This window comes from Diadema antillarum, unplaced genomic scaffold, assembly GCF_040938485.1.
Source record: "Diadema antillarum isolate AM-2024a unplaced genomic scaffold, OU_Dant_1.0 seq00000550_RagTag, whole genome shotgun sequence".
Classification (NCBI taxonomy): Eukaryota; Metazoa; Echinodermata; class Echinoidea; order Diadematoida; family Diadematidae; genus Diadema; species Diadema antillarum.
In genome coordinates, this window is record NW_027271495.1 from 1,468,566 (window position 1) to 1,529,901 (window position 61,336).

The window sequence follows — 61,336 nt, forward strand, 5'->3', positions numbered from 1 at the left end:
CACTTCACTGACGTATCGATAATACGTCATTGATTAGACTCCAAATCCAGGTTCCGAAAGAATCACATTATTCATTGCTACACTAGTATTCACAAGAGCGTTTTCCTATAAAGGCCAATGCTGCGGAAGGAACCACTTGTTTTGTTTTGTTTTGTCTTTTATTCGTCGTGCACAACCCACGGTAATGAAGTGACTACGTCACAATACAATATGTGACGACACACGGGAGGACAGGAATTCTCAGCTCAAAGAGAAATAAAAGTTCTGTTCGTTATCCATTTTTTAGATTGTAATTAATCCGATGATGATGCCTTATGCATGCATTTTAGATGTTTTATGTATTTTCTGTATAATGTTATCTGGAGTGGAATAATTACGCACGCACACATACACACACACACACAAACAAACACACAAAACGAAATGAAATCATTCCTCGTCTTTGTACATTGCAGATTTGTAGGCTCAATTAGAAATTGCTCCTTTCACAATCCACAGTGATATTCAGGAGAAAGAAGAATCGGGTAAATCTAATTTCTTTTGTTGGTATGTTTCCAGTTATTCCATGGGTAACCAATATCAATCGCTACAAGATGAACACAAAGAGAAGGGAAAGGAAAAAGATGTATATGTTTCTCAGTTCTCAATGCTCACTGCTATCACACCTTTTACACCACATTTGCACGGGGTACACTAAGCAAACAGACATAACTATATCATGTGAACGGGAAAACGAAATAAGAGTGCATCCTATGTTTAACAAATCCTGAGGAAGAAGAATAATTGCAGTTACAAGTGGGATTGTTTGCTGGTTTGTTTCTTTCTTATCATTAAACGTAATGGATTGTTCGAGAATGGGATACCTATGAATATCAAATTGCCCAACCTATACACGTATAGTAAAACAATAGATGTTTATAAATTCATGGCATTTCATCATGTTTGTGAGTGAAGGATGTTGAATACAGAAAACAAACTTCATGGATTTGGTGATTCTTCATGTTGCATCACGGATTATTTGAATACATTATCTTTAGGTACTTTGCCGCAGCAAGTCTATCTACACTGCCTACGAATGCGGGGGTAGCCTGAAGAAAAGTACGAACAGAAACCGAAATGTGATAGGATGCTTGAGATAACAATTGAAATGATATAATTGAAATAGCATAATCCTGCTTATTGATAATGTTTTTGCAAGGATGATTTTTGCTCACTTTATAATCAATGCGCATTAAAAAGCATGGACAGTTTTAGAAAAACACAAATCCATCGTCTATTTTTTTTATAATAAATAACACTTATCATTGCCCATGCATGCGCAGCACGCAAAACACTGACGCTATTTGATGATTAACATGTTTTCTTTTCGTAGGTAACCTACTTTAACCTATACCTTCGAAAAATGAATGTCAGAAGTGCCCGACCTCTTTGCTCTAATCTTGTAGATCTACAAAGGCAGAAATGCCAAGTAAACTGTAAATAATCAAATACCACCACTCCCCCCCCCCCCCACACACACATAAAATTCTTTGCACTTAATAGATTTTAAGTGTGCAGCGAGAAAACCACAGAACAACTGACAAGTTCTTAACGTTGGTTCTCCAACTCTCGTACCCCGCTCCTCCTCGACCCCTCCCCCCCCCCTCCCCCATCCTCCTACGATGCCGATAGTCCCTATGTATAAAGAACCGTCAGCAGAGGAATCGAAAGTAATCCCACGTACGATGACTTCCTTCCTGGTCGCTCGCCGATCGATGACGACGAACTGGTTGTGATTCGACGGTTTCACAACACACCTCGGTGTTGCATCGACCGTTTTGGTAGGGTTAAGTGTCCGTGCGAAAGGAATCGAATGCTGATGAGATCAAGCCATCTTAAATACTACGAGGAAAATCCGGGCAGAAAACGTGCCGCGATGGCAAGGCAGGAAAATGCATCTCTGTCCGACAATGCAATAATATTGACCTGTCGTCTCCTTGTAAGGTGTGTGTGTGCGTGTGTATGTGAGCGTATGTATAGATGTCCGTATAGGTATGATAGACAGAAGGAAAATGAAAAGAACAATGAATATATTTATAGATGTATATATATAATATATATATATATATATATATATATATATATATATATACATTGTATATATATACGGAGAGAGAGAGAGAGAGAGAGAGTGCAAAAATGTGTTTCTTTGTTGCTTGCGTATGTGTGTGTGTGTGTGTGTGTGTGTCTAAGTCTGTAGTCGGATCAGACATAATTTCTCCTGAACATGTATCCCTTTCCCCTCTTATTTGATCCTCCAAATTAACAACCTACTTTTTGCTGAATTTCACACTGAGTAATCGCAATCCTCTGCGCTTCATTCTGGAAGCCTTTAATCCTGATAGTCTGAAATGTAATTATGTTCCGATCTACCCTAGATCGCCGTCACATGGGACGCCTCAGGCCCGTCTATTTTTTAGGTCTGTTTACAAATTGAGAAAAGCTCAAAACATTCTGTAAATGCTTGTCTGGTGAATGCCATCTTGTATTAAAAGATTAAATAAGCTTTCCGTTTCTCAACAATTTATACAAAGAGGTATAGGCCTACACAGTATATATGCTGTCTATTTCCTGAGAATCGTTTGTGCTCAATATATGCTATGGATCCAAGAACGCGTTTTGATTAAATTTGAACCCGTTCAGTGTAGAAGGGACACCCCCGTGCAGAAATCCGCGTATAATTGGCAGAGAAGTAGCTGTCGTAGGCGCATGCGCAGTGTGCTCGCAGTAATTTCCATGCAATGCAATCATTGATATAATATGGACTGGCCTTGAGGGGGATACGACATTTATTGCCTGAACTAGAATTGTATTGCCCGAGTCGAAGACGAGGGCAATACAATTCTAGTGAGGGCGATTAATGTCGTATCCCCCGAAAGTAGACAGTCCATATCATTATTATTACCCATTTAAGGCATCTTGAGCAGTAAAATAGATCATTACAATGTAAACTTTGTACAACTTCGAAATTCACGGCAACAATGTATTTTCCACTCGACGCCGTTTAGAGCTCTACACCGCATTGCGCGCTACATCCCTATATACACAGGCGTATAACAGCGAACTCACACAGGCGCAGGGATTGTCCTCTATTTTTACGTGTTCACCTATGGGAATTTGCCCTCTGTAGCGAACTCGGGTATGCGGCGCGCGTAGAAACAGCGGCCAGCTCTCACAGTAACAGCGATCGTCCTTTATTTTTACTTGTTAACCTATGGGAATTTGCCCTTCGTCCCAAAACCACTCCGCGAGAAACTGTCACCAACAGCAAATTTTCCTGACTGGGAACTCAAGTGCCCGGATGCTATATTCCCCTCGTTTTTAAAACGCAAATCCCACAGACGTTTGCCAAAGAGGGGAATATAAGAAATTTACCCCTCTTCTCCCTGCTGGCGCGCAATCCGCGCGTAGTAAGAGGGGAATACAATTTCGTAAAACCACAGCTCAGATGCCTGATACGGGCAATAATATACAATATGGACTGGCCTTGCGGGAGATACGACATTATTACCCGAACTAGAATTGTATTGCCCTAGTCGTTGACCTATGGGAATTTACCCTTCGTCGCGAAACCGCTCCGCAAGAAACTCTCATCAACAGCAAATTTTCATCACTGGGAGCTCAAGTGCCCGGATGCTAGCGGTTTGTGCATATTTTCTCTTGGTGATATTGACCGGAGTGTTTACATGTAAAGATAATGGCGAAACCTGGAAGAAGAAAAATACCCACTAATATTGCCCGCTGGAAACTGGTGGTTTCCCGACCAATCAAAATGCCAACTGCAACTGCCCAGTAAAACTACTTTAAATAGGTAATAATGATAGAGATATCTGAAACATTTGTACTCATCTTACAATATTTGTGCTGAATACCTACGTTTGGCTCACCACCTAGTATCTAAACACTAATTTCAATTGCATACTAACTTAAAAATCAATTGACTTCATCTCCCTGTATTGCTTACGTCACTATGCTTAGTTAGATTAATACTGACAGTTAACTGTTTTCACGTTACCAAAATTACCCGGGTGTACATAGCCATGTCTTTTCGTAATTTTTTCCACATTTGTCTTTGTTGATGTTGACAACGTTGAAAATAATTTCAAAGATTCCGTTGCTCAGCCCTCTCACTCTAACAATTAATTCTCGGCTTTCGAACTTCCTTTTATTGATTTTGATTTGTCACACAAGCACGTAGCAAATCACTTGAGAATCGTTAATGTGGCTTGTCTGTCACGGCTTCTGCCATTTTCGATTACTACAAGTGTGACGTCTATTTTTTCTCGCATCGCGCCGAGGGCGGTACCAAACGCAACATCGATCAACCATACGATTGTCGTAAAATGAATCTATAAGACGGTGACACTAGGATACATGGTACTGAGAGATTAGATCAACTTCCGCTTAGTTCTCAGGGCAAAATTACCTATGAGCAGCGATGATAACAATAATGACGATGACGACGACTACGTCGATGAAGATGATGGTAATAATAAGTGGGTGCACTGCGGTATTAGTCGATTAAGTTTTGTATTCCTAAAAAGGAGATCCAAACCTTCGAACCCTGTTAACCTCGAACAGCCTTTAACAGATATATTACCAACTGAGCCCCCCGTCTTATGAAAATGTTTTTATCTAAAGTACAATAATATCAAGATGTTAAATATCAGAGATCATATTACAATGCTAGTAGCAAAAATGTTAACATTTACCATTACAATTACACAAGGACCATCATTACATTGAATACACTGATACAATTATATTTCACGCCTTTGGACGGAGAGAAATAAAGAAATACAACTGGAAGAAAGTTCTTTTGTCCGTCTGAAATGAACACAATCGCACCAATTCACGACATACCAGTATACATCCGCTGTATATACAACATGTTTTACATCCATAGGCCAAGTTATTTCCCATAGGGGAAAATGATGTAAAGGATAACGCCATCATTATCTAGTGGGATACCTATAATGACAGCTTCATAGCATAACCATGCAACAACAGTCGGCTTTTGTGAGATATGGCTAGATATACAGTAGCAGGATACCTTCAGATACTGAGAAGCACCACCTGTATCTTATTCTGTAATTCTGCAGACATTCTCAAAATAACTTGTTCTGCGAACTAGAAATAGGCCTAGTGTTGTCTCAGTATCAAAAAACTGGAAACGGAGATCTAAATATCGAATATACTAAGTATAACACCCATTTCAATCGGTGACATTGAGGCTTTTGAAGATGACACGAGCTCATCAAGAAAAAAAAAACTGTCCACAGAGGGATTTAATCACAAAGTTTGCACGCTTTCCTTTTTTTAAGGTTTCCATCCTTGTATAACCTTTCTTTTCCCTCCCCCATCCACTCTCTTGCTTGTGAACGATTTACAAGATGATCAATACATCATTTAGTGGCAGAGGAAGTCCATTAGCATGCATGCTTTGAAGGACGCAGGCTTAGTGAAGTGCATGATGGGAGAAAACATAGCTGATAACTGGATGTCAATGCCATATCGAGTTCAATGCTGCATCGTCCTCTTTTATTCAAAAGTATGACTTAACTTGTGTTTGTAAATGCCTTTTAAGGCCCTTACTTTAGGAACATAATGAGGTTTCTTTTTTGTATGTGCGTGTGTCATTATGTCCTCTTAACATGGTGAGGTTTCTTTTTGCATGTGTGTGTGTGTGTTTGCGTGTCATTATAACTCTGCTCTTAACAGTTTGATAGACTAGATGAGAAATCCCACGTCTTTGTTCTCAAATAACCTTCGGAAAATATTGATGGCCCCTTGCACTGATTTCAGGTTTCACTGAACAGACTTCGTGTTTTTTAAAGGCGTTCACCGTGTTGCATCCGACTGATTAGCCGCAAACCATGCTGCCCAAATGTGGCAGTCACCGGTAGTCCCTCAGTCCGGGTTGAATTCCATGTTTTAGATTTTTTTTTTTCAACTTAAAGTTATTTCTGCAACTTTTTTTTTTCAAGAAGACAATATAGGGACGAAAGTGCACCAACAACACATTGACGTTGGTAAAATAAGATTTGCTGAGGGAAATTAGGTTTTACAAACAATTTCAAGGCATCATTAACATAGAAATACAGTAGAGCCAAGTTGAATGTTTTGAAACTTAACGCCGTTTGGTTTTTTTTTTTTTTAAGCATAATCATGATGCATCTATCTATTCATTGAAGCCTATCTATACAATGATCGCTCAGGGGAAACAAAATGTGGTCGTTATAGACAGTAGTTCGCCGGATCTTGGTAGATATTGTCCATAATAATATCCCATGAATATACACCGCGATTGTATGATATGCTGCTTTATGAACACCGAAAACAAGCGCGCGCGCGCACACACACACACACACACACATATATATATATATACACGTGTACACGTACATATTCTACAAACGACAAAAAACAAGAAAAAAAGGGAAGCTGGAGGTGTCAAATAAAAAAAAAAATCACAACACCCATGAATTTCGATAGGTTCCGTTTTTAGATTCTTCTTCTTGGTTCGTTCAGATATTGTCTCCTCCCTCGGGTACCGAAGTGTCCCCCCCCCCCCCCACACACACACACAGACACACCTTGACTGCTTGAAAATAACGTTCTACGGCCCGTGTAGTAAACTGTTCTTTTTCCGCCACTGCCTCGCACCGCCGGGCCGGTGAGCACAGTTTTCAGTGGTCCAGAGAACACCAAATCTATGTTCGCCCGTCGTATGAAGCAGGTGGACGTTGTCGGCAGACTACTTACTAGGGTCCTACATGTTTACTTTGTGGAGATTTCCGATTTGGATTTCCGATTTGGAGATTATGGACGGGCAAGTGGTTCGTTATAAACAAGTAATCGCTGGAGCAGGATTGAATATTCATTTGTGTCACAGATCATACACAAACGAGATTAGTGTGTAACTATAATATTTTGTATTGTAGCCTACCTCGTTCAAAGGGATTGCATGTCAATGCCCTGTTCAAGACTCCAAGGACACGCAATGCTGCTTCACCTGATAAGCAAACCGAAGCGTGAACCCTCACCAAGACACCAGTGTAGCACTCCTGCACCGATGTCATAGCGCGGGCTGGGTTCCCTTACTAATAAACCTCACAGACTTATAGGCAAGCGAAGCGAGTAGAATCTTTGGTGAAGCATGATAGCAAAGAATTCTACATGGAAATAGAGAGAGAGAGAGGGAGAGAGAGAGAGAGAGAGGGGGGGGGGGAGAGAGAAAAGTGGAGGAGGGGGAGAGTGAGAGGGGAAAAGGATGAAATAATCGTATGACTGATGAAGAAGATAAGAATAGCTTGGAGGGCAGGCAATTTTCTAAAGAAAATGAAGTTTTTGCATGTCATGTGGCATGCAGAGCGCGAGAGGCAGGAGAGGTTTAATACTAGTATTCTCACTAGTAGAGTGTTTGGAACTTGGTGAAGAAAGTAGTCCCAGTTTTCTGTCGTAACTGCCTCTCGTGGCAGCGACAACCCTTATCATTAACCGTTTTCATTTTTGAGCCAATTGTGTGTGCCGTTACACATCACTCATGTAAATGAAGTGCAATCTGATTGCTTTATTATTCACGAGAACAATTCCTCCTCTAGGCCTAAACAACAGCTGTTTGGTGTTGTGAATACTACAAAGAGGGTATGAAATATTCGTGGCCTTTTCTGATTGCTTACTACATGAAGTCACAAACATAACCGATCTGCAGGACATAAACGCACTCTTAACGAGCGGACGAAAGTACTAACACATGTACACATGCATAATTCATTTGCCTTTACAACCTTGACAAAAACAGCCACATCAAGCTCCATTTGAATAAAAAGGTCATTTACACATATAGCTCTCATTTCGTACCCCCCCCCCCACACACAGAGAAAGGTCTCATTTCTTATGAAAGGAATTAAAGGTCATATTGTTCTCCATTAAGCTTTATACACCTCGCTTTCAACCCCATCATGATTGTAACTATAATGCAACCTCTACAGACATTCTGAGTGTTACTCGAAAGCAATCAGCAACCCACGAGTTCATTGGCAATTATATAGGACTCTCTGCCCTCCCCTATCGTTATTTCGTTCTGTCAAACTTCCACTCCTTATAGTCTGTAGACTGAAGACCACATTGACCTGTGGAATATTAGGAAAGCAGCGTGTCATGATCGAACACTACCGTTTAATGCACGTGATGAATACTTGGCGAATCGGCAGGGGGAAAAAATGTCTCTTGCTTCACTAGCAGCTTTTTCGCCATAAACCTGCCCCCGTGATTCTTCTTGGGAAAGATCAAGGCTCGGTCCAAAGTCATCCATCAACCCCTCCACCGGTCCCTCTTCTCGCCCTCTCATGTACTTCACTCGCGAGTCGTGGATGGCGGGTATTTGCATGCTGGTGACGTCAGCCAAATACATCTGCGCTGTGCCAGGATTTTCAGTCCTCTGTCCGGACGTCGTGTAACTTTAATACTCACAACAATGATACAAAAAATACCACAAGTATTTATATAAAAAAAGTGGTTCGGATATGGTTTAGTTAACTGTCCCCCCCCCCCCCCCCCCATCCTCTCTAACCGACATCGCCATTGAACTGTCTTGCAAACCATTGATAGCCCTTTACAAGAAAATTTGTCTGGGTACCGTTATAAGCATATCGAGCTCGTAACAAAAATGGAGATCCAAGACTTGGCAATGCTTGGAATCCCGGTCGGTCCGAGCATCTTTGAATAGCTCCGATATATCTCTTCTTCTTTATCTCTCTGTCAGTTCTTTCCTGTTCTATTCTCGGCATGACAGCGACTTGGTGTTTGGATTTGTCTGGGTGTTTGTCTAGGGTAGTTAGGTAATTCATTTTGTAAATTTAGTTTCTTGTACAAAGTAGAAGATCAAAGATATAATATGTATAATATTATTGTTTTACTATGTTTGGGGGTATGCACCCTACAATCATCGCTTCTTCAGCATTCCTCCCCATCTTCTGCATTTTCTAAACTTCAACTTCAGTTCTTTCAACTTTTTTTTTCACCCTATCATTTGTTTATCCATGAATTTCATTTTATCATATTTTGTAATGTAAAACATATTTCTATACTCAATTAATGTCTTATGTGAAAAACAAATGTGTTTACAAGTTCTGTTGGAGATGGGAAAAATAAATAAATGAATGAATATTTCCAATATGTCTGCTTTATGCAGGTATATGAGGTTGTATGCGTGGCAATGGTGGAGGTCACCATATTTGGGCTCTATGTGGGATAAACAATCATTGTACTAACCTGGATAAACTAACGTCATGTTTAGCATTATCTATTCCCGTTTGATTTTTATCAGTACTATCATTATCATCAGTAGTAGGAATAATAGTAGAGATCGTAGTAGTAGTACAGCAGTAGAAACAAAACTAGTTGTATAGTAGCAGCCATGTAGTACAGTATAGTAGTATAGTCGTAGTGGTAGTAGTAACATAGTAGTAGTGGTATAGCAGTAGTAGTAGTGGTGGTAGCAGTAGTAGAAGTAGTAGTAGTAGTAGCAGTAGTAGATGTTGTTTTTACAGTTGTAGTAGTAGTAGTAGTAGTAGTAGCAGTAGTAGTAAAAGAAATAGTAGTAGTAGAAGTAGTAGTAGTAGTAGTAGAAGTAGTAGTAGCAGTAGCAGAACAAGACGTAGTAGTAGTTATAGTGGTAGCAATACGTGTAGTGACAGCAGCAGTTACAGTAGTTATAGTATTATAAGTATCATCTTCTTCTTTTTTGTCGATATAGTCATTATTCATTTCGGGTGTATCATGATTTTCTTAGAATGGTGGTTAAAGAAGGCACGTTGAAGCGTAACCCATTATCTCTTTTATTGAAAAATCTGATTTTTAAACTTCCCGCCTCTATGGTGGAAATGCACTGCACAGTGTTACAAACGTTGCCTTGAATTTTTCATGACTATAATTATGATATTGATGAAGCAGACAAATGCCCCATTTTGACCATGGAAAATCGAAAATTGAAGGAAAAAAATTCACGGCCAGAAAAACAACAAACAATCATGCAAAACAAAACAAAACAAAAAATCCAACAGCAGGTAGCTAGCATATCCAATTTAACTTTGAAGAGAATTATGATTTTATTTTCCTTCGAAGTGCCAAACAGGTTTTTTAATGAAAGTAAGAGAAGACTTTTGTCCCTGCCATTTTTGATTATCTTTAATAACTCTGTCTTTGCATAATCAGTGTTTCTTTAGCATAATTAGATAATCATTTATCAAAGAAAAAAACATCCAGAGGAAGCCTACAAAATTTACAGTTTTACATTCGTGTTACATATTCTTGAACGTAACACATGCGTGATGTCTATGTACTGAAAATAACTACTGTGAAATCTCGTGCCATAAGAATGTATATAGTACTGAAAATAACTGCTGAGAATTCTCGTGCCATAAGAATGTATATAGCCAAATCCCCCCTCCCCCCCCCCCAAAAAAAAAAGCAATGTGTTTGGCCTGAACGCCTCGTTGAACTTCCCATGGGGAATGTAACTTTATTGTTAATGCTAATGACGCCGAGACAGCACGGAACATTTCAAAAATGGGGTAACGCCTCATTTGCAACGTGTTGGGTTTGTTCGTAATAGAGGGGGGGGGGGGGGGGGGGGGCATAAGTTATATAATGAATGCGTTTGGGACAATACGCCGGCGCGCCGGTTCTCACTGTCTTTGCTAGGTTTGTCCCTTGTTTCATCCAGTGCAGTTATTGTGTGAAGATCAGTTTGTCCTGCAAAATTAACGTTCTTGTTTTAATGGCGAGAGAGGGTTATAGAAAAGCCGTTATCCGAGAGAAATGGTACTTAAAGGGGAAGTCCAAGTGATTTTCATAATTTCACATCATGCAGCACATAAACTGACACCTTCGTGTTTAGATTTGTGGAGTTAATTGTGGCCCCTGAGCAGAGAAACTAATACTCTAAAACCCAAAACGAATTGCACTGAACAGGGTAGCAGTTTCACCAGAAGAATGCATGAGTGGGGCACACCATAAAAATGCATGAGTAGGAGGTTCATATATTTCAGAAATGCAGCAATGCAATTTTATTCTGTGCAGAACTTATGCATGCTTTCTTCTTTTGTTCTGCTTCTTTGAGTCCCCACTCTTGGAAGCATTCTTATGGTGAAGGTGTTATGTCATCATCCTTGTTCAAAGTCATTTATTATAGATTTTGAAACCATTCTTATTCCTTATCCCCATAATCATAGATTATTAAACTGTGTACACATGTAGTATAACCATTTTATAGTTGTTCAAATTCATGTAAAAATCTGAAAACCAGCCGGAGTTCTCCTTTAATGTGGTGATGTGTGAGTAATCTACTGATCTAAGAGCGGAAGAATTTCCATTCTTGCAGCGTGACGGCATGAATGATATTCATCCAAAATGACACAATCGTTCAAAACAACGCATTTAATTTAATTCAAATGAATTTATTGGGAATTTTCTGCATTGAAGAATGCAGAAAATTTTCTGCGTAGGAATAATGCGAGCCGATATTATTATGACAAATTTGCTGCACACACCGATTGTACTTCTCAAGCTATACAATTAAAGCCCCTCCCCACCCCCACCCCCTACCCCCGCCCCCCCCAAAAAAAAAAACAAACAAACAAAAAAACAAACCACAGTCCTGCAATTCCAGTTTGATGTATCATAGTTCCCTTAATGCTTCACCATTTCACCTGATTAATTTTCTTTACAAAGACAACTCACCTCTTTATATTCTGTGCTCCTGGAAAGCACAGTTCGACTGAATATGATGAAAGTTCAAATGTGAAATGTTGCAGAATGGAGCAATCCTGTAATGTCAAACAGTATAATGCCCATTTGCCTTTCCAAGAAAGGCATGTGCTCGAAAAGAGTGCATCTAGAGATTATCATTAGATTCCAGGCAGTATAAACAGTATCTGGAGATTAAACTTGTACATAAACGTTGATCAAAAGGAAAAGAAATCTAATATTTAGGAAATGGGAGCTTTTCAAAGTGCTCACATGTCAGTATTGCTTATTCCAGTGACCTTTTTCATCGAAACAATACATTATCAATAGCAGAATCCTTGCGATGTTTTTACTTTTGATCTATCCCCATACTCAGCTGTTATGCACATTCCAGTAACATCCAATCATAACAAATGAGGTGTCATAAATTTTGAAAGATAATTACTCAGGCTTTCTTATGATGGTATTTTTAATGAAGATAATGCCGGTATAAGAGAAATATGATATATGACATATCAAATTCGCAGAACTTATTTTCAGGGGTCTGCGATATTAACCCAATGGGTGCTAGTATAATCATATTCCGTGGTGTCAAAATTACTGAGGTTGTATATACGGAGGTTATGTTTCAACATTCGTCATGGTTATGTTATTTTCCCCTTAAAAGATGCCTTTTTTACAATCTGGATTCACAAACAATAATATCGTACTTTATGTTATTATACGGAAAGGAAAACAGATATCCGTTAGGTAAAAGAGTATGGTAACTTCATGAATGTAACATTACACTCTTGATATTTTACAGATTTTTACACGCATGTTTACACACTCACTATAACTTTGTCAGATTTGTGCGTCCGTAGTTGTGTTGGCAGACATAAAGGGCATGCTGTGCGCGTAAAAGAAAAAAAAAACTATAATCCAGGAGTACTGATAATGTCTTGACAGTTATTATAGCTACGCCATCTCTGGGTTTCTAACATATGAATATTGAATAATGTAAGAGGACCAGATGTCATTTCATTGAATATTATTAATCAATACTGTTTGTCATATCAACTTCTAATCAATCATTATACCATTAACCCATTGTGTGCTTTGATTGCTGATTGGGCCACAAGATCCCATAGCACTATGTATACACATTGTCTAAAGTCCCTGGCATGGAAAGGATCAAGGCTTATTACGAAAGATTCACAGCATCAAATCTTTAATTATCCAAATGAAACTTGAAAGCAAACGCACTATTCATACAAAACGCCATACTTGACGAAGCTTCACATGTTTGTTGCAAAATACACAACCAACTACAGCAGCACTGATTCGGCTCTTGCACTCTCTCCTCACTGGCCCATTTTTGCAGGCAACGAGTATTAAAGGAAGACCCACATCTAGACTTCAGGAGAATCAGTCTCAACTGAAGGAGCCAACTCGGATAAGATTCCACAGCCGTGTCGTCACAATAAGGAGAGAGTTCAGCTATATATATAGTGGAATAGTCATTGAGTTGCACGAATCTGATGACCGTACATATATATGCATGGGATTAGACCACGTACATGCATGGATTATATTCATGGGGTCAGATGTAAAAACCCCTCCCCCTGTGATAGGTTCTCAGTTCAAGTGGAACATTTTGACGTTTATCAACTATATTTTAATGAAAAAAACAAACAAACCAAGACATACAACAACGAAGTCTTCTCAACGTGGCAATACAGCGACTGCAAGCTTTTGCTATTTTACCAAACAGCTATATTTAATTCAATTCAATTCAATTCATTTATTTCATTTTCATTTTTCTTCCAACAAAACGTAACACAAGGTAAATCAGAAAATCCATCATAAGCATTATGTACAGTACAAAATGCGAAGGATAAATTAAGCTATATTTATGTTATTCCACCAGGACAAAATGACATTGCAACGTATAATCAAGGAGGATGACGAGATGGAGTTTCAACTGGTTGTAAATATTCAACAGTTGTCAGTTTTTTATCGACGTACAAAAGAATTCAACAGGTGCATTTGTGCCTTTGATAATCGATATTGATGTTGCCGTCTTGCTGAGCAATCTGAGGATCCATTTGAGCGTTGACATAATGTTGACTATATTTTGCTTGTTATCTATTGAATAAAATGAAATCTCACTTAATGTTAAAGCAGTTAAAACAGAAGTCAATCCCGTCCAGAAATAATGGAAAAGTGTAAATTAAGCTGTATCATGAACGTGTTTGAAACTGTACCCTCCTAGAAAGCCGGTTTTATGACTTTCAACATAATTCCGATGAAATGGAATAATCTTCAAGTATATTCTTTGTTATCAGATTAAGTGCCTGGGCATGTCCAGTAGCGTAAATTGAATTTCCTTTTTTATTTCATCATTTCTTACCCAATTTCTATTCGCACATCCCCGTGTCTCACTTATCTTTTATAAGTAGGAAAAGCGAAAAGGTATAACTACCATCACAAGTACATATCTTCCTTAGAAAGTGACTGGTGATCATGAAGTGAGATACGAGTCGATTGTCTTCCTATATGCGCGGCAGGTCCAGTTTGGCACATGCCTCAAATATTTTCGAGTGGTGAATGGGCTCAAAGGAAATACTTAATGAAATAAGACAGTTGTGACTGCATTCTCTTGAACCTACTTGGTATAATTCAAATAGCACAACCTGTGAAATCACGCTAGTGTTAAACCGTATCCGGGCACTTACCCCCCTTGGCAACTACCCTCCGGATAACTACCACAAGGATGAACACTTTCTTTCACATAAGGGACCTTCATTTTATGTCCAATCAGAGGGAACTTAAATTTGCTGCGTGTGTCATGTCTAACAATATAGCTCATAATTATTTCCCTTCTTGTCCGTAACTGTATAAATTGTATAACACCGTAAACCATTAGAACAAGAAACGATGGCAACCCACAGATGCAGAAGATTCGTGTATGGTGCATTATCTTTAGACTGCATTTTTTCAAGTGCGGACTGATCTTCTCCTGAAAGAATAATGTATGAATTGACATCCATTTGACATCCATTTTTCTTAAACCTATTGACAACTTACAACGCCATCACTCCCTAAGTTCAAAATTTTGCACAACCATTTTCCATGATGTGTACTTGTCATGATCACAAATTTACAGCTTGATTGTTCTAGAAACTCTTTTAAAGTATTTTGTGTCTCTCTGCTGATCTGAAGTAATCATGATAGTAAAATAGCTAAACAATTGGATGGAAGAAAGCGTATAAGTGGGTTAATCGACTCTTGCCATTGACGTGTGTTGGTCTCTGTTTGGAATATTATGAATATTTATCACTCTCTTGAAGTGAAGTTTCAAAAAGTTTTTTTTTTTCAAACTTTATTCCTACTAAAATATGCGTAATGCCGGGATCAAGCGATGTCACTCCATCGAGTTGAGATCCCTTTTACATTGTTTCATCTGATTCTATTTTAGTCGGAGGCGCCACGTGCTGGAGAGACAGTAATTAGGGAAACTTCCCGAATATGGATTAAAACTCAATATTGGAGAAGAGAACTTTGGATTTAACCCCTGGTGTAGTGGGGGAAGAGTGCGACTGACAGAGGAAGAAAGTAACACGTAATGCCAAACAAACATGGAGACCCTGCAGTCATTTTTGTTGAAGACATGAGGAGACCGGCCATCGCGCCCCCACCTCAAATGAGATTGCCGATCAAGATAACTCGTCGCTAAGTGGGTAGATGCGGCCACAACCGTACCCCATGAGGGGGACACATTTCCGCGAGACATCGGCGCTATCAGGGGCTCTTGACCCATACCGGGCCGATTCGTGACACCGCAGCTTCGCTATTTCAATTAACATTCATCACTGGGCTGTTTTCTCGATTTACACTATACATCGAGGGGCGTACGAATCATGAGGGGGCGATATCGGATTCAACCAAATTTTGCCTTCAAAGATCGTGCCAGCAAGACGCCGCTGTGTCTTGCTTCTAAACATCATTTTGGAGATGAGAGCGAAAATATGAGACGAGAGTGTCGCAAGAAATCAATTCACTACTGAAGAATGACACTGAAAATTTGTAATGTTTTTACGTGTCGTGCCCTCTGGCCTACGCAAGGAGGACTATGTCGGCAACGCATGCGATTATTTCATTGTGAAGTAATTGCTTGCGCAATCTAAATTTATTTTTACTATTGAAGAGAGAGGGAAGGAAAATGAACTTAATTTCCCAAATTGGACACCCTGCTTCCTCGCTCGTAGATGCCCCCTTTCACACATGTATACTCTTTTAACTCTGTCTTTCTCTCCTTCCATACACACACCGCCCACACATGATACATCTGTATATATATGTATGTCTAATGATTATAGGCCTATATATTCTTATATAGTTATTATTAATTGACACATATTTATACACCCGTATATATCATATGCACACCACATCCAATACAATATTGACTCATACAGATTAATATTTCTGTAATGTTATGTATTTTGACAATGATATTGCATTGCTGTACATCATTGTCTACATGTATGTATACCTGTATATGTTATGTGCTTTGTATATTTACATTGTATATATCGATGTAACGGATATGCATGCAAACAAAACAAATTTCCAGAAACGGACAATAAAATCGAATTGAATTGAATTGAATTGAATTGAATATATATATATTGTTATTATTACACAATGTATACATGTATATGATTATGTACACTCATATACATGTCTATATATACAATTCCTTGGAATTATTGTTGACGACAAACTTTCCTGGAAGTTACATATTGATTATATATCCAACACTATTTCACGTAATATAGGTGTTATAAATAGAATGAAATTGCATATTCCACAAAAATCATTACTTATGTTATATTCGTCATTGATATTGCCTTATCTTAATTATGGTGTTTTAGTTTGGGGCAACACTCACCAGAACCTACTGGATACAGTGTTCCTTCTTCAAAAGAAAGCTCTCCGTGTCATCAGTTATCTTTTCATACCCTCCCACTCAAATATGTTATTTGCCGCTAATAAGCTGCTAAAAATTAAAGATTTGTATTTATTTAATCTGGGGCAATTTATGTATACGTACAGCAACAACACTCCCCTCCATTTTCGATTCTTATATGTTTCAAAGAAATCAATCATTCCATGACTATCCCACTCGACGTTCCAATGAATTTCACTTACCTCTTTTACGAACAATTCTTGGTAAGAACACACTTATCTATACTGGCTCAACTTATTGGAATTTTCTGAATAATGACATAAAAATTGCACCCTCTATATTTTCATTTAAGAGGAGATTAAAGTCTTTCTTATTGCAATGTTATGTTCCTACAGAATTAAATCAGCCTGTTGGCTCATTTTAATTTCTTTTCGAAGAATTTTGATTACCAATGATATGCTGTCACATATTTTCTCGTCCCTGATGTCCTGAGACACTTACAGAGTAGATTCGATTCTACTTGTATTACTTCGGCATCTATTTCTCTATATTTTTCCATATTCCCGTATTCTTTCCACGCATCCCATTATTTTTTCGATATAGTTCTGTCGAGGATCGCTGGATCTGTTTTGCCTTTCTGTCCGTTGTATTTTCTTCCTATTATGTCAGTCTTGTCTCGTTCTGTCTTGTATTTAAGTCCCCTTATAGTTTTGTCGTCCCAGTGTCGTTTAATGTTCATTCGCCTGTGCATGTGTGTCTGCCTGTTACTCTGTCTTCTTATTGGGCTTCCAGACCTTTTTTTTTTTAAAATCTGAGTTTATTCCAAATCTTTTTCCCCTTTTTGAATCAGTTCATTTTCTATTGACATTCTGTACCCGAGGGGCCCACATTCTACAAGCATTGCCTTTTTAGTGGGTCCCTCCATTTTCGATATTTTGTGTAATGTTATATCGTCTATATCACTTCAGTCAATTTTCATTACAACATTATTTGTTACCCCAAGGTTCCACAATTATGTTTTCTCAATTTGCTATGTTTTGATTCAAGATTCAAGATTCAAGATTCAAGATTCAAGATAATTTATTGTCATGTATAAAATATACATAAAATTTGTTTTCGGACATACATAAAGATAAAGAAGAATATAAATAATAATATATGTAAATATAATATGTAACCTTATTCTCTGTTACCAAAGAAAGTGAAATGTTTATGTTCTTTTCGAAAAATGAAATAAAGTTTGAATTGAATTGAATTGAATTGAATGAGAGAGAGAGAGAGAGAGAAGGAGAGAGAGAGAGAGAGAAGACAGGTAAATATGGAAATGTTATACATGACATTAAGATATTCAATCATTGTTTGTATACAATTCCACGATCCATTTTAACTGCTTTAAATATGTTAAATTGCATGATTAACATCGTGAAGACAATTTATTCGATCAAATATCGAAAGCTTTTTTGTCTTTAGTGTGAAACGCACATTTCTTCTTCTTTTATGTCAAAAGACCTGTATTTCTTTGAACATTAGGTGAAGTTTAGACCTTTACAATAATCTTCCAACGTATTCTGCAACACAAAGAACATTAATTTTTCATCCAAATGACATGAGAAAATCGTACTGAGTATCGACTTAGATATCTGTACTATGATGCGACGTTAATATGGCTATAATGGAAGGCCTCTTTCGCCATTGGTGGTAAATGAACAGTGCTTGGATACTAGTACTATTGCTCTATTTTCCCGTGTTCTTTTGATTCAATCAGCTTGCACTGCAGATGACTTTTCCACGAAATATCACAATTCATCTCGTCATAGCAGGTGTCGAATGTATAAATGAGTTTTAAGGGCGGTTAGTTAGGTCAGTCGGAAGCGCGTCTGCCTCACGATCCACTTAATTGAAGGACCCGGGTTCGATTCCCGAGTCCCATTGAGCAATGTTGTGTGTAATCATACCATATCCTCTTGGAAGAGGCAAAATACTCTGTCCCTTAATATAAAATGGAAGGCCCGTGTATGAGAGTCACAACTTATGCGCGTAAAAGATCCCGCTTCTGTTATTCATAGCGAAGAGAAGCCGGTGTTTAACCCTGTGAAGTGGTCCCGCCTGAGATAACGAGTCCAACTGGACCCCATAGATGCCCAGCTATATATTGTAGCGTAATATGGGCTATCCAGGTATCTTCAAACAAACAAACAAACAAACAAACAAACAAACAAACAAACAAACAAGGAGAAATTGGTGATAACTTAATGATGCGGTTGTACCACAGCCCAGTGTGTTTAGGACCTTCGCAATATTAAAGGAAACCAAAACCCAAAGAGCAATGTGGATTGAGTGAAAGCAGCAACATTAATAGAGCGTAATTATTGCCACATCATTGAAAGTTGAGGAATATTGGACAATCGATGCAAAAGTTATGAATTTTTAAAGTTCTGGTGTTGGAACCACTTGATCAGGAGACTACTAGAGTTCATGACGTCAAGTGTGGACAACAATATGAAGAAAATTACTAGTAAAATAAAATTCAACATGCTTTCACTTTTCTAGCGAAATGAAAGAGCACTAGATATTGACCAACCTCTTTCAGAAAGCAGGGACAACTTTTGCTACCTTTAATATGTCAGTGTCAAGTTGATGGAATGTGTAATTTTCATAAAAGATGATTTTTTTTTCGTGGAATTCTCTTTATAAACTATTTTCTTTGAATTGTTTTCTACAAATGACATCATACTCTTTAGAAGTCTCTTGATCTAATGGTTCCAAAACCCCAATATTTAAAAAATCATAACTTTTGCATCGGTTGTATGATTTTCTTCAAACTTTAAGTGATGTGTTCTACTAATGTTGCTGCTTTCTCTCAATCCGCATTGCTCTTTGGGTCTTGGTTTCCTTTGACTGATCAGTAAGTTGTTAGTCAGCTTCAGCCTTCAATTAGCGCAGGATGCTAATTGATATGACCACTTTAAGAGACCTTAATTTTCTTGTAGTCATGGAATACCAAATCGTTTTCAAATAGTTCAAAGTAATTCTATGGAACGAGGACTTTCGAGGACCAAGTAGCTTATTTCGATGTTTACAGCATCGCCCATTAGTTATCCGTGCATATAAAGCTAAGACAATTTGAACAGAAACATTCATAATGTGTGACGACATGTAAACGATTCCCCAATATCCACAGGGCACGTTTCGGCGACGTCATTTGTCAAGCCCGTTTTCACCGTCTTGGCACAGACCGTACGTCAGGGATTATGACAGAACGAAATGACGCAGGTGCCCGGCTACAACGTTACCTCGAGGCCGTGATGCACTTCATTTGTCAAATAATTTTGCAAGAAACATTCTGCGCCATGTCTAGTCCGCCAAAGCTCCTAAGAAGTAAGGATAAGTATTTGCATATCTATTCCCACGGAAGGCACGTACAATGAAAATACAGGCGTGCTCAGTTAATCTTTTTGTTGGTTGGTTGTATATTCAAGAAGGTGCACAGTATATAATAATATTTCTTTAATGCATTGCCCGTGCCGCAGGCTGTGATTGACCAGCGGAAACAAACGATAGAAATTCTCTTCCGTGAATTCATCAAGATCGGTCACATTGTCTGTTGTGCACTAAAACGGTTTCCACCTAAAATGTGCGGCAAATGGTATCAGGCTTCTTTGTCGTCCAATCGTAGTTTTGCCAACTGTCAGTGTTGTAATGATGCTTGGGAATGGATGGAGGGCCGGGTGCTATACATCAAGTCAATATTATAAAGTACTCTTTCTCTCCCTCTCCAACCTTCTCCATCTCTCCTCCCCTACTACACCCCGTTTACCACCAGTAATCGTTTATAGCATAATATGCTATAATTATTATTATGATGAAAAGGACACATTTCTTTCGGTCGATTTCTCAAGAAAAACGTGAAATTTCTGAGGCTATGATGTTATCATCGCTCCAATGTGCGTGTGTGGTTGCTACCTATCACTGTCTCATAAACACGTGTCACGTGGTCAGATTTGTTATCCTCATAAGAGGATTCACGTAATGAAATTTAGGAGTATAGTTACCATTTATTACGCTCAATTTACTCTCTAAAAAAATCGAGTGAAAATTTTCACTCTAAAAAGAGTGAATACAAAAAAGAGTGAATTTCGAGTGAAATTGGAGTGAATTTTGAGTGAAAATACGCATTTTCACTCATTTTGGAGTGACGTCAGGGATCACTCGAAGATTTTGGAGTGATCCCTGACGTCACTCCAAAATGAGTGAAAATGAACATTTTCACTCAAAATTCACTCCAATTTCACTCGAAATTCACTCTTTTTTTGTATTCACTCTTTTTAGAGTAAATATTTTCACTCGTTTTTTTTTAGAGAGTAAATGAGATATTAGTACCCCCCCCCCCCTGTCTCTCTATAAGATTTACTTCGTATACGCTCTGGGGGAAAACAACAGAGTGTAAGAAAAATCACCTTCTTGCGTTGCCAAAGTTGACATGAAGGGAAAATCGTGCCCAAGACCAGCACAGCAGATTAGATGGAAAACACAACAGAGGAAGCATTTACCATTTGCTGATAGAGCCAATGATAGCTTTACTGCTCCAAAATAATGATGAAATGTGACTTAGGGATAAAAACAACCAAGAATGTGAAATGTTAATCAGTATCAGGGGCGGATCCAGGAATTCCGAAAGGGAGGCGCCTTTACAAAATTTTATTTCTTTTGTTTTAACAAAAAAAAAAAAAAATACTGGGTGCGCGCGCCCGATGCGACCCCCTCTGGATCCGCCACTGAGTATAATCAAAATGTTATAAGTATTGTTGAAAATGCAAAATGTGAACAACAGTTATCATATAGAATATTGTTTCTAGAATAAACCGTCCACGCTTAGGGTGTATTGAGAAAAATAGTGATATCTCTTTATATTTTAGGCTTTCCCGCAAAATCTTTTTTATGGACGGATGCTTTTGTGATACAACTGACCTACACAAGATTAATCATCAAATGATTGTGATAATTCGAATATTTCTTTTAAAATCACTGCTACCAATGGTAAACAATACATTTAAGTGTGTGGCTAATTAGGGATGTTCGATGATTGCACGTGGTCAGCAAGGAGGGTTAAAAAGAAATATATTTTTTTTAATAAATCAATTTTCACCAAATAAGTTTTAAATGTGAAAAATAGACAAACATTTATGTTTCAAGCACTATCTGACGTAATTGAAGTGCATGTACACATAAAACAAAATTGATAAAGAGATTATCTAGACTATTTCCTCGCCCCCTGCATGGTACAAAAATTAAAATGGCCTAGAACTGCATTTTGTTTTAAAAAATAAAGCATTTTGTTTGATTTAGTCAACGTAATGTGTTGCAATATTGTGCTGCCACTAGTTATGTTCATCAAAGAATACTTTCCATTCCCCTCTTAAAGGTTAAAAAAATGTCTCGAAAATTAAGGTTTGGTATAATGTAAGCATGTTCTAGCTCAGAGGCTGAACATGAATTAGATAATACGCTTCACGGCGTTTCGTTTTTGTATTATTTTGACTTAGTTAAATAGTATGTTTGACTTGCATTTATTTTTTCGTCCATTACATTGCAGATGATAGCGCATACTTTCCATAATTTAAAACTAATACATTTCTTTTAATATACATCTTGATGTAATTTATGCATTCAACTTCTGTAAAATATTTGATAGATAGCTGGTGTTTCTGCTGGAAATGGAAGAATAAAATACTTGAATGAATAAACGAATTAAGGTCCACATAATCATTCAACGAGACAATTTGACACAACACATGCAGGAATTCAAATCTCCACTGTTTTTTTTTTATTGTATTTAGCAGCAAATGATCATTTTGTTCATGAAATACAAAGATTCGGGACTTTCCTGCTAACCTTGGCCTATTATCCATCATCATCACATCTACCTGAGTGTACGACTACACATCCGCCGCTGCTGGGCCGAAGTTTTGGATTTCGAAACGCGCACGCATAATAGGCCTACAACATGGCTGCTCAGTCTGTGGGCTGTGATGCTGGTCTCTTATTTTTGTCTAACCGGCAAGACATCATATTTTATTTTCTTCGTCGGCGTACTCCAAATCGAGCGTCCTCAATGAATGTCGAGGCACGTCTCTGGTTGGCGGCCAACGTGGGTGGGAGAGAGCCAAATCCGCGGGCAAATGCCAATCCCTCAGGCCAGGCCAGACGACCGAGGAGTTCATGCGACTATGCAGGAATCTCAGTGGCCTTAAACGGGTTGTATATGTATCCTTAAAACCAGTGCTAGCCAAATTCTTATAAGCCCCACTGACACCATAAGGTGATCAACTAATTTGAGTTTTGCGGTATAGCCGTTTTGCTATCCCTTCATTCGTTTTTAATTTCATTCATCATGTAAAAATTACAAAATAAAAAGCATTCTGTATCATATTACAGATGACAATGTTTAATATCTAAATAAACAAGTACAATAGAACAAACAGTGTGTATTATAATAAAGAAAATGAAATAGGGTGTATCAGTAAACCCGATGAGTCTTAACGAGTAGATACACATATTATTTTTATCTATAGCTTACTTCATGTTTGAAATGCATTGAAGAAATTCCTTAAATTATTTTACTAAACACCCACAAATCAATGTGTATAAGTTGACATGACATGTCATGACTCAAATTCCGCTGCAACTAAATTCGTAAGATTCCCAGACCACTATAGCGTTGCAAACAACTTGAAATACACAAAAAAAAACCAACAACAAACAAACAAACAAACAAACAAACAAACAGCCAGTGTAGCTGAGCGCAGAGGAGTTAGGAAAAAAATAAAGGACTAGTCACTTGATAAATCTCAGCCATCTTTTAATGGAATAATCTCCCTGTTTGCAGCTACAGTAATCTGAGTTTAAGACCAGGTTAAAAACTCATCTTTTGAATAATGCTACTTATGTTTTGCATTATGTATGTTATGATTATGACTTTGTCATGTGCAGTAGAGTAGTAGCTGGGCAATATAATGTCCTTTATGATTATGATTATGATTATATTTATGATTATGATGATGACTACGATGATGATGATGATGATGATGGTGATGATGATGATGATGATGATTATTATTATTATTATCATTATCATTATTATCGTCATCAGCATCATCATCAACACAGGGTAAGAGTTTGTTCGCAAAACCGATAAGCCCATTTTTGAAGATTTTGAAGTACGGTCTCTGTCATAAAGTACAAAATAATACCTTTTAACTGATATATTGGTCACTACATAATAAAGGTACATTTTTTATGTGACTACCGGTATAACATTGTGCATCAGGTTCTGATACTTTAGTCTATCATTCTTCTAGTGCGCCCTCTGCGTCTAAGTCAGCACAGACGGTCCGATCGCACAGCTGCTGCTGCTTGCAGTAGGACTGGTGCGAGGTGGATCATTGCATGGGGTTCTATTGCAGTCTGCTAGCTAGCTAGTATACGGTATCTGTACATACAATGTATACACGTGGGTACGGGACTGACCGATAAAGAAATGGTGTGCTGAACTGCCTGTTTCAGTTGGTGAATTTAACTCTCAGCTCTACAAGCTGTGCACTTGTACATAGACTGTCAGCTCACGTCCTTCAAGTTTCTTCTAGATGTCTAGTTGGTCGAAGGGTGTTTGACGTCTTCCATTTGTGTTTTGAAGGTATCCTAATTAGACTTTAACGTTGGTCTTGGACTGCTAATGTGTGAATGAATGTCTAACTAACGTTATACAACTTGTAACACTAACTTGACATAGACATCTAACAATGTTAAGCGTTAGACTAGGCCTCAATCAATGCCTGATCAGTGGAGAAGGCGGTAATGCAGTGTAGGCCACTCAAGTCAAGTATAGTTCCAGCTCATCTAGGCCCTACTAATTAACGTTAGTACTATTATTGTATTTTAAGGCTACAATGACTACTGTAATAATGTGTAACTTTCATCCCATCATCACGATCTGTATAATGTTATAAGGATGTGACAAGTGGCATGTTCATACTCGTAGGATGTACAAGTGGCATCTTCATTCATGTAGTTCATAAAACTTATTATACTCATCGATCGAGGCCTTAGGCTTAGCGCAACATGGCATTTGATTTTGATAGTTCACATTTGGCAGAACTAAGACATGTGCTTCCAAATACAAACAACAACATCATCAGTCAGGTCGTGTGTGTGTATAAATACTAACGTTATACAGCAGCTGCTGTACTTTACACTTTCTGTAGAAATGTAGGCCATGGAAATTGGTGCTTGTTCTGGGATAGATTTAACGTTAGACGTGAGTTCTTCTAGTTCATCGTATCGTATGCACAATCGATGCAATGCATGCAAAACTCTGCCATATTATGGGTGGATGTTGGGTTGTCATGACCACTGATCTGGGCCCTGTTTCATAAAACTTGTCATTATAAATCTCTAGTGACAAGTTGTCCAAGTTGTTATAAGCTACTGAAATCCTTGCATCTGATTGGCTAAGAGCAAATTTGTCAGATATGTGGCAGTTGTCACTGACACTGATACAGGTAACAAGTTTTATGAAACGGGACCCTGGTCCACCCCACCAATGACATACAACATCCCAGCAAGTACAATGATTTATTCAACATCCCATATTGTGTTATTATTGTATACATTGTATAGCAGAAAGGTGATCACCTCGTTCACTGTGAATAGGTGGGACCACCAGGGCCAAGGGACCTTGTATCTGACTAGATGGTCTAGCTGCGTTATTATCACGCAATGCCATGCTGTACTGCAGCTGCACTACCATGTAAGAATACTTAATGCATTATCTGGTATTGTGGTAAGATGGAATTGAGGGGAGATTTTAGTTTGAGCTGTCTGTCGCGACTGTTCAGGTCAGTTCTTGATCATGTGAAAAATACCTGTGTGTTGTTCTGCAGCGAGTTCAGGCTGATGCAAAATTCTGCATCATGGGATGAGCAATATGTTTGTATCAATATCCTGTGTATCTGTTTCACTGCTCGTGATATGTAAGGGAGGTAATATAAAATTATAAAATCCTAGAAAGTTAGAAATTTATAACAGCTGAGACTCTGCTGAAAAGCCACTACACTTGTTAAAATGCCCAATTCAGCGCAAGTCTCTGCTGAAAGTAGACAGAAATTACATATAGCTAAAAGTACAGTCATAAAAGATAAATTTTTCAGTATTGCGTATGAGATCCTTTATGTGACATTCGATCCAAGAGTGGCAGCTGAAGAAACAGCAGCAGCTACGAGGATGACTGAATGCCTGTCAGATATCCGACAATGGATGGTGAAGAACTTCATGAAACTCAGTGATGACAAGACTGAATGCCTCATCATTTCTTCTCCACAAATGAGAAACAAGATTGTCTCCATGGATTTTCAGGTCGGTGATGTGTCTGTCTCTCCTGCAGATAACGTCCGTAACCTGGGGGTCTATGAGGATGGATAGGCATGTTTCGCAGGTATGCCAGACTGCTTACTTCCAGCTTCGTAGCATCGCAGCTATTAGACCTCTGCTTACAAGGATAGCAGCAGAAAGCATCATTCATTCACTCATAACATCAAGACTGGATTTTTGTAACAGTCTCCTAGCTGGCCTTCCATCTGCAACCTTGAACAGACTTCAAGCAGTACAGAATGCAGCAGCACGCTTGCTCACCGGGCTGAGGAAGTATGATCACATTACCCCTGTCCTGGCTGAGCTGCATTGGCTTCCCATCAAGAACAGAATTGATTTCAAGATCTTACTTCTCACTTTTAAGGCCATTCATGGTCTGGCCCCAGGATACCTGTCTTCTCTAATTGAGCGACGGCAGCCTCGCCCTGGCCTTCGTTCATCTGGCCTCACTCTCCAGGTGCCCATCACACATCTCAAGGGATACGGAGACCGGGCGTTTTCCTCTATTGCTCCTCGCCTATGGAACTCCCTCCCATCTTTCCTCCGTGAAATTGACAAACTGGATCACTTCAAAGCCTCACTCAAGACTCACATTTTTCACCAGACATTTAATTGCTAACTCTTGGAGGAGTCTGCGCCTTTGAATGTTTCTGTGACAGATATATGGCGCCATACAAATGCTGTGGATCATCATCATCATCATCATCCTGAATGATATTATTGCAATACCAACTTACCAGTATACTCCTGGCCTGTGGTCAGAGGATACTATGGATTTGGCCTTGTCTTGCTACATCTACCGCAGACATTTTCTTGTGAGTGCTCTTCCGTTCCGCTCTACTGGCTGCAGTTCTTCATGGATCATCTTCAAATTTGGCATGAAGGTGCATTATGGTAAAACAAAGACGACTATCGTTTTTGGTGGTGGTGCCCTCGCTTTTTCCATCTTTATAATACACAAAATTTTTCATTGCTGGGCTGTGTTTTTGTAACATTTTTTAAATTCCTTTTTTTTGGGGGTCAATTTACATGAAAATTGTATCACCACAGGTAGTCAAATCTAGACACCTACAGGTATACCTACATTTGTAATGCTGCCCCTTCTGGTCCACCTTTTACAGGGTCAAAGGTCACCCTGATCAGGTCAAAATTTACAAAAATGGTTGTCAATTTATGCAATCGCTTGATTATTACTCAAGGGATTTTATTCAGACTTACTGAAAAGGAGATGTACGGGTAGTCATTCTACATGTAGGACACAAACAGTTTGTGGTGATGGCGCCCTCAGTGTTCTGACTTAGATACCATGGCACATGTCTTGTATGTGCTCTATCAGCCACAATATGTATCTTGTTGGATTTTATTCAAACTTGTATGTATGTAGGTTTATGTGAGGATTCTAGATGATTGTAATAATAAACAATTTTTTTTTGGAAAAATGAGAAAAGACAGACACATGTATAAGAACACACAAAAAACAAAAAAGGTAAATTATATCATTGTATCAACCTAAAAAAACACATCAATAAGTAGTTTACTCAAATGAAAATTACTTTGTACAAACAAATGAGACTTCAATCAATGAACTGATCTAGTGATGAACATTCTCCAATATCATTAGAGAGCTGATTCCAGAGATATTGAAGAGATTGTTGACCATAATACAATTACATGTAGTTACCACATTTTTATTATTTTCATTTTTGGAGTTGCAAAATTTGCCACTGCTTGATATGAGAGTGACAGTGTTTACAACTGATACTCACTACTACTGCCATTCACATCATCACTTGTTGGTGTTTATGCTGGGACTCTTTGTTTGTTGATAGGACCGTAATCTTACCTGAATGCAGGGCTGCACACTAACCCATTTTTCTACTGGTCCGACCTTTCTGTCAGACCAGTCGGTACCCAGTTTTTCCATTTTTTACTGGTCCATTCCTGAAAAAGTTACTGGTCCAACAGTGACCTTTACTGGTCAGGGACCGTTGGACCAGAGCCAGCGTGCAGCGTTGCTGAATGTTTTATGTTCAACACCACACTGGATTGCACAAAGTGTTGATGAAAAAATGTTACAGCTGTCTGTAAATACATGTGATGTATGTACAGAATAGCCCCCATTACCCCACCCCCCCCCCTCCCCCCTTCCCTGACACAGCCCTGGAATGCAGATTCCATGTACATACTATGTCGGTCATGCAAATTGGCAATGCTACGTTCTGCTGGATATTTCTTTGTTTACACATTACTGGTGGGTATTCCGCAGAGTAGGCATACTGCTCAGCTAATAACTGTTACCATTTACTCTACTTTTACTCGCTGTATTAAAGTTTGACTCATCAACATTCAGACCAACTAAACTTTTTAAATTATTGTATGAGCTTGTTCAAATATTCCTTTGCCATCCTAGTTTCGTGGAACTTGTTACAAAGCAACTTATACTTTGATATATTATGTTCTGTTTCAAAGCAAAGAAGAGAATGTCCTCTGCGTGTACTGGTGCATTTGCTTGATATATATCATGCTCATTGTAGCCTTCTTGCTCCCGTTTCTTGATTCTTTTGTGACAGATAGCTGATTTGACAGGATGGACCAGCTGACAACCAGACAGAAAGTGGCCCTGGCAGTCGCTCTGCCCGTTTCTGTTGTCCTGCTGTACCTCCTCCTCAAGAAGAAGAAAGAAGATGGTCAGTGCACAGGGTGTTGGAATATATGTGCAATTACCCTCTTGGAAAGTTTATTATTATTATTGGATTATTATAGGATTATTGACTAAAGCAAGGAAGGGTTCAAAGTTACAGTTGTAAGTGGGAGGGGGGGGGGGTGTCATGGGGTAGTTGAAGATAATACATTGTACATCATTGGTCTGAATCTTTTGTCTGCTTCCTGCTTGAGATTATGATTATGATTATGATGATTGTTGCACTTTCCAAATTATGTACGTATGTTCCCATAGCATTAGGAAACATCATTAACATAAAGCAAATCCTACATGTAGGCAGAGAGAGTTGCAAAGTTAGTGTTTTGTTTTCACAAAAAGTCTTTGAGGACCTCAGACTCCCTGTGAAGCTTGCAAATTTTTGACATGTCGTAAGCCCGTAAGCAATTAATGGCTAAAATTGACTGTAATTCATGTGAACTCATGGTCATTCGTTCAAGCGTATGGCACAGTGTGCCTGCTTGATACCGTCTGCTGACTATTGCTAGTCACCTGGGGCGAACCACGAGGGGTCGGCATCATTCGCTTGTTTTCTTGTGTGGATGGGTTGGGGGACCACTTTAAAGGGTTGGCACCCTGCTCTTGGTGATGAATGGGATGTTTTTTGCATGCATGTGTTGTGGCTAGCACACTCACGGGACCTCTATTTAATATCCTACAGTATCTGAGGGACAGAGTATTTTGCCTCTTACTAGAGGGGCGGAATGCTTACACACAACTTTGCTCCATGAGACTCGGGACTTGAACCCGCTGCTCTTGGATGTGAAGGTAGACGCACTACCTACTGAGCCATATCCCCGCCCTTGCCTCCAAAGCACTGTAGCTGGATTGCAGGCGCACGCCACAACACCCGGCAAAACTCGTGGTGAAATACCTCCTTTGCCATAAAGTGGGCCCAAGTTCACAGGTGCATCCAACCCTTCAACAGCATAAAGCCGAGACAGCTAAATCTGCTATGAATTTTAAGTGTCCCAGTTTTGCAGATATTTAAGCTCTTTCTTATTAAGACCATGAGATGTAAACAGTCTGATCCTTATTAATTTCTTTGTCATCCTCCCCAGATCCAGATGATGTACTTAAACCCTCGGGGAATCTTGCCACAGCCCAGAGGCAGACAATTGATATGAGTGTCCCCTGTTCTAAAGTTGGGTCTCTTATTGGAAGAGATGGGTGTAACATCCGCAAGGTAAGAGATGAAGACTATTCCATTGTGCGCATGGCAGATTTTCATTAGGGGGTGTGGAAGTGCACATAGGGTAACAACATTTTGCCATGTGCACGATTTGTGACCGTGCATCACAAACCCAACAAAAAGTTGCACACCCTGATTTAATGGGAGGACTCAAAATACATGTACATGTAGGTGAAACAGATCAGTTCAGTAAATCTTGAGGTTTTCTTTAAGAGCAATTCTTCTTTCACATTATCATGTTTGGGATCATAAAACGAATGGGGAATTGTGTTTTTGAGCAGTTTTTCTATAACTCTTTTTTATGCAGAATAGTGTAATTTGGTATGTCTTAGAGCCCCCTTTTCTTTTCTTAAAAATCCTTGACACAATCGTCACTTTCAACTATAATAACTTCAGAAAGAATGGTGCTCCTGCCTTTTAAAGTTTGCATTAGTCATGGGCAGAATGTGTTAATAGAGCATGCTCAGTTTCAGCGTCAGTTATAATTCCTTTACTGTATGTTGTTGCTGTGAAGGCGTTTTACACATAATCTTTTTTATTATTACTAAACTATTATTATTATTCCTGTGCATTGCACAGCTAGCATGGCTCGGTAAGATTAAGTGCTTGAATAGACCTTATACTTCGGAGCCTTTTTTTTTTTTCTCAGTACACACTTTTCCAGAGTGTGTGCTTTCTTTCCAATATTTAGATAGATTAGGAAAGCCAATTTTAATTGAGTTATACATCATTTTAAAGCTTAAAGTCTGCTCTTGCAGAGCCTGCCCTTAACTAAGAATCCTTGTCGAGCGACTTTTTGTTGGTTTTGTGATGCAGGGTCACATTAGCAGTGATGCCAAATCATTTGTTATAATCTACCCCTTACCCTACAGTATTTCTCAATTTCAGAACCTAGCCAGCAAAAGCTTAGAGCAGGGAAACTCTGGCTTTATTGAAAATAAACAATAGGCAGTGGGTGGTACATGATTAAAATAAAGAAATCAACCAATTTCTTTCAGATTAAGATTCAAGATCCTTAGTAATCTCTTTGAGCTGAATTTGCTGTACTTCAAGATGGAGGATTTAGGTAATCAAATGAGGGTAAACAGTATGAGGCTGAGAAATTTGTTAAAGGGGGAAAAAAAGTTTGTAAAGTTAGTCTGCCTTCTAGATGGTGCAGAGAGAGATAGAAGGAAAAAACAAAACAAAACACAGAACTTGTGCATTTTTGAGCTCGTTTGCATTATTGAGTGTGCCAATATCTATGTACAATGCACTATACATGGAATTACTTTGTGTATAAAATATTGCTGCACTGCTATATCTTTTACGTAACCATGTGACTTGGCATACAAAACTGTTCATCTGCAACTGGGTGAGATAATATTTTGTTGTGCCTTGCTGATCAATGATCCAGGTGACATAACTATGTCTTAACCTTGATGAAAGCGAACAAACCTCTTTTTCTTTTCCCCTTTCTTCTATCCTATCTCTACGCAAGTCATCCCTCCCTTCTATTTTTTATATCTATTGTGAATAAGGGCTGCAAGCAAATTAAGCTAGGCTTAAGTTGCAGTCCTTCTGTATTATTCAATGTATCACTGATACATTTTGTAACACATTGTTTTAAAGGGATCGTATAGTTTTGGTTGAGACCTAATTTCAGGTTTCTAACATTTTTTTGTGAGATAATGAGAAACCTCGTATGAAATATGAAAGAGCATGTAATTCTATGGGGAATTCAACGTTTATTTGATGAAAATTGGTTTTGAAATGGCTGAGATATCCAAAAAAGGGTGGTTCTAATAAAGTATGGGACCCACACTTTATTACGATCGCTTAGTTTTACTTTATTTTTGGATGTTTCAGTCATTCCAAACCGATTTTTTTTCAAGTAAACTTTGAATTCCTCTTAAAATGGTATGCTCTGTACTATATCATAAGTGTTTTCTTGGTACAGTGCACTCCCGTTACAACGAACACGGTTATAACGAAATTTCGTTATAACGAAGTAAATCTTCTGGTCCCAAAATTATCATCATTAAAGTCTATGGTACAAAATTCGCTTATAACGAACACGGTTATAGCGAAATTTCCGTTATAACGAAGTCTTTTCCGAGCGCCACAGGCAAAGAAAAACAAAAGAAATGTGCTCCGCTATAACGAAATGCGCATTGCTTTCGAAAATACGTAGCGGAACAAGCATTTATAGCGTCTCTGCATGGGTGAACGCTTCACACCACTGTGTGTTCGCTCCATGTGTCACGCACAGTTTCTGAGGGGAACTTGCGTTTATTATTGTAATACAGTTATCCAATCACATTTCACATAGCTTTCCAGTGTATGATGAGTCTTCAGCAAACAGAATATGATATATATATACGTGGATTCCTTGTTTTCGTTGTATATTGTATTTGTTCGGTTATAACGAAATTTCGTTGTAACGAAAGAAAACTGCCGGTCCCGAGCATTTCGTTATAACGGGAGTGCACTGTATCTCGCAAAAAGGTAAAAGCCCAATTCTCATCTCCACCAATACTGTACCATCCCTTTAACGAAGTGGGAACAAAATTACTTTGTAAACAACTAATATATACTGTATATGGTATCAACAATATGTGTGCACATGTACATATGTATGTGTTGTACTGTATTGGCATGAACAGGGATAATGCAGAAACCAATAAATCAACTCAAATCAAATCTATTCATTTTTTTTTCTATATTGAACAAAAAAGGACTTTTAATTGAAATATTTGTAAAAGTTTACTGTGGTAGAATACATGCCCACTTCTAGTCCTCCCATTATAGTGGGAGCCAGTCCACTTTACTGTTGTTGCTTAACCCTTGACAGTGTGTGCAATGCTTGAGGGTTTCCTCCACCAATTGGCACTCAAAGTACATACATAAGATATAATTTTACTGCAAGACTAAGTCTTGGACATGGTGATGCCTCAATTCTGATTTCAGTTCTCAATTCATTTCCTGCAATTTTTCCTCGCATACTTGTAGATCCAAGCAGAGAGCGGGGCTCAGGTGAAGTTCATGGATGAGACGAAGCGAGACGATGACGCCGATAGGCATCTCAGAATAAGTGGTAACCGTGACAGCATCCTCCTGGCAGAGAAACTCATTCAGGACTTCCTGGCATCCCAGCCCGAAATTATCTCCAAGATAATCCTGATTCCACAGCAAGCTGTCGGAAGAATCATAGGTAGGCATGGTGACAACATCAACGTTTGAAGATGCAAACTTACAAGTTTTGTTTTGTTTTGTTTTTTTTTTTTGCTCGCCCCATTCAGGTTAGTCTTTTGTGTGTAACAAAAGAGTTTGTGAGCCCATGATCAGCGCACGCTCTATTCATACCTTGCACCCAATGGATACTTCCATTGTTCGATGGCACATGTAGTTGACCATCGAAAGGGATTACGTGTACGATTGTAGCACTTGACTGCTTTCGCTCCCGTGGATTACTAATCTGTCCGTTCTGTTTCAACCTGCACATAGAATCTAGTTTGGAGGTATTGAAAGTGCTCAGACAATTGTGGAAGGAACGGGTTAAGAAACAGAAAGCATGTAGATTAATCTTAATAATATTAGTATGCACTTATGTCATATTGCATTGCCAGTTTGTCCAGGTGTTCAACAAAATGTCCACAAAGTCTTGAGTAGAGCCAATCGATCAATCTGTGCCACTTTTTGTTGAAGGTCGTCAAGGTGCCAACATCAGGAAGATCCAGAACAGCAGTGGGGCGCGGGTGAAGATCGACAGGATGGCAGAGGACACCACCCAGCCAGAGGTCACAAGGTCATGCTACATCAGGGGCTCCAAGCTGCAGGTGGACACTGCAGAGGTCAGTCTTGTACATCCATGGTCTAGTAGTCCCCATCAAGAGAGAAAAAAGAAAGTTAAGAAGTGAATGTGAGGAAGGGAGAGGAAGGATGGGGAGGGGATGTCTTGACCAGAAAGGAAAATATTTGCTAGTCATGATGATTGCTCTATAGAACTAGAATTCGTAGTCGTGAAAATGCGTTGGCAGTTTATGTTGATTAACCAATTACATAAATTTACCACTCTATGTGAGCAATGTGTGTAGAATAATCTATTATTGAATCTCTTTCTCCCATCTCGCAAGTGGTCACATGATGAATTTGTGCATTAGGCAAGTCAAGCAATTACTGTAGTTATCATCATATGGTGCCATATCATTTTATAGCCAAAGTAGCAAAAAAAATGTGATATGCTTTTAATTTTGCTGTGTCTCTTTTGCAGGTAGATCAATACTAAAGCAATAAAGTTACACTTTATGCACTTGTCAATTGTAGTCCCGGCCCCTGGGTACCAGGATGGCTGGGACTTGCAACCAAGTTGGGTGGGGATTTCAGCATTTTTTTCGCCCGGCTGGGTCGGGAATAGACCGGGCTTTGTCGGGGGAAATCCACTCAATTTGCCCTGGTGGGTCGGGGATATACCGGGGTGTTGTCGGGGGAAATTCAATTATTTTGGCCCGGTGGGTCGGGAATGGACCAGGATTTGTCGGGGGAGATTTACTTATTTTGCCCCGGTGGGTAGGGAATAAACCGGGGCTTGTCGGGGGAAATTCGCTCCAACCAAATGGCAGGGATTTAGGGCGGGAATTTTGGCTGGGATTGTGCCGGATTTTGCTTGAGAGTTGACCGTGCATCGCGTTATTTGTACCATTTCCAGTACGACGGTAATGTGACCGTAAAAATTTCGCTTGACTAGCAATTCCCCGCTATTGAGGACTCGGTAACATTGCCCAAAAGTCGCGTAAACGCATGAATCATGTAAAAAGATCGAGCCTTGCGCGAAACATGCGCGATTTGCGCATTTCATTTGTAATAATTGTCTGACGTGGAACCTTCATATTGTCCGCCGGTGTGCGCCGGATCGGCGCTTTACGCGATCCATGTGGGCTCGGTCACACTGCCCAAAAGTCGCGTTTAAATCGCATAAATCATGTAAGAAATTTGGTTTTGCATGCTTGTCCGTCGAGAATTTGACCATTTTTGCTGATTTACGCAATGAAAATCACAGATAAATTGCGCATGAACTACGGAAAGATCACGCAAAAATCGCTAATATAGCGCCAATTATAGGCTACGTGAGTTGTTGTGATTCATCGATCAGTATTTCATAAGTATTACATGCGCTTATTTGTGTGTTCTGTTTAATACGCCAATGTTTTTTTGTCAGTGATTTTCAGTGATACGTACGCTGGTGTTACAAGCGCGAAACATGCATCATTATTTATGTCTGCTAATCGTTAGTGGAAAGTCGTCGGTGTACGCGATAGCGGCAAAATTTTCGCGAACAATTGCTGATATTCCACGCATAATTCGCGCGTTGTTCGCGTAAGAACCACGCACACTATGCCAAAATTACATAAAACAGCGCAATACTGCGTATACTTTGATGCGAAGCAGAGTTTTGAGCTGCTCAAAACCCGGAATCGCGTAAAGCGCCGATCCGACGCACATCGGCTGACTAACTACGAATGTTCCATGTCAGACAACTCATGAAATGCGCAAATCGCGTAAAAGGCGTGAATATTTGATTCATGCGTTTACGCGACTTTTGGGCAATGTGACAGGGCCTCAAAGACTCAAAACTCGAAATTCGGCTTTGCGTAAAAGTTTACGCAGTATTGCGCTGTTTATGTAATTTTTGCGTAGTTTGCGTTGTTCTTACGTGAACAATGCGCGAAATATGCATGGAATATCAGTGATCGTTTACGAAAATGTTGCCGCTATCAAGTTCATAATGTGCGAATCATGCGCGATTCATACGCAATTCATTGGTGATAAAGCGCAGATTATGCATGATTTTCCGTGGACCTCAGTCGTCGCGCACAACCACAAATTCGCCCTATTTGGGGCCTTTGAGTGCTTATATGCTGAAAGTGCGTGGTTTAGTGATTTTTGAGTGATATTTCCGTAGTTCTTGTGCAATTCATCGGTGATTTTCATTGCGTAAATCAGCAAAAATTCTCAATGGACAAGCACGCACAATCAAATTTCTTGTGTGATTCATGCGTTTATGCGACTTTTGGGCAGTGTGACAGGGCCTTGAGGGTCGGGAATTGGCCGGGGATTTCTATGCAAATATGCCCAGCTTGTCGGGGACTTGGCCGGGGATTTCTGCACAAATATTGCCCGGACTGTCGGGGAATTGGCCGGGGATTTCTACTTCAATTTTGCCCGGTCTACCGGGGACTTAGGGGGGGGGGGGGATTTCTGTGAAAATTTTGCCCGACCTGTCGGAGACTTGGCGGGTGGTGTAACATCCGAAAATTGAAAGTGGGATGCAAGTCCCGGCCATCCCCGGGTACCCAGGGGCCGGGACTACAATTGACAAGTACATTACACATTTCAGTGCTGTCTTTAGTGTGAGTACATGAGTAGTGTGAATTAAAGTACATGATGCCCCTTTGCTCTCTTAATATGCAGTATATGATCAGAGAGGAAATAGCCGAGGTAGAAGATTATAACCAGAGGTTGGCTGAAGCCGCCGCCAAGAGAAAACAGAGACCCACAGGAAAGCCTTCCAAGCAGAGTGTGGCCGTTCAGGGCCCTGAGGAAGCTGCGCCCGAAACAGCCGCCCCACCAACAGAAGAACCCTTGGAAGAAGCAGGTATAAAGCAAGCAAGTCAGAGCACGCATCCAAGGTGGTGACCACAAAACAAGAGCCGGGAAAAAGTCTGTGCATCTGTGCCAATATTCTTCAGGATATTGATCGTGACATTTCTGAAAGGACCAGAAAATTGGGCGATGATGTTCATAATGTAAACATGTATAGTTGGCTGTACAGTTCTGTTGAATCTAGCACACCATAAATGTGGAGTAGACTATGTGTATGTCACAGACCAGAGAGAACTGAGGTATTTGTTACCTGTCAATCAAACAAATGAGAGATATTGTATGCCTTTAACAGTTTAAACTGCACCTCAGATCACTCGCCAGTTCATTTATGCCATAATGCTGTCATTTGAACAGTGAAATAATGACAGCTAATCATGGCAGAAATGTGTCAAGCAGGGCTGCTAAGTCTACCTGGTGTTGAGGGAGAGTCCCTGAAAAATTAATCTCTTCTTGCCCTGACAAGAAAGTAGCAGCTTCCCTGAAAAGAAAATGATTTGCACCTTTCTCTTGGGAGCCATGTAAAACGCAAGTATCTCCCTGGTTACCCTCTAAAATTTGGTTATGTGAATATTGGCAGCCCTCAAAAGGCAATGCTTATGGAGCATTTCCCAATTTTGTCATGGATTGTAAGTGCACCTCCTGTATACACCTCATGTATCCAGTAGCGGAGACCCTCTGGAATCGGAGGAGACGTCTGTGGTGGAGCCGCCTAAGGGCAAAGACTTCTTCACGGTCTACATGTCAGCAGTGGAGCACCCAGGCCACTTCTGGCTGCAGATGGTGAACAGCAAGGCGCAGCAGCTGGACCTTCTCCAAGACAACATGACCGAGTTCTACAACAAGCCCGAAACACAAGAGGTAAGGACGGTTGACCTTTACCAAATGAAACTGCACAGCTCAAACCCACAAAAAAAGTTTTGTAGGCCAAAATGAATTCCCACTTTTCTACGTAGTTTAAAAGAGTAGGCTGATGGTATGTAAGCTGTTAGAATAGACCATCCTAACCCATTCAAAAAGTGATTGAAATACTAAGAGAGTTCAGAGGTGCAGTTTTGTAGGAAAGGGAGAAAAGAGGATTTAACCCTAACCAGGCCGGGCTTTTTGGCCTGTTCTTTTTTTTTGGGTTGAGCTGGGTGATTACAAATCATCAAATGCTGTTGACGGACTTACGTATGGATGCAGCTTGAAGAACAAATCCCATTGCCCGGCAGCACATATAAAAGTTGGAGCTAGTACAGATCGATCTGCGGAGTACACGTGTAGGTATCCTGCATTTGAATCCTGCCGGGAACATCTTCAGATATGGTGTTTCACCTGGTGTGTCTCTGTAGATCCAGGTGTAAACATGATCAACCCTTGTGAATATGTGTTCATTGTATACATAATGGCTAAGCATTTGTGTACATCTACTGGCCATTTTCACAACTGCATGACCACTTTTAGTTGTTTTTTGTTTGTTTTATCCATCCATTTTGCAGTCAAAATATTTATGAAATTTGAGTTGTCCCAAGTGAACGTGCACAATATGCCATTGCTTCAAGTTTTTGTTATGTACACCACTTACGTGTGCCAGTAAATGTCAACATTTTCCAAGGATTGCTTGCAGACTCAGAGGAATAAACCCCCCCTCAAAAAAAGAAAGAAGAAGAATCTCTCTCTTTCTCTCTTTCTCTCTCTCTCTATATATGTTCACTTCTGTAGGGCTTCCCTCTAATGAGAGGTTGGACACATGGACTTGCTTGAACAGCTGATTTTTTTTTTTTTTTTTTTTTTTTTTTTAAACAGCAGGCTTTCTTTATTAACTGAGAAAAACAAAATTTTGTAATGTAACTTTCTAACCAGTAAATCCTCCTATTGACATCAGAGATATCTAGGAAGGAAGCTTTAAAGTTCTCCTGGCATAGGTCTGGAGTCTGTGATGAGTGGTTGAATGACTAGTGATGTGCGTAGGAGAAAGCCCAAGGTTTTTGTCGAGGCCACCATAGGTGAGGGGAGACTACCATCACCTGTGGCGTCTATCCATCCGTTGTCCGTCCGTCGTCCGTCCATAACGCTACAAAAACTTGAATAACTCTCTACTGAGGACTTCAATTTCAATCAAACTTGGAGGGAAGAGTGGTTATACAAAGTTACACATTTTACCTAACATGAAGGTCACCTCAAGGTCAAAGGTCACAGGCAGGGGTCAACAAACTTTTAGGGCCCAATGTGTCAGTGTTTACGGCGTGTTTCGATTATGGCTCATAACTTTTGATGTATATGTCCGTTTGTGACCAAACTTGGCTGGTAGATGTCCCTTTGGTAGTTGTAGTTCATCACGAGGTCAAAGGTCACAGACAGGGTCAACAAACTTTTAGGGCCCAATGTTCAGTTGTTACGGCACGTTTAGATTATGGCTCATAACTTTTGATCCATATGTCCTGGGTGATTACAAATCATCAAATGCTGTTGACAGACACACGTATGGATGCTGCTTAAAGAACAAATCCCATTGCCCGGCAGCACATATAAAAGTTGGAGCTAGTACAGATCGATCTGCGGAGTACACGTGTAGGTATCCCGCATTTGAATCCTGCCGGGAACATCTTCAGATGTGGTGTTTCACCTGGTGTGTCTCTGTAGATCCAGGTGTAAACATGATCAACCCTTGTAAATATGAGTTCATTGTATACATAATGGCTAAGCATTTGTGTAGATCTACTGGCCATTTTCACAACTGCATACCACTTTTAGTTGGTTTTTATGCCTCCGCAACGAAGTGGCCGGAGGCATTATGTTTTCGGGTCGTCCGTCCGTCCGTCCGTCCGTCCGTCCGTCCGTCCGTCCGTCCGTCCGTCCGTCCGTACGTCCGTACGTCCGTACGTCCGTCTGTCCCGTTTTGTTTTTGTTGATATCTCAAGAACCGTGTGGTGGTTTTACATCAAACTTGGTATGAGGGTATATCCTTGGGGGATAATACTTTGTGTGGATTTTAGGGTCACAGGGTCAAAGGTCAAAGGTCACAGGTTATTTTGTGAAAAAAAAAATGAAATTTCATGTTTTTCTCCATATCTCGCAAATGGTTCAAGGTATCTTCATGGAACTTAGTATATATGCTTGTACCGATGGGCAGTGATTATCTAGGGAAGTTGGGGGTCATGGGTCAAAGGTCAGGGGGTCAAAGGTCGAGGTCAACTCCTCAAAATATCACTACTTTCCTTAAAATGCAATATGCCTGAAAGTTTTTTTTTTTTAAACTTGATGTATGGCATGTATTACCCAATCTATATTTTGGGGGAAGTTTCTTGCCTAAAGGTCAAAGGTCAAAAGGTAAAAGGTCAAGTGAAAGTGCTAAATTGCACTTTTTCTTCCATATCTCGAAAGTAACTCAAGGTATCATCATGAAACTTACATATTTATGCATGTTCAACCTAACAGTGATTCTCTTTGGAACTGTGAGGTCAAAGGTCAAAGACCAGGTTTAGATAATGCTATTTTCCCATTTGATACTGAAATTATACTTTTTCTCAATATCTTGAAAATTACTCAATGCATAAACTTATAAAAGGGTCAAAAGTCAAGTAAAAATCATCAATTCCCCAAATACCTGCACTCTTACATTTTAATCATTCATCCAATTGAACCTAGTTCTAGGAAAGTGAACATTCAGCACATTTGTGTCAAACCTGTCATTTTAATATTTTGCCAATTGTGTGAAACTGTCATCACACATTGTCAAGACATTGTACTATAGACCTATTAGGAGAACCATGCATTATGGCGGAGGCATATTAGTAGCCGTAGCGATATATCTAGTTTTTTGTTATATCCATCCATTTTGCAGTCAAATATTTATGAAATTTGAGTTGTCCCATGTGAATGTGCACAATATGCCATTGCTTCAAGTTTTTGTTATGTACACCACTTACGTGTGCCAGTAAATGTCATCATTTTCCAAGGATTGCTTGCAGACTCAGAGGAATAACCCCCCCCCTCAAAAAAAAAGAAGAAAAATCTCTCTCTATATATAAATATATATATATATCGTCGCTTGGGTGACAAGACCTTGTATCTGCAATTTTGGTGAAAATGACTTTTTTTCATTAATGGTCAAATAATCGGTTAAGAGATGTCCTGTCCAAAGCCTAACTGTCTTACCCCAAAAATGAAGCCACCATGGCATGTCCAAGGAAAGGCTATCCCATTCGCTATAGTGCTTTGGCCGCCATGTTTTTTGGCTCTCCTGAACATTTGACATTTTGTAGATACGAGGTCTTGTCGCCCCAGCGACAATATATATGTTCACTTCTGTAGGGCTTCCCTCTAATGGTAGGTTGGACACATGGACTTGCTTGAACAGCTGATTTTTTTTTTTTTTTTCTAACAGTGTTCAGGCTTAGACTGAGAAGAAACGAAATTTTGTAATGTAATTTTCTAACCGGTAAATCCTCCTATTGACATCAGAGATGTCTAGAAAGGAAGCTTTAAAGTTCTCCTGACGTAGGTCTGGAGTCTGTGATGAGTGGTTTAATGATTAGTGATGTGCATAGGACATAGCCCAAGGTTTTTGTCGAGCCCAGCGGCTGTGAGGGGAGACTACTGTAAAGTGATCGCCTGCGGCGTCTGTCCATCCGTCGTTCGTCCGTCCGTAACGCTACAAAAACTTGAATAACTCTCTACTGAGGACTTCAATTTCAATCAAACTTGGAGGGAAGAGTGGTTATACAAAGTTACACATTTTACCAAACATGAAGGTCACCTCAAGGTCAAAGGTCACAGGCAGGGGTCGGTGAACTGTAGGGCCCAATGTTAAGTTTTTATGGCATGTTTCGATTATGGCTCATAACTTTTGATGTATATGTCCGTTTGTGACCAAACTTGGCTGGTAAATGTCCCTTTGGGAGTTGAAGGTCACCACAAGGTCAAAGGTCATAGGCGGGGTCAATGAACTTCTGGGAGTTAGAAAAACATTGATTTCTTCTACCCGAATGGGCGAAACACATTTTTGTACTTGCCTTGTGTTTCAAATTAACCTGTTGAGGACGGGCTGATTTTGCTACAATGCACATATCCCACAGACTCTTGCCCCAGTATGCTCGGGACTTATCTTCAGCAGGTTAAATTCTATGATTTAAGAACCACATGCTGATCACAAACATCTTTCTCTTAAACTTATGTTGCTTTTTTTCTATTATGATTGCTGAAAATGATAAGGTAGTGTAGGCCTGAGATGGTTGTCTTTAAGTTCCGTAATCTTCAATTCTATTTTGCATGGGAACTGATGTTACTCTGTACATGTGTCCCTCAGTGTCAGGATGACAGGAAGGTGTAATTTTTTATTTTTTTTTCAACTCAGAAGAAATACTGAATTATATGGAATTCTCTCTACATTTTTGACATGGGGTTTTGTGCCGGAAGTTTAGTTGAAGAGAGGTACAGGTGTGTACCTTTTTTTCCTCCATTTTTTTTGAGATAATTTTTTTTCATTTGTTGACCTGTGACTTGAAGAATGCATGATGGTCATAGTAGCTCAGAACATACTGGGCATTTTCTTTCACTCTCCTATTTGAATCTAGAAGATGGCTTTATCCCACTCACATTGGATATATGTGACACGCTATAAACAAAAGGATCCGAAAGTCGGGGGAGGTCATTTTCGGAAAATAATACATTGTATGGCATTATTCCCTTACTCTTCCACATTCATTTTGTATATAACACAACTCATAAAAGCACTAGGATGCCTAGATATCGATGATTTTATTAGAACATGCAAAGTGGTTTAGGAAATCAGCATTTCGAGAAAACGGCCTTATAAGTTTTCCTTCTGAAGGTACAATTTGTAACATGACCAAGGGGAGGCAAGACAGTTTTCACCTCTTGACACGAGAAGGTATGCTCCTAGCAACCTGTTCGATGTTCATTCGAGCATAGCGCCAGCGGTCTACGCATGACCAATCAGTAACCAGGATGCCACGCACTGACCAATGAGATCAGTTCCTCATTGCTATAATGCTGGGGGCAAAATGATTGTGTGGCCCTAAATCCAAATTCTCGGATATGTTTCTGTTTCCTTGAAAGTCAGAAAATCATGGCCCTCAAAAATGCTAATTTCTTCACTTTCCTTTGATCATTTAGCTTTGAACTTCGGGCAGATGATAGACGAAACATTAGACTATATGCCAAAAACAGTTTTGACCGATTTTGATGATAAATCTGACTTCAAACTAAATTTTCTTGGCTTAGCCCTCAGCGACTTTCAGATCCTTTTATTGTGGGGAGTCACATATCGTCTTCTGATCATGGGTTCCACTGCTATATCTGCGGATGGAATAAGCAAGATGTAGAGAAAAAGGGTGTGGTTACAAAAGGATCCATCCGTAGGATGTGAAGATGGGTCTTAGACAATCTTTTGATTGTTTTATTGTTTAGTAGAATCAAAAGATCGAGCGCTTTGGTAGTGTATTGGAATTCATGGATGTTTCTTTTCCTTCAGTGCAATAACAAGTTGTTTCATTTGTACCTGCTCCCTCCAATTAAGTTTCATATATATAGGAATTCACTATGAAACATTCATTATTTGTCACTAGGTAAAGCAAGCCTTCAAGCTTTGTGGTTATAGTAATATTTTGTGAACAGAGCATGCCTTAAACGTCCATACAGAAGCTGGTGATTCCACATTAACCCTAACTAGGCTGGGGGGGGGGGGGGGCTCCGAGGCCCCCCTCGACGTTCCGTGCGATGTATCGCAATCGCAAAAAGCTATCGTCGCGACGTTTCATGACTTTTCATGCCGCGAATCATTTTTTACAGTACATAATAATATGTGACCCGCTACAACAAAATGATCCTAAAGTCGGGCGAGGTTGATTATTTGAAATTTGCATCATATAATCCCCTAATCTTTCTGCTTTAAATTGATATATATCACATTTTATAAAAATAATCGGCTGCGGAGATATCGATGTTTAAAAGCATGTCGAGACGTCTGGAAAATCACTGTTTCGAGAAAAGTGCCCTAAAAAGTCTTCCTTTCGACGCAATCGCGATCAAGGGACACGCAAGTCAGTTTTCACCTCTGGACAATAAAAGGTAAGCCCTAGCAACCCCCCGAAGAGTTCATTCAAGCACATCAGCGTCGGCGGTCTCCTCACCAATCAATCAGTGACCAGGGTGTGAGAAGCGGCTGAGCATAGCGCACCCCGCCTGCACGCACCAGTCGACTGGGCAGTGTGCGAGCTTCACGCTTTGGTTAGCAGCAAGCAGCAAACTGACCAATGAGATCACACTGGTCGTTGTTAGGGGCGGAACCTCTCTGTGGCGCTCAATCCAAATTTTCGAACCAGTTTCTGCTTCGTTGAAACGACAAAAAACATGGCTCAGAAAAACGCTATTTTTTGGTCTTCCCTTTGATCATTTTGCTTCAAAATTTCGACAGATGATAGAAGACATGTTAGACTCCAATAATATATCAACATCAGAAAATCGTAAGTTTTGACCAATTTTTAATGCTCTGACTTCAAACACGATTTTCACGGCTTCGACCGTGCGCGACTTTAGGACCTTTTTGTCGTAGCGGGTCACATATTATTATTAGAGAGGAGGAAATCATCACCCACCTTATTTGCTGAGCTAGTATTTTTGTCTCCATCTCCACGCAGTCATTTGCCGTTAATGCTGTGAGGGCGGGCGACATTATTGCTTCCCCTTTTGCCCACGATCAGTCCTGGTACCGGGCCAGGGTCCTAGGCCTGCTGGAGAACGACATGGTTGATGTGTACTACGTGGACTTCGGTGACTGTGCTGCTGTGGCCAGATCTGATGTGTGCTTGCTGAGGTAATAACATTGTAACATAACCCACAATTCTGTTTGAGTGTAGTGCCAGCGCCCACACCATACCAAATGCAGGCCAATCATGCCTCTCTCTCCCTTTCATATGGTGTACGTACTAGATTAACTATTTTTTTTTTTCATTCATGAACTACATGAAGTCATTCCATAAATGTGACCCGTCACATCAAGAGCAGCCACAAGTCAGATTCTTTGAATTTTCTTTTAACCTGTTCCATTCGCAATTCTCTGAGTGCCTTTAATGCCCCCAAACGAGATTCTTTTCGCCCGTCGACAGAGAGGCACACAGGTTGGTAACCCAGCTGTGTGAAGGCAGTCAAGCGGTTCATTGTGTCCCCCTTTCTACGGTCAACTACATGTGCCCGTTAACAATGGAAATATCGATCGGGTGCGAGGTATGAATAGAGCGTGCGCTGATGAGCTCTCAGAATCTTTTGTTCTACACGAAACCAGGTACCTGAATGAGGTGACCGGGGTCAGCGAACCCGCATTTCTAACTGATCTCAGCCTTGATCATTATGTACATGTTCGTATGAGTTTACAGCAGAACAAGCGAAAAACTAAATCAGGAAAAGGTACATAATACTGTAAAACCCCCTTTTTTATACCCCCGCCAAACGAAGTTTGAAGGGGGTATATAGGAATCAGCGGACGGTCGGTCGGGCGGTCGGTCGGGCGGTCGGGCGGTCGGGCGGTCGGGCGGTCGGGCGGTCGGTCGGGCGGTCGGTCCGTTGCAAATCTTGCGTCGCGAACTACTTCCTCAGTTTTCAACCGATTCCCATAAAACTTGGCACAGATGTGTGCCTTGGGTTGTAGATGTGCAAGACGTATTTTTTTACAGTACCCAAAAGTACGTTGCCATGGTAACGGCATATTATGGGCAAAAATGGGTACAAATCTTGCGTCGCGAACTACTTCCTCAGTTTTCAACCGATTCCCATTAAACTTGGCACAGATGTGTGCCTTGGGTTGTAGATGTGCAAGACGTATTTTTTGACAGTACCCAAAAGTACGTTGCCATGGTAACGGCATATTATGGGCAAAAATGGGTACAAATCTTGCGTCGCGAACTCCTCCCACAGTTTTTGATCAATTTTTATGAAATTGGGTACAGATGTTCATCTGAATATGTTAATGTGCAAGACACATATTTCCGTAGTGGCAAAAAGTGCGTTGCCATGGTAACGGCATGTTATTGGTAAAATATAGGGCAAAATGCTTCATGGCAAAACTGCTTCATCAGTGTTCTTCCAATTCTCATGGAATTCATATTGAATGTTTGTCTTAGGATATAGGTCAGCATGACACATTTCTTGACAATAACAAAAAGTATGTTGCCATGGTAACAGCTCACATATTATGAGCCAAAATGATGGAAAATTTTGTGTTGCAAACTACTTCCTCAGTTTTTGCCCAATTTCCATGAAACTTGGTACAGACGTGTGCCTTTGGTTGTAGATGTGCAAGACGCATGTTTCGACAGTACCCGAAAGTACGTTGCCATGGTAACGGCATATTAATGGCAGAAGATCAAGGAAAGATCTTGCGGATTTAACTACTTCCTCAGTTTTTTGACCAAAGCTTATCAAATGTTGTTTTGACCAAAGCTTATGAAATGTTGTTTGACGGGGGTATAACCAGTCGCTGTAGCGACATTTCTAGTTTTAAACAGCAGGAGAACAAATCCTGATAGAATAAACTCTGATCTTTTTATCAAACCCACTTTTCTGAGCATTTTAACACAAAGAAACATGAATTTACGATGTAGGTCACTGAAGCAGGCACCCTTGTCTTCATTTTGGGAACCATATCAGTTGCTACCACGTTAACCTGGTAAACCAGGTTCCCCTTAGGAACGGGTTAACAAGATATTTAGTTACGCCAGTCTCTAAGAAGCTTTAATATGATGTATGATCCATTAAAAGACACACTTTCTATCCTGAGATATTTCAAATCAAATGCGGAAAACATGGGAATTTTGTGACAACAAAATACAGAGAAAATCGCCATTAACGTTTGCTCATTGTTTATTTTTTGTTGCAAGATTGTCCGCCATACAGTAAGGAAAATATTGCACATATATAATGTCCTTTAATAGCAATGATAACTTCCATTGAACCTTTTCTTCTGAAAATTCACACGATGCATCACAATATGTGACCGTGCGCCACAAAACAAACATAAAGTCGCATCCCTTGATTTTACATGAGGGTTCAAAAAAAGGTGAAATGAGTCAACCGAGTCAATCTTGAGTTTTTCATGTTTTCTGAAAGAGCTATCCTTCTTCTACATTATGCTTCAATTTGGAAATCAGAACATAAATAAGAAAGTGTTTTTTAAGGAGTTTTTGTACAACCCTTTTTGGGAGAGAGTAGAAGGATCTGGTACCAGGTATGTTTTAGATGCCCCTTTTCATTTCTTGAAATCCCTAGCAAACTCTTCAATTTCAAGTCTGATAACTTTTAACTCTTAATGTGCCAGGCCCAAAACCCCTAACGTGCCAGAGGTTTTTACCTAATGCCAGAACGTTTCGAAACTGGACTGACAATGAAATTTAAAATTGCCATATCTCTGAAACTATTGACTGTTTTGAATTGAGTTCTACACAACATATATCAAGAAATGTTTGTTCTTTCGTGTCATGTAGTCAGTTTGCCATAATATCTATCTGAACCTGCAATATTGCAGAAATAATTCATACATTAAAAAATTTTGAGAAATTTTTTTGTAGTATGGAAAAAAAGAGTCAGCCGTGTTTTTCTTCAAAAGAACGCCCCCTTCACTCTGTGAGAAAATTTTAGAGCAACATCTCCTCTTTCAAATGATAACAAAATTGCCTTCTAAAATTGTATGATTCCAAAGATACTAGCATTTTATTTTGTCTTAGCGATTTTTCTTTCTGCCTCAGTAATTCATTCCCAAATCTGAGTCCTTTATTCCCAGATCCTGTATTTGAAACTAAAGTAACTGTCCCGGGCCCTGGAAGAGTGTCTTTTGTCCACTTGAGAAGGATAAGCCTACTAATCCTTCTTTTGTCCAAGCGGACCGCCAGTGGGTACTCTATTGAAATCTGCAGGTCTTTGTTCGCGCGCAATTCCTATGCTAGCATGGGGCCGATTAGTAACGTTCACCAAAACAAACGGATGAAAGACTTGACTGTCGAACGAAAGCTGACCCTCTTTGAGGGACAAAATGAAAGCAGCTTCCCGCAGGACAGCATCCAAGCGGAACAATGCGACTGGAACCGCATCTATACACGCAGATTCAATAGCATACACACGTGTGGTTTACCAATGAGACTTTTGATCCATACACATCTCGCAGAGGGTGCGCTCGCCACGGATTTTCCCGACGCGAAAGAAATACATCTGGCTGAAAAATCATGTATTTACTCAAAATTTTCCATTGTAAGCATGGTCATATTTTAACCCGTTCCATACTGAATTCTTCAATCCCCATAGACTTAACACACAAGTAACCAGGTACCCGTAGGGAGCGGGTTAAGTCGAAACGATGACTATGCTAATCAGCTACCACTACATATCATTGGCATTTTCTTGGTGTAACACATTACGGTACCACAAGAACTTAAATGATCAATGTGTTTTCTTTCCAGTATTTAGATGGGTTAGGGGAGTCCATCTGAATTGAATTATACATCATTTCAAAGCTTAAAGTCTGCTCTTTCAGAATCTGCCCTTAAACTAAAAATCCATGTGTGGCGACTTTTTGTTGGTTTTGTGATGCAGGGTCACATATACTTTTGTAACACTTCGAACTCATAAAACCTGATAAAGATTGAAGTAGGTTTTCTGTCTTAATTACTGTAAAAGTGGATATTTTCGCGCGACTAATTTTTCGCACTTGGCCGGCTGAGAAGAGTTTCGCGTGTTTTTAAATCCGCGGAATCAAGACATCACGCACAGGACCGTATAGCAAGCTAAAATATTCACGTGCTTTTATTCTCGCGCTAGTTTCTGGTTGCGCGAAATGCGCGAAAATATCAACACCACGAAAATTTCCACTTTTACAGTAGCGTTGGAAAAAAAAGGGCTTCTCAAGCGGTTTTATACGGCACATGTTGTTTGCTTGCAAGGCTGTGACTCGGTCTAAAGTGCACTGATACAATGCAGGCCCAGGGGTACAACAGAGGCTGCATTCATTTGAAAAGCACAGAAGCTGTGCCATTCAGAACTATTGGCCAAGCGAGTTGGGGGGCACCCACCTGTGAATCAACGCTAAGGACCACAACCGATGGGTTGTGGTCCTGCTGTCCTTCAATTGACAAATGTTACGTATGATCATCCAACTGTGGTTTGTTTGTTTGTTCTTGTTAAGTCGAAGTATTTGAAGGTCTTTTCAAACCTACAATAAATGATCAAAAAGGATTTATAGGTGTTAGTCTCCTTGGGAAGATTAATCCTGTATTATAGTGATTTGAATGCTGCCTTCTCTTCCTCAATCCTGCAAAACATGAAGCCATATGAAAAGATGAAGAGTCGATCATGAAGCTGTAGTTTCAGTACTGGGTCAAGTACGAGTTGTGCCAAAATATCTAAGAGCTCTTAAAAAACAAAGATCCCCCGGCTGATGTGATGGCTCTTGACTTCTGTTGGTGTGTCTGATGACCACTTGAAGCAGTACAACTCGCCAGTTTATAACAATTAGGCGTGAACTCTTTGGTCAAACTGCTGTATTCTAGAGTGACGACCTTTACATGGTATCATGCATAAACCTGAAGCAATTCATCATAACAGCTGTCGGCGGATCAGTGGCTTTGCGACCTTTTGGGTTCCAGTTCCACATGAAAGGAAAATCTAAGAGGAGACTGCACAAAGAAATGTAATGCATTGCCTGCATTGTCTGGATTCATTAGAATGTTGTAGAAAATGGGTTTAAATGAAATGTGGAATGAAGAAATAGATACAAACACCAGATTTTAAAGCTCCATGCACTTTAATTCTTGCCCCCACCTATGAAACCTTAACACTCACTCACTCTACCCCTTTATTCCTTAATCCTTGTTTTTGTTTTGCCTTTTTTATTTCTTTGTTTTTGTAGAGGGGATTTCTTGAGTCTTCCATTTCAAGCAGTGGAGTTCTCTCTAGCTGGTGTGCAGCCCATAGGTAAGGTTTTGACGAGGATGGCAGTTCTTAGACTACTATTAACTACACCTGTCTTGTAACAAAAACAACTGGGGCTTAGCCCTGTGGTTATTTGCAGAAACATTCACTGTAAAGCTGTTAATATTTATGCGAAGATTTAATTGTCACAAATTTTCCGAATCACTGTTGGACTGCAAATTTATCAACATGCGAAAGCATTGCCACCTGATCTTGATGGCATAATTTGGCGGAGTGAAAAGACAGGCATTGGTGCCTCGATGTCAAATCGCAAAGCAACGCAAAGCTTGCAAAAATGTCTGTGACCTCATTCGAGAAAATGCCTGTATGTGAAAATAGCAGCTTCTACAGTATTGAGGGTAATGTGAATCAAAGATCCATGGGATGAATGTATGGCTACACTTGATGTTATGGGTGGGAGTTATGGTGGTGATTATCAAAATTTTATTTCAGTGTCTTGGTGGTGGTGGCAGCAGAGGTGGAAGAGGAGGAGGAGGAGGAGGAGGAAGAAGGAAGAAGGAAGGAAGGAGGGGGAGGAGGGGATGGGGTGATGAATTTGAATACAGGATTTATTGGTATAATATAACTTCAGACAAATATTTTGCAAAACAAAACTACAGGTATGTAGTGTGACTGATTGGTGAAGAAAACACTGCAGTGTGTGTGTGCCATTTGGTGAACAAAGCACAGCAAGGGCTAACTGTAGACTCTACCCACGTCCAATTCATCGTCTGTGCTTGCAGGTGACCAGTGGTCCGAGGATGCAATCACACACTTTGAAACGCTGACCTCTGTCGCCCAGTGGAAGCCACTGATGGCCAAGATCATTGATTACCAAAGCTCAGATGAAGGGACGATACCGTGCGTGGATCTCTTCGACTGCACAGGAGATAATGTGAGTGGTGCGGGGTGATGACTCCCTGCGACATTAGACCAAGAAACGAAAGGATGACGTGATGAATTCTTTGTGCTGTAGCCAGAATGCCAAATTCAGGAATTTACAGGCATTTCCTCGAGGGCACTACTAAATTTGCTCTGCCGCCCTATACACTGGTAACAAGGCACTTGTGCCTATGGTGTTGATGTTGATATCCCATGTTGAGTCTGCCAGACAGATGAAGAGCATAGCACAAAGTACTCAGCCCTAGGAGACCCCATTGCAGAGGCAGGGTGGGCAATTTGTCTGACTGTTACTTGTCTTCAGAATAAAGCTTCGTTCAGCCAGGACGTTGCACATGAACTGCACGATTATGACCTTCTCTCACTGTTTACAGTGATGATAATTATGATAGTGATGTGAGAGTTTTTAATACTGATGATGATGAAGTTTAAGTATTAACCCGTTGGGGACGATCCCGAGTATACTCAGGCAAGCGTCTATGGGAAATGCGTGCTGTAGCAAAATCAAACTGTCCTCAACGGGTAAAATGCCAGTAAGGATGTGATGCTGGTCATGGCATAACAATACAGTAACTGTATGTACTCACCAAGATCTTTCCTTGATCTTGATCTCTCTGACAGGATATCAACATTGCCAAGCAGCTGAAGTACAGGGGCTTTGCCAAGTGGAGCACACCCAGAGGACACCAGGACTCACAGGAGGCTAATTCTGCAAACGCCACTGTGTCTCCGCATGAGGGGACCCAAGCTAGTGGCGGCTCCAATGCTTCAGCCGCGGCGCACAGGTTATGATGACTGGCCCAATCAATATGTGAGCTGCAAGACTCTTGCATGAACCAAAGCTTTAAAGCAGGTCTGTCGATTGTGCCTCCATGCGTGTGTTGGAGGACGTACGTCATGTGCAATGTGGTAACAGTGTTCCATTCATCTCAGCTGAAGAGACTACATTTTGTTTAAGTGTCATCTGTATGTTAACAATCAGAACAAACATGCTACCACCTCTTCATAGTGTTGCATGGTAAAGCAATCATGATCTACCTTTTCGTGTGAACAGGGCTAGAAGCTTGGAATCCAGATGCAACTTGACTGACATTAAAGGATACACATCTAAAAGGGGCATAATATAAAGTCAAGAACTTTGTGGATCCTTCAAAGTTATCTTTTGTGATTATGGTGCACAAAAAGACATAGGCATACCTCCCCGATGTGCATTCTTTCTTCTTTTGTAAAATTGGTATGAAGCAGTTATTAACAATGCAGTACTATTTAACCTAGCCCCACATATTCATGGGTGTGGTGGTAAACTTTTTAATGGCTGTGGAGGGCTACTGACTCTGTGTTTAGTTGTAATTGTAAGTAGAAGTGGAGCTATCTGATATGTATGATATAGTAAACACAGCACCTTTTGTACTCTCTCTATACATGACATAATTACTATTATCCAGTGGGTACTTACGTATGAAATGGCAGTATGTAGTAGTGATGCTGATGTTTTACAGAGCAGTATCCCTAAGTTTTGAATTTGTTGGACAATGAATGTGTGAAAGTGGGATGCTGTCATGCATGACAATAGGACAGCTTCTTAGATCATCTCTCTGCCTCAAAGTTGGAGTGAATTTGTGATGATTGCAGAAACTTATAATGACAACATCTTTTGCAATAATAATGAAACATACATGCACACATACACACACACACACACACACACGAACAACAAATCATTTTTGAAGCCTGTATGTTGCTCCCGGCAATCAACGTGCATCGCAGTGTGTTTGTCCTTTTCTGTATTTGATATTCTTAGTTTGCTAAACTTAACACCTGCTGGCATGCTTTTCTATCAATAATTGATACAGATGCCCTAAAAACGGACCTATCAAAGATGGTTGAGTCTGACGTCCTGTTGATCCCTCTTGTGTCAAAGAGACCATCAAGTAGGTGCATCACAGTGTTTATTTGTTTATTTGTTTATTTGTCCGGTTATAAAGAATTTTGATACATTGTATAACGAAAGAAAACTGCCGGTCCCCAGGACTTCATTATAACAGGTAACAGTTGTAACCATTGTCTTGTGAAAGTTATGGCTATTTTACATAACACTTTATATAGTAAAGATTATGTGTTAAACACTGTATGTAGGAGAAGTGATTTGATCAGTACACTTGTATGTTATTCTTTGATAGGATAGGCCCCAGGATATATCCATCATCCCAGACTGAATGGTGTCATTCTCACCCTGGCCTTTGTTCATCTGGCCTTAGACCTCGTTTACAGTGGGCAAAAGGCTGACCCTCATTTTGATGTAAATGCACAAAAATCGAAATGCGGTACCAAAAGCGAGGCCAGCCTGAGGCCCGCCTTTTGTTGATGTAAATGCTAGCGGACCAAAATGTGTGGCCAAACCCACTCGGCTGTACTGTAGAGATCGCTGGAAAAAAACGGAAACCGTTTGCATGATGAGCGCCACTATGACATAAAAAGATAACATGTGAAATTAAACTTTACTCTCCAGGCATGGCTCAACAAGGAAGTGTAATGCACAAAAATTCGGGACGGAATACCGCTACATAGGCTGGCCCGCCACTGTAAACGAGGTCTTGCTCCCCAGATTCTCACAACACATCTCGAGGGATGCGGATACCAGGCATTCTCCTCTATTATTCCTTGCCTATGGAACTCCCTCCCAACATTTCTCAGTGAAATTGACAATCTGGAGCTTCACTTACAGCTCACATTTTTCACCAGACATTCAATTACTATTAAGGTAAACTCTTTTGAGGAATCTGCGCTCTTGAATGCTTTTAATTTGTTATATATGACAGTATATAGATAGATATATGGCAGTGTACAAATGCTGTGAGTCATTATTATCATCCAGTCAGCCATAGTCATGATGCCTCCAGTGTGTTTGTCACTGTGCTTTTTAGTCAGGGACAGATTACTTATCTCTTTATGTGCCATGGTGTAAGCCTCTTGTGTGCCACATTATTCTGAGACAACAACATAATCATGCTTTGGGGAAACAGTCTGTTTTTCAAATCTATGCAACTTCTGTAGATTTGTGTTACCCTGGATACCGTATGTACATGTAGTAAGCAAAAGTTGTGGAGAAAAGTGCCAATCTTTACTTTGATGTAAATTGTATGACAAATCATGTTGTTGTTGTTGTTGTTTTTCTTTCAAATGGCTAGAAGCTATAAGTATATCATTGTGGAGACAAGACTTTTACACACAAAACAGCAATGAAAACTTAGAATTTACCAGCAAATCCAGAAGGGAACATTACTTGAAAGTCATCTCATATACTCAAGCTACATGTAACAGGAATGGAATCGCAAGAAACGCTTTCATTGCACTGTGGCATATGATGCATCACGCGTTACCCTGGGGTACCACGTTATGTAGCGCCACCTCACGTCCACTCGAGGACAGCCGCAGAAAAATGCATGCTCTGTGTGTGCGTGTACATAGTCATTCCCGTGCTACTGCATGTTATACTATGCATGCATGGCACGCTGTGCTATCAATAGCGTGTGCTTCAGTACTGTGCAGTGCAGTGCAGTGGCTAGTGCACGCTAGCTCCACTTTTTGGCAACCCACTGTACAACCTTTTTTAAAAAAATAAATTTTTCAACAAAATGGCTGATTTTTATTTGGTACCCCGGGATACCAATTATGTTATCATATGGCAATTTATTGATCGGTTTGGGCAGGTTTGTGTGTTTAAGCAGAATACTTTGAATATGAACTTGGCACGCCGTCAACAGAGTCAGACGTATGAATGTGACACATAGAGATTTTAATGCCACTTGCCCTTAGTACAACAACTTCATCATCCATCCTTAAATGTCAGATATGTAAATTGTGGTAACACTTTGATAATAGTGTGTTCTTAATCTGTAAAAGTGATATGCAATCCTCAATCATGTTAATATTTGTGAAGAGCCAAAGCACTCCTGTGACACTGTGCCTATGCTGTCTGAACAATGCCTGCGTATTTATTCATGTATTTATTTGTTTATATGTTTAATAAGGGGGGGGGGGAGAAAATTGCTGTTTTTTCACACAACTCTTCTCTCTGTTTACATGATGTAAATGATAGCATAGGAGGTTCATAGGAGGTTCATTGTTTGATGCTGTAGATTCGGAGGGCTCACCATGGATTATGGCATGTAGGATAGACAAAACTTCTAAAAGGAGATCCTGAGTTTTAATCTTGCTAGGATTCTTGCCTTTTTGGATGGGTTGAATTGTTCAAAACTTGTTTCCATTGACACTGGAATATAATTTCATATTAACTGACCATTTCCATTTGGAAGAATGTAATGGCAGGGTCTGCAGAGTTATCTATCAGTAAAGAAAGTACTGTGGAAAAATAGGACCATTGATATGTGGTAAGGGACCAGGCTGAACTAATAGCTCCCTGCATTATGAGGTACGTGTACCTTGTTTGTTTGATATTTACATTTCATGTGTCAAAGTTCAAACTTCATGTAAATCATGGTTGAGATCTTTGAGGTGGGCTATACAAGCATGCTCATTATTATTTATTCATTTTTCTTTTTTTTTATACAAGTGCTAAGCACTTGATTACCATGAACTGCTCCTGGAAAGCAGGTATTGCTAAAAACCTTACACCCTTGTCTTTGTTCAATGTCGTCGTTGGATCTTTGTGCACTGGCCACTCGGGCTTTATGTGCCCAAAAACTAAAGCATGTCTGATGTTACTGTTTCAAGTGTCCAAGCATGAATATCACTTTGTTGCGGTGGCTTGCATGTATTGGACAGAGATTTGCAATATACCAACTAGTGCAGCTGGTCAGCTTGCATGATACATTTTTGTTGATTTATTTTTTTGATGAATGAGAATCCCCATAATACTTGTTTTCACCATGCATTGGTATGTTATAGTGGGGTTTGCACCAATGCAGGGAAATAACTGTATTTTTTTGTTTGTTTGTATACAATTTGTAAGGATGTCGTCAGCACAAATGTTGAATTTAGAGTGCAGATTTTGAATTGAGAGCATGTAGATCAGGTGCATTTAACAAGAATTTGTATTTACTTCTGTTCAGTGAAAAGTTACTCAGAATGAATATGCTACAAATGTAGAAACTGCTACTTTTTGCCAGACAAGATCTTTGATTTGTTTTTGTCATCATGAATGTCCAAAATTGAGTCATTGGCTCAATAGCAGTTGTTTTTTGTTTTTTTTAATTGGAAAAAAAAAGAAAGTGCCTACGTTGTAGATATTTTGAGAGTAAAAGAGTTTATCTGCATGCTGATAATATTCCAATCTATGATCACAGCAGAATCTTCTGCCTGTTTCAGAGTTGCAAATTTTTTTTGTAGGAAGCCAGCTTGTCATTGTGATGCCTGATACCTAATATCCTAATCTCTAATGACCCTTTCCTTTGTCATTTGCTTGTAGTGGCCACAGTAGCCAGTATGCACGAGATTCATAGTTGCTATAACGACTGTCATGTCAAAAATCGGCAACTCTTTAGGATGAAGTGCAGATTTAGCAAATAAAGGTTGTTTTTATACCATTGTTCCTTTTGCCCCATAGTATGTACACAAGCTTTAATTGTCTGAATTTTAATTCATGGCATCAACATCTTTGTGTCACAATATTTTTGTGGGCCCAATTGAGCTTGCTTTTGATATACAGATTTGGAGAGACTTGCTGTGTTTCATGGCATGAATACGATGTCTAACCGTCACTAGTATGGCTATCATTTATTTATTTTTTTATTTTTTTAAGGGAATGACTAGGCAAAAGATGGCGTGTAAAATGTATATATGATATTATATAATATACATTTTTCATGCCACCTTTTGCCTAGTCCATCACCTTTAAAAAAAAAAAACATATATATATATATATATATATATATATATATATATATATATATATTCATTTTCATTTACCAACTTGGTGCATGCAACTGTTGAATTCTGAGTGATTATCCATTGTACATGCAGAGATAGAAATGTATGTGAAGTATACAAATAGGGATCGACATGGATGAACCCACATAGTGAGTCCAGAACTGGTTCAAGAGTAAGAATGCATTTCAGTATTGAAGATAGCAAAGCATATCTTACTGCAAGCCAAGGTATTGCTTTGTGTTTGCTAGTGCTGTTGATGTTTTCATAAGATAGCACAGGACATCCTGGAATGTGTGTCGTATAAAATAAGCCTTTAATTAAGTGCTTTGTGTGCGAGATTTGTGCTCAGGTACCAAAGGAATTAACCACACGATTGAACATAATATGTTGAATTTTGGTTTCTTTCATTTGGGTAATATTCTAAAAAAATAATGTTTTGTTATAAGGTTATCTGATTGCCTTTTACATTGTAATATGAAATCCTGCATGCTCAATGCATGTTCATTGTCATTATTTGGACGATGATGTCATTATACATGGTATTATTTTTTATTTCTTTCTTTTTCTTAGATGACAAAATTATTTGCTTGCATCTGGTTTGATTGTAGCAAGCATAACCGCATTGGACATACAATTTTGTTTGTGTAATGCGGAGAGTAAAGCCACCAACAACTCCTATATGCAACTCCTAGTACTGATCTACATGTGTATGCAGAAAGCATAGTGGCCTGTTTACCAGTGACTAGGTCAGTGTAGACCTTTCTCTTTTGGGCAGTACCCATAATGGCACATGTCCCAACAGCAGCAACTACTTTGCTCTATTCCCATTAGTTCTCTAGCAGTCATTCAGACCAGGGGCATGATGTGTAATGGGTTGATGCATTTGCCCACTCATGCTTGTCTGTATGCCGAATGGGGCCATTGTATGGCATGATGTGTATTTGATCCATGCCTACTCGTGTTGTCTCTGTGTCGAACGGAGCCATTTTTTGGCATGTGTATGGGACTGGACCACATCACTGAGTTTTCAATCTGCTCTTTGCAAAGAAGGGAAAGTCGAGCAGGATGGCTTACATGATGTGTGTGATTGATAGATTAGGCTCTCTCAATATGATGGGACCTTCTTTATTTAAGGGTTAGGGTGTTCTGCCTCTTTAGTACTTAGACTTTCTTAGAGGGCATGACATGACAGAACAGCATTTCTCAGCTTGACTAAGTGGACCTCCAGTCTTCCTCTTCTTCTTCTTCTTCTTCTTCTTCTTCTTCTTCTTCTTCTTCTTCTTCTTCTTCTTCTTCTTCTTCTTCTTCTTCTTCTTCTTCTTCTTCTTCTTCTCCTGGTTAAATCTACCTCCTTCAATAAGCTGAAGATTCTTGCAGACTGTGTTACACAGTATTTGCAGTATAATACAGTTTATGTACAGATATTTACAAGCACATAACAAATACAAAGAACAAAGACTAGCCACTGTGATCAACCGTAAGTCAGTTACGGAATGCACCCATAGATGGCGCTGAAACAATTTCTGAGAACAGGGAATTCCAGCTCCTAACTGTTCTTGGAAAGAACGAATGGCGATGTGACTCAGTTCTTGAGTATGGTATTTGATAGGAATGTGGTTGGGTAGCTCTCGTCAACTGGGATGTACACGTGTAACCCACTTGATATCATTTATAGTCCTGTGCCGAAAGATGAGTAAGATTAATGTGTATTTTGTACATCATGGTTAGCCTGTCATTTTCTCTGCACTGTTCCAGAATGGTCCAATCAAGTTCTTATAGCATTTAAGTGACATCGAGGTATTATGGTATTATTATCCAAGCCACGTGATGGCAAAGCGGACATCCTACAGACTGAACCATCTCACCTTACCTATGCATAATAGTTCAGGGCAGTAACAGTGTCAGGTTGGCACATAGAGATTGTACTTATCAGTCAATGACATTGCCTAGGGCCAGACAATTTGTTTTTCGATATGTTTGAGAAGCTTCGTACCAGAGCATTCTTACCTCCATACAACCATTCAATGTGTAATGATGGCAGCATAATTTCTGTTGTCAAAGATTCCTACTCTGATGCATATGTACCGTAATTACAGCTGTAGCTCGACAGTTTGAATCATTTTCGTCTTTCTTTGCAGATAATAAAGGAGTATGAATGAGTCAAAGAGTCTGACGTTCAAATACCTAGCTTGCTTGTCTTGTAGTCTTTGCTGTAGAAGAATGAGGATGTGGTGCATTGAAACAAAGGGAAGTCACTAATGCCAGAGTGTGGTTGTGAAGGATGTTATGGGAAGCCATTGGAGTTGATTGATTGCTTTCTGTAAGCCTGTGTGTGCCTGGAGTGTCGATTGGCACAGAAAATCCCATAGCATTGTACAATGTACACAATCTCCAAAGTCCCTAGCACAGAGAGGCTTAAATGCCATGCCTTTTGCAAAGGCATCTCGCAGTAGTTTGTGGACTCGCAAAACAGTGAATGGATGTGACTGTGCATGTTTACAATTTATTGCTAGCTGCCTTTGCAAAAGCCGACATTCCACTTTGCTGAGGTTGTCTTTGATAAAACTGATACATGTACAGTAATGTCAGTTCATGCAAAAAAGAAATGAAAAACAAATTAAAACAAAATTGATATCTGACTGTCTTCAGTGCATTATTACCGGGCTTAGAGGTTAAGGTTTCATTCTACATGTATTTTCTTTTTCTTCAGCAAAAGCAATTTTGTATGCAGACTGAAGAAATTCACTGATGAGGGTTGTGAGATAATAACTTCAATAATCACCTCGACTGTTTTGTTTGACTTAAAATCATTGATGACCTTCGGCTTTAACATGGCCTTATGCACATTAATCCGCATGATTAAGTTCACAAACTTTGAAAAAGTAGAAAAGGCTCGACCTAAAAACGGAGATCCCTAGGTGGATCTCAGAGATGAGTCCTGCCAAGTGCTATCATCATGATACATACGTAGTAACAAGTACAGTATTGATATTCAAAGTCCTGAAATTCTTCCGTCGAGGTGTTTTTATTGCAACTGATTGAAAAATCGCCCTACATTGATGTCGATGTCGGGCAATTAGTCAATAAGTTGCAGTATTGATATCATCATTTGTCACGTGAACGGGCATGATGACGTTTCTCCGGAGCACGATGGAGAGATGGACATCTATCCGTCTCTCTGTCAACTTTTTAAAATGACTTTTTGTCTATGCACTAAGAGGAGAGAACTGACCAGTGTTGGCCCTGTGCCCTCAAGAAGCTGAAGACTGTAGTGCATGAGGCCACATGATGGCGCACTTCCACATAACGACGCGTGACGGGATGATTATAGTTATGGTTGATTCGGGTTTTCAACTTTTTTCTTTTTATGTGAGATCATGAGAAACCTCTTCCTAAGTAATATGAAATATCCAAGAGCATAATAATGTAAGAGGAATCGAAATTTTATTTGATGAACATTGATAATGAAATGGCTGAGATATTTAAAACAAAGCAATCCTAATACTTGACTGTGGATATATCTAAGCCATTACAAAATAGGTTTTCATCCGAAAACTTGGGATTCCTCTAAGAGTTAATGTATCCTCTTGAACATTAATTTTTATAAAGTGAATTGTAAATATCTCGCAAAAAAAAATTGCTGAATCCTCACCTCAACCAATCATCCCTTTAAGGAAAAGAGAGAGAAAAAAACCCCAAACAAACAGATACTTCAGTTGGAACAGTGAAGTTCAGCTAGATATCCTGTTGATTATAAATGTTTCTTCGTCGATTATTAACGAATAAACTTTCGTGTGACTCTTCAGGAGCGCTTGTCCAACCTGGAAATTGCACGGAATGAACGCCATTGAAGATGCATGTATCATCCAACTAACTTAAAAAAAAAAAAAATGAAACCTAGAACTCATCAATATTATAGAATAATTCGTAAGCTATTATTTCAATATGGTTTTATTAAGTTATCAGGCCTTGGGAGGGTTCAATATAATGATTATTTTCTGGCTCTGGTTGCCGCTTTTTTTAGCTCACCCCTTGATCATCACATGTTGATAAATTCGTGTTTAATCGAAATGTGTGGGTTCAGTGATCGCATCAGAAACATCAATGGGTATAAAGAAACTACACATGTATGAAGAGATTACCAATATATCTGATTATTGTTTTGTATAATGAATGGGCTCATTGTAATACCTCCTTCAGAAGGCAGAAAAATTGTACTATTCTTTAACTTTGTCAGGTCAGTAACAATCCAAGTGGATGCGTGCTTTCCATGAAAATGAAAATTTGTGGAATTCTCTTTATGTTTTCTATATAATCATTTCCCTATTCTGTGACATAGCAGGCTGTTGTAGCCTAGCTTCTTGTCCAACGTAAATTTCAACAAAACTACAAAAAGAAAGAAAGAATAAGAAAGAAAGTAAGAAAGAGAAATAACAATTCAGAAATTTTGGACAGATTGCCAGCTTTTTTTTTTTAAACTTTACAACTGTGTTCTAGTATTATATTGAATCGGGTAAATACCCTTTTGGTTGTCGTGCTACTGGGCGAAATGCGATCTGGCTCTTTGATTTTATGTGGTTTTGTAATCGTAAACATAGAACGAGAGGAAATGGGAAGAGGAGAAATCAAACAAAGAGAAAATGAGATAAAAAAGGGTTCAAGAGAATTTAGACGGAGAGGAAAAACAAAACGAATGTAGACTGAGGAGTAGGAGAGAAAGAGGAAGGTGAATGAAAAAAAAATAAGATGAAGGGAAGACGACACCAAATCACTGACGAAGGAAAATGACTGCAGTGACAGTACGATTATCATTATTATTATTATTATTATTATTATTATTATTATTATTATTATTATTATTCTTATTATA

At 39.5% G+C, this 61,336-nt stretch overlaps 1 protein-coding gene across 1 annotated transcript; it reads left to right on the plus strand.

Moving 5' to 3' along the window:
* Positions 1–24,309: 24,309 nt before the first annotated feature.
* Positions 24,310–51,369, plus strand: LOC139734882 (tudor and KH domain-containing protein-like). The gene is made up of 11 exons (XM_071645664.1): positions 24,310–24,437; positions 28,741–28,857; positions 29,957–30,075; positions 33,073–33,274; positions 33,769–33,914; positions 36,532–36,652; positions 37,355–37,581; positions 44,364–44,539; positions 49,616–49,680; positions 50,421–50,572; positions 51,199–51,369. Exons 2-11 carry the CDS (start codon positions 28,758–28,760, stop codon positions 51,367–51,369), a joined length of 1,479 nt encoding a protein of 492 aa, XP_071501765.1. The 5' UTR covers positions 24,310–24,437; positions 28,741–28,757.
* Positions 51,370–61,336: the final 9,967 nt, after the last annotated feature.

What these genes read in the sequence shown, in the direction of transcription:
- LOC139734882 (XM_071645664.1), top strand. Translation starts at nt 28,758, where the DNA reads ATGGACCAGCTGACAACCAGACAGAAAGTGGCCCTGGCAGTCGCTCTG. An exon ending in ATGGGTGTAACATCCGCAAG is followed by an intron (nt 30,076 to 33,072) that starts GTAAGAGATGAA and finishes GCATACTTGTAG; the next exon opens with ATCCAAGCAGAGAGCGGGGC. An exon ending in AGCTGTCGGAAGAATCATAG is followed by an intron (nt 33,275 to 33,768) that starts GTAGGCATGGTG and finishes TTTTTGTTGAAG; the next exon opens with GTCGTCAAGGTGCCAACATC.